Source organism: Misgurnus anguillicaudatus, chromosome 13 (assembly GCF_027580225.2).
Source record: "Misgurnus anguillicaudatus chromosome 13, ASM2758022v2, whole genome shotgun sequence".
NCBI classification, from domain to species: domain Eukaryota; kingdom Metazoa; phylum Chordata; class Actinopteri; order Cypriniformes; family Cobitidae; genus Misgurnus; species Misgurnus anguillicaudatus.
Genome location: NC_073349.2, coordinates 27,737,822 through 27,809,910, shown reverse-complemented (window position 1 = coordinate 27,809,910; position 72,089 = coordinate 27,737,822). Strand labels below are relative to the sequence as shown.

Sequence of the window (72,089 nt, the reverse complement as noted above, 5' to 3'; positions counted from 1 at the left end):
CAATGCATTACAAGTAACGTGCATTACATAATAATATTACTTTTCTGAAGTAACGAGTAAAGTAATGCATTACTTTAAAAATGTACACATTAATATTTGAGTTACTTTTTTGAAAAAGTAATGCCAGTTACTGTTTAGTTTAATTAATTCGATTTAAAAAAAATAATCAGTCAACTTCTCAGTCATAAAAAACACTTGCAAGGCCTTAAAGAGATCAAACCTCAGCCAAGTAAGAAAGAGTAACTTAAAAGTAACTTAGTTACATTTCATGGAAAGTACTACTTAAGTAACGCAATTCGTTACTTTTTGGGGAGGTAACTAAATATTGTAATGCATTACTTTTAATAGTAACTTTCCTCAACACTGGCGACAGGAAGTGGGCGTGTCCAGCTACGCAACAAAGTTGAAAACGGTTCAACTCGATATGCAAAAGTCGAGCAACTTTCAGGAGCGACAATCAGTGAGAGTGAATCAGTGGAATTTACGCTATCCATCTTTCGTAATTTATTGACAAAGCCAGAATTAGGAACGCCTCTTAACAACCCATTGAAAGAGACTAGCGACACAAAGCGACTGTGCACACACGGTCACCCCAAATCGTACAAATCGAACAAAACGTTCGAAGATGGTGGTATGAGTTACCACCTCATAAAATACGTCTGGATTGCATTGAGATTCTGGACTGACTGATTGACTGACTTTGATGTAATCCTTGTACCCAGCGTAATTAGTAATAATGTTTCTAAAAGAAGTAAAGATTTCTATCTATTATCTCTAAATAAAATTAAATGAAGAAGAAAATAGGGCTGCAACGCTTAATCGTGCAAATGTGCGTTTTCTCAATGAATGAATTTCAATGAATTACAGTGAAATCCCTGTACATCCCAAAGGCAGGGGGCGCTCTCGTGCAGAAACTCCCTTTGTGCCACAGAAGTAGTAGCATTACAAACGCTATTCCAGGAAATGTCTATAGGAATATTTTTTTCACTGTTCTTCAAATTGTTTCAGGTATTTTCATGATAATAAAGAATATTTTGAATTATTTTGTTTAGCGAGTGTTGCTTTTTTAAATGCACATTATAAACGACTCCGACTCATAATGAATTTAGATTGATAAAGACTTGTGCATGAAACACAGAATCGATTCAAAAACGATTCTGAATCGATTTCAGAGGCATTTTTAATGAGACACGCGATTAATCGTTGCAGCCCTAGAAGAAAATAATTTTGTTTGTTTTGACTGATCAGTACAGTTAAGCAGTTATATTTTAACGAATACAGAAGGGTCCGCAAAGTACTTTGCACGCGTAGGACGCACATGCGCGTAGAGTACAATGTAGTATGTAGCCCAGGACACGCATTGCGACAAAATGTCGAACGTCAGTGTACACGTACGAGTCAAATAAACTTTGCAAGGTTGTGTGCTCGACTGTGCTCGTGCGTTCGTGTACACGTAAAAAAAAACGTACTCCAGGCTTTACACAACGTTCTGATATTAAGTTGGGATGTAATTATCTTGTCTTTGAAAAATATTACATACTTATCTTTTACGAATATCTAAAAATTTATATTTAATAACTCTTGAGTAGGTCTCGATAAGAACAAAAGGAAAACAATCAAGTATGTTTTAATAGTGTGTCTGTTTTTAATACTCAAGTTAAATTTAAGTCAAGGTTTTGTATTTAAAGGGATAGTTCACCCAAAAATAAAAATGATATCATCATTTTCTCATCCTCATATTGACCTAAACCTGTATGAATTTCTTTTTCTGATGAACACAAAAGAAGATATTTTGATTAATGATGGTAAGCACACAGCTTCCATAGTAGGAAAAACAAATATTATGGAAGTATTTTGCTAAATGAAGAATAAGATATTTTGATAAATGATGGTAAGCACACAGTTGACGGAACCTATTGAATTCAATCGTATTTGTTTTTCTACTATGGAAGTCAATGGTTACAATCAGCTGTGTGCTCATCATCTTTTATTAAAATATCTTCTTTTGTGTTCAACAGAAAAAGAAATTCATACAGGTTTAGAACAACATGAGGATGAGAAAATTATTACAGAATTTTCATTTTTGAGTGAACTGTACCTTTAAGGCTCACAGGGAATTACTGGGGAACGGGTTAACATATTTTATGGTGTCTGTGTTTAGCAAAGTTGGTTTCCTTTCTTACACTCTTGATTTTATCAATCTCTGACTGCAGATGGTGCTCAGGTTTAAACAGCATCAGTCCAGCTCATAGATCAAGGTCACGTGATCCTCTTTAACAGCATTAGTGTCATTGATCTATTAAGACGAGACAATCTGATTGGCCATAAGAAGCTGACAGCGGTACATTGACCCAACCGCACATTAAAGACATGCTCGCTTTCACACATGCACACAAAGGGTGATAAACCGCAGCCGCTGACCGCCACCGTGCACAAAAAAGTCAAATTATGAGAAATAATGAAAAGGCGTCAATATGAATTCAGCCGAGACTCGTTTCATTTTGTTTTCGACAGCGCTTTTCAGCCTGTAATTTTCTGTAAATGTTAACATGGTCAGACCTACCTATTGATTCTATTATTTTTGACCTTGCATTAGTCGGCTAATCTCGCATGCCATAAAATTTCATTTTGTTGTGAAAAATACTCGCAGGCCCTGAGGGTGAGTTAGACACAGGCTGCTGAACCCTTGGGATTCATAAATGCACACACGGGTAAACAAACCATACAGCTAATGCTTCTTAGAGGACTGCGCAGTGCTGCAGGTTACATTTCTTCCTAAAGCTTTTATTTTCCTTTGTAGAGCGACTTGATGTGTGTGGGTGCGTTCGGAGATAAATGCAAGCGTACGCTGAACAGATATTGTTTTCTCTTCATGTGCAGAAGGTGACGAGAACGGTTATTAAAGAACGTCCGATGCATTGTGCATCTGCGGCGTCTGGTTAAGCGTGCCCTCTCTCCCTTTAAGGTCGAGGGAGATCCAAATGTTTTGCCTATTGCTTTAAAAGGGTAAATAAAGGCCTTTTTTGTTGATAAAAGCTAACATTGCAATATTTATTTGTGGAAATGCATTTAGACTGGGACCTTGTGTGTTGGTAAAATACAATAAAAGCAGCGTGTGATTTATCTTTAGTAGATATTTTGGCAAATACAGTATTGTAATGTTTACAGTACACAAAACAAATAATAAGCCAGCGAGTTTCGGATTTAAATGACAACTTGTAATGAAAGTTGTTTGAGGTTCAGGTTTATTATGGATTTTATCTTAATTGTAATAATACCAGCATTGCACCTGCATGTCTCTGTAAAGCTCCTTTATGGATTCATGTAAAATGTTTCTCAGCTGGGTCACTTTAAGTCAAGTCACATTATTTGTACAATGTTTCATTGCTTCAAAGCTTTACAAGATAGACAATAAAGCAAACAACAACAGAAAAATTGGAAAATTATTTAATATAAACAATATAGTATGCAAGGTTTATGGTCCTTAGAAATAGATTATAATCTAAAAAAGGGTATATGTTACCCTGGACCACAAACCAGTTGCATGGGTATATTTGCAACAATAATCAACAATACATTCATTGTATGGGTCAAATATATATATTTTTTAAATGCCAAAAATCATTAGGATATTAAGTAAGATCATGCTCCATGTCGATATTTTGTAAACTTCTTACTGTAAATATATATATTTATTACTTATATTACTTTAAAGGCACTTTTCTCAATATTTTTATTTTCTTGCATATTCCAGATTTTCAAATTTCAATGGAAAGTTTATTTATTCAGCTTTCAAATGATGTATAAATATCAATTTCAAAACATTGACTCTTGCTTGAGACCATACTTTTTTCCAGTAATTAAACATATAGGGGCGGTTCCCCGGACAGGGATTAGACTAGTCCTAGACTAAAATAAATGTATGAGCTGTCCAAACTGAAAACAACTTGCACTGACATATCTTAAAATACATCAGTGACCTTTGTTTTGCCTCAAAATGCACACCAGTAATGTTTTTTAGTTAGACATGCTTTAATATAGTTATATTTCCTAATTAAACTAAGGTCTAGTCCGGGCTTAAGCTAATCCCACGTAGTCAATTAATATGCGAAATAACAAGCATTATATTAAACTAGACATGCCTTTCCATCTTACATTCAAATAAGAACTGGCGTATATATATATATATATATATATATATATATATATATATATATATATATATATATATATATATATATATATATATATATATATGAAGAGTTTCGTTGCAAAACGAGATAAATCCATTTTTTTACATTTTTGTCAAAACATGTTTATTATTATGTTATCATGTTATTATTTTCTTTTATGGTGCTACTTAGCTGTATTTTTTAAGTTATAAAGGTTTAAATCAAAACTGCAGTTGCATTGAAATTAATTGGAATGCACAACCAAAATACGAGATTTCTGTACAATTAAAAAAACGGTGGTTATCTCGTTTTGCAACGAAACTCTTCATATATATATATATATATATATATATATATATATATATATATATATATATATATATATATATATATATATATATATATATATATATATATATATATATATATATATATATATATATATATATATATATTGTAATAAATCCACAAACAGCAGTGTAAAAACACTGAGAAACTATAGCAACATTAAGTGCACCTCAGCACCATACACCTACAAAATTGAACTTGTGATGTCTGTAATATCAACATTAACTTTACAGTATATTAACTTGTTCCCTTAACGTATATGCTTTCATTTGTTCAGTAAAATATTACACTAGCTATACACATTATATTTTCAAAGATTTTATTATCTACTACTGTAGGAAATTAAATACTGTGCAAAAGTATTAGACCACCAATAGTTAAATTATTAGAATCAGAAAATCCAGGAAATTTGTATGCAGTATTAAAAACAGTATACAAGTATAAACAACAACAAATCACCATGTTGGCCTAATAATTTTGCACAGTACTGTATGTCAGGACCCAGTCAAGTATTTATGACTTGTGCTTTGTAGTATTAGATGGGATTGATCAAAATCTGATTCATCCTATCTGATATAACCAGTGTTGGGAGTATCGCATTACAAGTAACGTGCATTACGTAATAATATTACTTTTCTGAAGTAACAAGTAAAGTAACACATTAATTTTTAAATTTACACATTAATATTTGAGTTACTTTTTAGAAAAAGTAATGCAAGTTACTTTTTTTAGTTTAATTATAATTTGATTAAAAAAAAGTACTGAATTAAACTAAACGTATAGTCACATTACGCACTTTATGCGTACACGCCTGTGTGGGAACAGTTTTAGTCAGAAACTAAGATGGCAGGCCAGAGGTCGACATTTTTGTGATAAAATACGCAATTTCTGAATGCAGAACTTTTTAGTCATTAAAAAAATACATGCAAGGCCTGAAAGAGATCAAGCCTCAGCCAAGAAAAAGTAACGCAAAAGTAACTAAAAAGTATTGTAAACATTACTTTTCATGAAAAGTAACTAAGTAACGCAATTAGTTACTTTTTTTGGGAGTAACTTAATATTGTAATGCAATACTTTTAAAAGTAACTTTCCCCAACACTGGATGTAACTACACAAATTGATATTTTAAGATTAACATTTCAACCAAAAACACTTAGCCCTCGTTGAGCAATGTCTGTTTGTTTTTAGGTTCATGTTTGTTTTAGATCTTCATGTTTTTGAGTGTAATAGTTACTGTAGGTTCTCAATTGATGAATGTATATTTTTGGGCATTGGAGGCCAGCGAGAAAATCATGGCTTTATATTCATGACTTTACAGAACAGATTTGAAGCTCTGCAGAAGCAGCTGTCAGTCTCAGTGCAATGACTTGTAAATATCAAAGAGCAAGCATGCAATGCCCACTGCACACATGATTCTTACATGAGCACTAGAAAATCATTTATTTAAATTATGTGCTGATCACAGAAAATGACTGACGTGTTTCATAAATGTCTAAAACTGTTTCGAAATGCTGAAAAGATTTAAAAAAAAAACATTTGATTTTCATGTTGATCTGCAAATAATGAAGACTTGTATACATATTTGTTTTATTTGATCCTTCAGGTTGACCAGTTGAACCATTAGTGTTGTAAAGCTGTCAGTTCTGCAAGATTATGCAGAAAGTGCAGTAAGTAAATTCCATCATAATTCTCAAATCTGATTTGCATCTCAGAATACTAAATACAAACAGCCAGTAGCTTTTAGCTTATGTCACAGCCTTGCAAAATTATGATTCATTGCTTATTATTTGATCGGAGAAATCGTTGCTCCTGCGGTAAGAAATGTTGTTGATTCATTTCCTGGAAGAGACATTCTGTACTTGTAATTGTGTGCTGTAAGTTTTACTGGATCTTATGTGCAGTACTAAAGCATTATATAGCATTTGAATGACCTTTAGACATTAACATTGCATTTACATACTGTATGTGACCCTGGACCACAAAACCATAAAGGTAATATTTTGAAATTGAGATTTAGAGATTATCTGAAAACTGAATACATAATATGTTGATGTATGGTGTGTTAGGATACACTGTGAAAAATTAGCTGTAATTATACAGCTGGTTGCCAGTAACTTACTGTAAAAGATAAATACTGAAAATGTTTCGTGTTCATTTAACTTTGAACAGTAAATAACATAAATGAAACATCTACAGTAGGTTACTGGCAGATAGTTGCCAGTAATACCCAGTAATACTGTAATTTCTAAAGACATTTTTTACAGTGTAGGACAGTATTTGGGCGCGATACAAAATTTTTTCACCTTCATATTTTAGATTTTCAAAATCAAAATATTGAGAAAGTCGCCAAATGAAGTCCTTAGCACTGCATCCACTCGCAAAAATAAAAGTTCTGATAAATTCACGGTAGGACATTTAAAAAATATCATTACATGATCTTTACCATCATAATGAATTTTGGCATTAAAGAAAAATCTATAATTTTGACCTCACCCAATGTATTTTTGGCTATTTCTACAAATTAAGAGTTTGGTTCCAAAACGCAATAAATCCATTTTGAATAATTTGGGTAAAAATGTTTTTCTATACCAACAAAGTGACAAGATGAAAACCACTATTTTCTGTTATAAACTTTCACATAGCATATTTATGTTATAATAACATTAAAAATTCTAATCCATAATTTGACTTTCAAAGATTTATTATAAAATTATGATTATTTTTTCAGTAAAATGCAATAAATCCTTTAAAAAAAATTCAAAATGCTATACATCTATTGAATCAATATATAAATGTGCATTCATCTTTGGCATGTTATATTAATTTAGTTGACTAGTGGTATACGCTGATTAAATAAATAAAAAGAAACTTTAATGGCATTAATCAAAACACTTACTTTGTCATATTAAGAACACTGTCATTGCTGTTGTCATCAATGGGAGGTCACGTGGTCACTGAACTTTTTTGACAGCGATCAGCTTTAAAATGTTTTGGTCCTGCTCGATTTACATTGGCTTCGAGTTAAATAATGGAAAGTTTTTCAGATCCTCTGGGATCAATGTGTTAGCATGACAGAAGCTTGTTGCTGTCATGTGAGAACAAGCAACAGCCGGCATTTTTTCTTCGCCCGAGTGCCTTCGCCTTGTACATTATTCGATTTTGAAGGCTAACGCTTCTTCTCCGCCACAGAAAACCACAATAGGTTTATCAATGCCATCAAAAGTATTATTTTGTTTTTGTTTGTTTGTTGATCACAAACAAAAAGTAGATGAGGAAAACTAGGATTTTGTGTGTATTCAAAGCGCCATCATTAATGTTTACAATGGTGCGCTGTGATTGGTTGAGCGGATTTATTGCATTCTGCAGAAAATAAAGACTGGAGTTGTCGCTGTTTGGAAAAAAAGGGAGAAGAGATAATAAGACAGAATAAGACGGCGGATATTGGATTTTGCGTAAAATGAAGAATTTACTTTTTAATACTGACCTGATACAATACTGATTTTGGCGGTAATTTTTTTTTAAAATGGCGTTTATCGCGTTTTGGAACCAAACTCTTTAAATAAACCTGTGCTTGACAACTTTTGTAGTCCAGGGTCACATATTCATTTAGGGCTTGTTACCTTGAGTCGAACCCATGATGTTGGCATTGCTAGCGTAATGCTCTATCAATTGTAGTTAAGAATATACTTCAAGTCAAGAAAATAAAGGGTCAAAAAATCTCAGTCATGCAAGATTGGGAAAGAGCTGGTTGTTTAACCAATAGCAACTTTCATATTCTGTTAGATTTTAGTTAACGGCGCTTGATTCATTTGTTAAAGCAGCATTGTTGCTGAAACTCTCATCATGGCTGACTGATCGCCGAAAATCTACTGCAGAGAAAACACCGAGACTCTTCCATCACCGGACTCAGTGTTTCTGCATGTCACTTTGCTTAATAATCTCCTACCAATCCTTCAACTCGGCTGCACATTCCCGAATTCTCAAAGCATGAAAACAGCTGGCTTCCAACAGCCCAACTGTCAGGGTCTCCTTTGCTGTCTGTGATGGAAATATCAAACCAGTGAGCTGGAAGTGGACATCTCAATCTAAGTCTTTCTCCTCACCATTCAGCACCACGCACATCTTTCACATAATTCATGCGTTCCAGGCATTCGCCGCATGTTTTTCAGCCTATAACGCTTTTCTTTTTCTCTCAAAACTGTGTTTGTGCAACCCTTCCGTCTTGTTTTAGAAACATTATTTTGCACATCATCAGCACGTCGTTTCTTCGCAGGTGGCTGAACAAGCGCGCGGGAGCGTCTTTCGGCGTTCTCGGCTTGAACAACATTAAAGTACGCGGGCGAAATATTTCAGCTTTGTAATGGACGCATTAAAAATTTGACATTTAATTCTCAAAGTGGTCTATTGGAGCATGCGACACGCAGGATAGATCTGCCCCATTGCTTCTAAAATGAACCGTTCCTATTCCCAGAACAGACCAATCAGTTAATATAAAAAACAGTACGCTTACATAAATTGTGTACATCCAAGGGTTGTGCGTCATTGTATTTTCTCATAATGCCGACTGCGGATAAATGAATGAAACACAGAAACACAATCGCAGGGTTTGGTGAAAAGCGCCCCGTGCGCAGCGCCGAATGAAATGACTGACATCCATTTAGCTGATTTGCCGTCGGCAATGAAAAAACACTTTTGAAATGAATAGCATCTTTCCAATCCCTTTCAAAATGTCCATATCTCTCGGCGTGCAAGATTTCATCTTCACAAGGTCCCGCTCGCATTCAGCCCGGATGCAATGTGTTTGAATCGGTCGAGGCCTTATTGTCGCATCTGCATTCACGAGGGCATACGAGGTTTGGTGAGCAGAATATTGTGTCAGAAATGCACTAAATGTAGGTTTCATTCGACTGAATATCCAATCTTTATTTATTAAACACTGTAGCAGTTTCTTGCATTATGCTTTATACTTTTATTTTGTAATTTCATCATCTGAAGATGATTCTTGTGTTTCTGTAAGGGGCAACAAGTCGTCTCCTTGGGATTCTGGGTGTGATAAATAAATGAGCAGATGAGTTGGTCTTTGACAAGCGAGGGACACCACATATCCGACACATTTTTTGATAGTGATCTAATTCGTCTGGCAGCGACGGTTGTTGATTACATCAGATTGTCAGACACTTTGAAAAGCCTGTCGAAACAACACCAATGTGCCATGAGGTGGCCTGAGAGATGTGCTGCACGCCGTCAGGCCTTTTCCTCACACCACCCTTGCTCGAATCATAGCCGTCGTGTTTCCAAAACGTGTCTGGAAAGGAAAAGCACACCGGGAATTGTTCGCTGTCCTACCTGATGATGTCACCAACCCTAGGACCACATCGGAGACCCACCGACCGCCAACTGACAACGACAGGCTCGGTTCCCTCATGAAGCGGAGGGGTGGGTGGTGTCTGCTTTTTCAGCAAAAAGGCAGAAGTACAGTTGAGGAGAACCCCTGTAATTACAGAGCGAACAAAAGCTTTCTTTGGAGAAGCAGCACAAAGGAGTATCAGTGACACTTCAGTCGGAGGGCTGGGCGGGAACGCCGCAGACGGAAGCCTGGCTGAATAGCTCTTTGAAAAGGGGTGGATGTCGGAGCAGAATAGCTATCACGCTCCAGTAAGGATGTTTTCCGATGACTCTGTCAGTGTCGTTTACACACGAAACTCACATTGTGTTCTTGTATCTAGTGTTTTTGTGCGAAAAGCTTCGGAGTCGTAATTCGATGGCCTCCGAAATAATTCAATGCGTGCGCTCTTTCAATTTATAAAGAGTCTCTGAATATTTATAAAAGAAGGCCTTGGCGTTTTGACATGTCGATCGGATTAAAATTTCAAAACCAGAAGTAAATACAAGACGCAAATACGTACAGATGAAGCGGCTAATGAGCAAGACAGTCGATCAAGTCGTCCGTTCCGCGTTTACCTTCTCCGCACGCCCACATGGAGGTCAGGGTAACATGTAGCCAGACGTTGCGCTAATCTTCTTTGTCACTCATAAAATTTACACTACATCTCCCCATTGGAGGCCTGTCATTTTCCTACCGACTTCAGCTGTCACCACACTCGAGTAATTACTCTGAGGGTTTGAATGGGCCTTAGATTATTTATAGGGTCGGATGTCTGAAAAACCCTATACGCTGCTTTGAATTATTTCACATTAGTGATAATGCACGAAAACGAGGAGACTTTCTCTTTCCACGGCTCAGGATAATCACGAGCACATAGGAAGTGTCTTTCTCCGGCAGGACTAATGATCATAAAAGGTCTTCTTCAGATGCTCGGAAGGAGTGAGACAAAACATAATTTTTTATAGCTGACTGAATGTCAGATGAGAGTACTGTGATCTTTTCAATGTTGTGTTGAACCTGCCGACGGATGTCAGTGAGCTACGCCTGTGATCCGATGTGCTTTATAAAAGTTTGTTTGCAATGTTATGTCTTTTATGAGACATGTTAAACATATGAAGTGCGTATGATTTGTTTTCTTGCATATGAGCATTTTATCAGACTTTAATTCTGCCAATAAAGCGGTGTTCCTGAATGGCCTGAGGCTGGGATTAAGCGGATTTGAAGCGAAAGTATTTGATGAATGTATAATACTTATTATTTAATTTTTGATGGAGGTGACGAGGTGACGTTTAGCTGCTTTTGTATCTGAGCTCCTCATATTTAATATTTGAAGAGTTTCGTTGCAAAACGAGATAAATCCATTTTTTAACATTTTTGTCAAAACATGTTTATTATTATGTTATCATGTTATTATTTTGTTATGTGTTGCTACTTAGCTGTATTTTTTAAGTTATGAAGGTTTAAATCAAAACAAACCAACTACAGTTGCATTGATATTAATTGGAATGCACAACCAAAAAACTAGATTTCTGAACAATTAAAAAAACGGTGGTTATCTCGTTTTGCAACGAAACTCTTCATTTATTCTTTAACTATTTCCCCGCCGGCATTTAAAAAAAAAAGTTGCCAGCCAGCGTCAGCATTTTTCATGCTTTTCACAAAAGTTGAATGCCTTTCAGAAAATGTTCTTCTTTAAATATATAAACATACAATATATATCAAATAAAAGAACGGACCCTTTGCTTTAAAAAAAAAAGTTTCATCCTACCGTGATTAGTTTTCTTCTCATCACCTCTTAAATATGGGTAGGTTTCTTCAAATTCTGAGCAAAAAGCTGAGATAATTAAATTTTCAGATTCAGAGCGATCCTCATAACATACACGGAGTTCATATGGTGCATTCACACCAGAAGCGGAAGAGGCGGCAAGCGAAAGTTAAGTCTACATGTTAAGTCAATGCCACAAAGACACAAATAGGCATCATGCAGTGCGTTTCGCGTAAATTGAGTGTTGCCGCGGGAAACACGCAAGTTAAGAAATCTGAACTTTGGCGGGTATTCGCGGCGCGTTAACTAATCAAGAGCTTGCCTCTAGTAGTGACGATGTCTCGAATGACTAGAATTTCACGCGCGAATGAAGCGTGTAAACTCGAACTGTTCAAGCGTCCAACTACGCGCGAATAACGCGTTTTTGCTGCCTCTACTGCGTCAGATGTCAACGCACAGTTAATCTTTCATGTGAAGCGTTGCTTCTGGGTTGTATACGTTGCGGATAATAGCGGTATATAATAGCGGTATTGCGGATTGCCAGAAATACTCGCCATTGGCAGGGAAGCGTCAATTAAGAGCATTTTCTCTTAATTGACCAGTTAACTGACGAGTTAATTGACGAGCGTCAATTAAGAGCGTTTTCTCTTAATTGACGAGTTAACTCATCACTTTGGGTAACTTGCGGTGACCATATTTGGGTCATCTTATGTTGAGAACTTTGGCCTCTAAATATTAAAATGTGATCTCATTTCTTGTCAGCGGCCCTGGCTTCTATTATGTTTCGTCCGTCTTTTTAATGATTTCTTGTGCTGTCGTTACCACTCAGGTAATTATCAGCCATCATCAACATTTTAAACCCCCCCCCCACCCCGCTTTCCATTCACGGTGAAGGTCAGAGATGAAACCTCTGCGGCTCTCCGTTCACCGTCACATCATGCTGACTATAGTCACAACCAAATCAATATACAGAAGAAATGTGTGGCATTGTACACTTCTGAAAGACAGATTTAAAAAATGTTATGTGATTTCATGTATGAGGTGGACTTTAAGGATTTTTTAATATTTATGGGATCAAAAGATGTTATCAAGGGTTTGCAGTTACTGTAGGTCACGGTGGTCCAGGCATGTCACTTAATAGATCTAGCTATCACATACATTTAAGTGAGCTTTATTGTCATTCAAAAACAATACAAAAAGAATAAAATATTTTGTCTCGTACCATGGTGCTACATATTTAACATATAAATGTTCACAAAGCTAATCTTCCTATTTCATTGCTAAAACAACATTATTTTGCGAATTGGGTATCATACAATGGTTCATGTCATTTATGGTAAAACAACATTTTTTTTCCACATACTGTACATTTTTGTAGATCCAAATTTCCTTGTGTGCTGTGTCCCTGATTGGCCAGCTAAACTTTACGTTGTGATTGGCTTGAATACCCCTGTTGTCAGCAGGAAATGTGACGCTCCTTACCATGTTTAAAAGGTTCGGTCACAATGCAATGCTAACAGAAGTTAACTTATGGCGCTTTTCCATTGCATAGTACCCCACGATTTGGTTTAGTTTAGGTCGGGTCAGCTTACTTTTGGGAGCTTTTCCATTAGGTGCAGTACGTGGTACCCGATACTTTTTTTCGTACCACCTCGGCTGGGGTTCCAAGCGACCCGAGCTGATACCAAAAGTGACTCGAAAACACTGTAGATCACTGATTGGTCTGAAAGAAACGTCACTACCAGCGTCATCGCTATAATGTTAGCTTTACCTTTAGTGCTAGCTTGCGCCGTCTCGAGCAAACATGTTGTCATCTGTGCTCTGCTTTAAGTTCCCAAACTCCATTTTAGCGAAGAAAAACATCCACAGGTTGAGACTCAGGAACACCATAACAGTTTTTTCCAGACTTGCAGTTTGTGGCGGCACATTTGAGACGAGCACGTCAGCATTATATATGCTTAAATGCAACTTAAATGAGGCTCAGCGGAGCGCCGTCGGCTGACGCCACGGGTGTTTGAACAGAAACTGTCATGTGATACAGAGGTAGTGATAAACGCGATGTGCAAATATCTATTTGTTGTGGCCAATTTTAATTTTGTGGCGGACTGAGAAATAAATAAATGTATGGGAATGTACAACGACGCTCTCCTCTTGTATGATGTCACAGCAGTAGGCAGCGCAAATATAACGACACGCCTATTATCCCTCCCACTGCGAAGTGATACTAAACTTGATGGAAAAGCTAATCACGCCAAAGTGAGGTGAGCTGACCCGACCCAAACTAAACTAAACCGTGGGGTACTATGCAATGGAAAAGCGCCATTACAGGCTGTGAGTCCGAAGCGGGACAAATTATGATAATGTCGTCATCATAATTGTCTACATCACCAATTTCAGGAAGTAAACTGTTGTCTACTATCCTTGTGTTTGTTGTTGTCCAAGAAAAGAGATTTACATTGGAGACGATAACTCGCGTCATCGTTTACTCTGAGGTTTGAACCTTTCGCATATCGTTAACATGAACTAATACACACTTACAGACCAAAGGAAATGTAAAATCGTGAATCGGACAATTGGTGCTCTTTAAAAGTTTATAAATATGGTTTGAGTTTAACTAAAAGCTAAACTTGAAATTAATATGCAACTTAAACATATAGTAACATACATACATATAGTTTGAACAGAAGCATTGGGTTTACACGGTTTGCAGTCTAGACGTGTTACCGCATTAAAATCTGATTCACATTGTTAGAGATTGTCTTGTAGTAAATTTTTTCTGTACGTACTGGATTTTTGCTTTCATTACGTCATTGAATTCTTTTCTGATTAGTTTATTACATTTTATTGACACTTTGGCCTATAAAGGAGATGACATGAATGTAATCCAGCAACTTCGACTGCAGTGCTTCAGTAAACAAACCCTCTGACATGAGGACAGATCGTCTTTCAGTGATGGACAATGCAACCTTCACCATTATCAGAATGACCACGGCCTACCTGCACAACACTTATCTTTATCTGGAGCAGCAGATGGCTTTTCACACATGTCATTGTTGTGACTGAAGCCACTTCTCCTTCTGATGTGACCCAAAACAAATGAGCCATGAGAAAAGATATACCATCACTAATACACACTGGAGCCATTTGAGCCATTCTCTCTCTCTCTCTCTCTCTCTCTCTCTCTCTCTCTCATGAAATAACCAAAAAGTAACAGCTGGCAACTGGCATGATTTGATTTTTTTAATTGTACATGTAATGTTAGAAGTTACAATTGAAATTGAAATGCAAAATAACAATTTTGTACTTTCTTTTCTGACAGTATATACTGTGCAGTATTTAGTAAGCTATTCTACTGTAAACAGCATTTGTAATGCATTTAATTTGTTGAAATGATATACTGTAGAAAGGAACTGGATTTTACTCATTAAAAGTAGACTATGATATTATTGATTAATATGCATGTTCTCTTTGGCCTTGGTTTCTTCATAATTCAAGTTTTTCCAAAGGTGGACAAAATTTTTATGAATGCTTAAAAACATTTTTGTGCACTGACGAATCATGCGAAACAAGACAGAGACATTAAGAATTAGGTGCGGTCAGTTTCGATTTGATATTTTCAGCCGTTTAAACAAAAGCGGTCAGGTGAGGCCTTGAGGATTTTACCCGAATCGAACAGTCGGTTTATAAATGTACAATTAGTCTCATCTTTGCAACTTAAGGTTTGTGACGGTGTGACAGGCTCCACAAAAGGCCATGTGCGTGAAACCGTGAATTTCCTACGACAGCCCCTGATACCCGTAGAGCTATATTTAGGGTGGATAACTAGTACTGCACAGTATAATCTGACATTTGGACCACGAGGGAGTCTTACTGCATCGCTCGCAAATGACAGTGTCACTGTTGGTTTGCGTCCCCGGTGGAATAGGTTAAAGAGAACAAAACATGTTTTTGCAGTGAAGCACTGGCCTGGCAAGACAGATCTAATAAAACTGAATTTGATTGCAGGATATGATCTGACTGCGCCTGTCATTGGTGAGTGAACCCCTTGAGTCCCAGCAAGCATGGAGGAAAAACAGAGGAAGGACGGAGAGAGAACGACGCTGCGGGCAAGAAAATATGACCAGCAAAAGGCCTTTGCTCTGAGTGCTTGACAGAGGTTATGCCAACCGTTCTGCATTGATACCAATCTTGCACAAATTAATGCTATACTGTGTTGTGTAGCGTCAGACTGACATATTCATGTCTGTCCAACAGATTTTTCAAGTGCTGTGATATTTTACAGAGCAATATTGCATCTAAAGAGGTGCTACACAATGCCATAGAATAACTATTTTTGCCTGTATGGTCCCATAAAAACATTTAAGGTCCGAAGAACCTTTCTGTTTCACTGGAAACATGTTTTTTAGACTATTAGGGCGGATCCATGGACTGTAAAAAAAGATGGACGACGCACGTTCGCTCTCTTCCATTGGTGAAAAGTGAAGGCGCCAGTGTCCCAATATGGCGCTGACATCTTGGGTCTTGAGTCTGCGCAGTAGCGATTTTGGGACCTGATGGCTGTCTAATTAGCTTATAAATTTAATTTACTGAAAAAAACTCAGAACATGCCAGATTGGATAGCACATTATGCCGGTGTGAAATTATATTAATTATAGACATTTAGATATTAAATTTAAAGCTCCAGTCCTCCGAAGATTCCAAGTGACTACTTCGCTCAGCTCAGATAGCTGTCAATCACAGCTGTCAATCATGATTCACATCACTGTTTTTATAGCATTAAATAACTAACTAAAACAAAACTATTTTTAAAACAAACACTTGAATTACATCAGCGTGATAAAACTACAGTAAATGACAGAGACCAGCTTCGGAAAAAAGATAATTGAAGTGTAATTAAATCGGTCTCAATTCCCAATAAATTACATGTGGGAGGCGATACCAATACGAGGACCAGTCACTGGGTGGCGATCCAGACATTTTGGCTTCACTTTACGCGCTGACTGCCGCGCCATGCATTTTTGCAGGAGCACTCTGAGCACCTGAAGTTGAAAAAGTCAACTCGGCGGCCCGTATGTTTTCATTTGTTTCCAATAAAAGCACTGCGCTTTTTAGAAATGCCAGGGTATTCACCACACTGAGTTGTTCTGTGCTCAGCGCTGAGCGCCAAGAGTTAAAAAACGTTCAACTTTGGGTGAAATGCTCAGTTCGTCAATGTCACTTCTCACTCGGATATCCAATCACAGTGATGGAGGGGAGGGACAAATATCACAACAACCAACGGCACATCGTTTAATGAGTAATAAACAAAGCAGAAGCATCATAGCAACCAAAGCGATCAGCTGAAAAAAGCTTGCAAGCACCTACAGTCGTCATCCACCTGGCATTTACACCCGTGTTTAAATGCTTTGGTGTACACGCGCCTCAAGTGAAAAAGTGCCTGATGCCATTTGCATTTTCCATTGTCCAATTGAATGCGGGTAGAGGCGGGACTTTCTTGTGGTGGCAGAAGTTTACAGTTGCTGTGAACAACCGGAGACTGCACTTACTCCCTGTCCTCTGCGTGTTTGTGCACATCTTCCCTTGATCAAGGTCAGAGCAAGCGTCCTCTTTTAAAGTTTCGGCTAATACATCAGCCAGAAACGTGACGCTCCTTACCATGTTTGAAAGATTCGCTCGCAATGCTAACAGGAGTTAACTTACAGGCAATTAAGCGGGAGGAATTACAAAAATGTCTTGTCTACATCACCAATCCCAGGAAGTAAACTGTTGCCTACAATCCTTGTGTTTGTTGTAGTCCAATAAAAGAGATTTACGTTAGAGACGATAACTTGAATCAGATAATTGGTGCTCTTTAAGTGTGTCCAGTCTTAGGCCATATTCACACGAAGCCAGAGCTTTCCCTATCCAATCTTTTTCCTTGTTCTAAAAAAGTATTTTGAAATATTTTAAAAATATTTTATATAAATAAAAATACATATTTTTATTTATACATATATGTTTGTATTTATATATACATAATAATTACACACAATATACAAAAATATATTATGCAAACACAAACTTTTATTTTGTTTGCGATTAATCTTTTGACAGCCCTAATATTTATTTATTTATGTTAATAATGATGTTGACATGCCAATATTGTGATAAATGCCAAAAATCGACATATCCTGCTTCATTGTAATCGATCAATGCAACTAATACTACCTGTGCAATAAAGCACATTTGTCTTTCTTTGCTCCGGCTTATACTGTACAACCTTGTTTTTGTCTTTTAAACCTGTATTATCAGCTTGGATGGACTGTCAGGTCCTCTCTTAAGACTAAACTCATCGAACGCGTAACCCTTGGAGAGTTTATTAGCTTGTCAAACACTGATCTCTCGGTTGCAGTGGTCTCCTCGTGGTCTCCGGAGCACGGCTGGTCTCGCGTGCATCCAAGGTGATCAAACCTGCGTCAGTCTGTGCCTGCACCTGCCGGGTCTTTGGGGAGAACACGAAGAGCATGAACAACAAAATCTAGACAGCACACACACTGACAGATCCAGCGTAGAGGACTTTCAATCGTGTTATCTGTTTGCCTGAGGTAAGTATTAAAAACCAGGTGAGTCTAGTGTGTGCTGAACAGTTTGACTCTAACACACGTACTGATCAAAAAAACGACAAATGTTACCCAGTATCACTTCTGTCTGCGAGGATGGAGTTTTTCTAATACGTGGGGTTGACGGTAAATCACCTTCAACAAACAACTGTACAATTTTATCCCAATCTAGTTTTGCATCAGTCTTACAAGAACATTGTTGTTTTGAAACCTTGCATGATGATGACGACATTATTGACATCAAAGGTACCGATTTCTTTACCGCCGGTGGGTGTTCGCCACAACATCAGGCAACGCTTAAGTTGCTTAGCATTGGCACATGCTACAGGAGCGCCCAAGCACTTTGGAAAGAAGGAGGAAAGCAGCACAGTCACGGTTTTAGATGCAAAATGTGAAGCTTATTTTTCAAGACATTGTAGATATTACAACTTGGAAGATCCACCAATCAAAGAGGCTCATGAATTTCAAGATCAAAATTAATTCACAAGATGCTTAAGATAATTCGGAGGATATAGCTTCATATACCTTAGAAATAAATGCTCTCACACCATTCGTTTAGCTCTTAATGGGAGTAATCTGGTTTTGCATCACTCTTACTAGAACGCTTTTGTTTTGAAACCTTGCATGATGATGACATCATTATTGAAATCATAGGCACCGATTTCTTTACCATCGTTGGGTCCTCGGCATAACGTCAGGCAGCGCTTAAGTTGCTTATCATTGGGACATGCTACCGGAGTGGAGTGCCCAATCGCTTTGAAAAAAGGAGGAAAGCGGCATGATCGCATGGTTTTAGATGCGAAATGTGAAGCTTATTCATCAAGAAATTGTAGATATTACAACTCGTGATACCACCAATCAGAAAGGCTCCCGAATTTCAAGATCAAAATTAATTCACAATATGTTTTAGATCATTCGGAGGATATAGCTTTATATACCGTTGAAATAAATGCTCTCACACAATTAGTTTAGCTCATAATGGGAGCAATCTGGTTTTGCATCAGTTTTACAAGACCACTGTTGTTTTGAAACCTTGCATGATGATGACATCATTATTGACATCATAGGCAACGATTTCTTTACTGCCGCTGGGTGCTCGCCACAACGCCAGGCAACGCTTAAGTTGCTTAGCATTGGGATATGCTACAGGAGCGCCCAAGCACTTTGGAAAAAAAAAGGAAAGCGACATGGTCGCATGGTCCCATTTAGATGCAAAATGTGAAGCTTATTCATCAAGAAATTGTAGATATTACAAATTGCGAGATCCACCAATCAGAAAGGCTTCCGAATTTCAAGATCAAAATTAATTCACAAGATGCTTCAGATAATTCGGAGGATATAGCTTTATATACCGTAGAAATAAATGCGCTCACACCATTTGTTTAGCTCATAATGGGAGCAATCTGGTTTTGCATCAGTCTTACAAGACCATTGTTGTTTTAAACCTTGCATGATGATGACATCATTATTGACATCATAGGCAACAATTTCTTTACCGCCGCTGGGTGCTCGCCACAACGCCAGCCAACGTTTAAGTTGCTTAGCATTGGCATATGCTACAGGAGTGCCCAAGCACTTTGGAAAGAAGAAGGAAAGCAGCATGATTGTAGTTTTAGACGAAAAATGGGAAGCTTATTTATCAAGACATTGTAGATATTACAACTAGCGAGATCCACCAATCAGAAACGCTCCCGAATTTCAAGATCAAAATGAATTCACAACATGCTTCAGATCATTCGGAGGATATAGCTTTATATACCGTAGAAATAAATGCTCTCAAACCATTTGTTTAGCTCATAATGCGAGCAATCTGGCTTTGCATCAGTCTTACAAGACCATTGTTGTTTTAAACCTTGCATGATGATGACATCATTATTGACACCAAAGGCACTGATTTCTTTACCATCGTTGGGTGCTCGGCACAACGTCAGGCAACGCTTAAGTTGCTTGGCATTGGCACATGCCACAGGAGCGCCCAAGCACTTTGGAAAGGAGGAAATGACAGATGTGAAATGTGAAGCTTATTCATCAAGACATTGTAGATATTACAACTCGTGAGATCCACCAATCAGAAAGGCTTTCAAGATTAAAATTAATTAAGCATATCTTGCGTTTTTTTGTGGATGCTTGAGCCGGGATCGGCACCTATGATTGACATCAGCGGTCCCACGTTTTACACCGTCAGGTTTGGGGGACCGTTCTATTCAAATCTCTGGTTCGAACCACTCCTCCACCTGCAAATAGAGAGAACAAGAATTCTCCATTAGGTAGGGCCTGGTAAAAGTTTGGGGATGTGTAACTGGCAGATTTCGCACTTTATTCAGCGTTTGAATTATTTCTCAAGGGAGAACATAATGGTCATATAAATCTCTCTGTGTGTGCAATTACTAAGACTGGCAAGGTCTATTCTCCACCGAGTGATCTTCTGCGAACAATGACATATTACCGGCCGGCCGGCTACGGTCATTAAGATCTGATATGGGATTTATGGCCAGTCTTTAAACATGAGATGATATAAAAGAGATTTGAATACAGGCAAAATAGCGCAGAGGAATCTTTCCCCCGTGTGGCGTAATGAAGTGTGATGGAAAGGATAGGGGATGAAGGGTTATTTTTGGGCCAGATCAATTTAACAATGAGCGGAACGAGTCAATTGCTCTCCGAACTGTCACTCCGCTGTCCGGATGTCATCACGGGCTGCTCATAATGGTGCAAGGCAACTGTAAGCAGCCCGGGACAAGATGGCGGCCTCGTCACATTGTTTTGACACATGAGACGTCCAATGCTGCACTGTAATTGACGTACCTTTCAAATGGCCTCACGGTTTGACATATTTAAAATAATGTAACAATGAAATAGCCTATTATACGAGAGCTCTGCCTTAACTACCTCTTCTCTAAATAGATGTTGTTAGGGAAGGAATCATTTCAGCCGGTCTTAGGAAATATGAATTTCACTCACTGCTACAGCCGATGTCAATCTTCATATTGTACACAGGGCCTCATTAGCGACTGCAGTAATCATGATGGAATCGTTGCATAAGAGACGAACACATTGTGACACACATCGCTGGTATTTAATGACCACAGTTTAGGTGTGATTTATCGGTGACGGGGATACACATGCACTAGGATTTGGAATTTGAAAATTGACCTAAAGCAAACATTTATTTATTGTAATGCAAAAAAAATTCTATGTTTGCATATTGCAATTTGGCCTGCATTGAGTAATGTGACTTTGTCTGATGAATTCACGTCTCATGATGAGATTTGAAGCATTAAAGTTTAATTTCACATTAATTTCAGTCTTTGACACGATCTTACTCAGTTAATATCAAAGATATCAAGGTTATGTTTTCACAGAATTTTATTTACATTATGTAGAATGATTCTATATTTTCCAGATTGGGTCACATACTTTATGAGCATTTTTTTTGGTTTAATTGGTTTGGTTGAAAATTACCCAGCATTTTTCAGATTGTTTAATGGTGAATTTTGGCACTTCTTCACAAGTTTTACTGTTAACATTACTGTAGAAATTACAGTAAAACGGGCAGCTGTTTGCCAGTAACTTACTGTAGATTTAAATGTAGGTTATTTACAGGCACCACTAAATAAACATTAACAAGTCTTTATCTTTACTGAATTAAACTAAAATAACAGCATCATGCAAAGCATTCTGGGAAGCAAAATCTGAAGAAAAAAAACAAAAAAGGTTAATGAGGATTTCTGGTTCCCAGAATGCTTTGCATGAGACTGTTATTTTATAGTTTTATTCTGTAAAGATAAAGACTTAATGTTTAATGTTCATTTAACTCTGCACAAACTTTTGCCATTTAATAAAATCAATTTAAATTTACAGCAAGTTACTGGCAAACAGCTGCATAACTACAGCTGAACTTTTAAAGTGTACACGTTTATTGTACCCATTGTTGGGTAAGTTATTCAAAAAAAGTAATTCATTACTCGTTACTAATTACATCTTTAATCATGTATTTATATTACTGTATTACCAAAAAGTATTTAATTACTTATTACTATTTACTTTCTAAATCATATTTAATAAATGATACAAAGATAGGCTGGAAACAGCTTGAATAAATCATATAAAAGTACATCAATAATTCTGGTCACACTTTTTAAAGTCCAATTCTTACAATTGACAATTTTTGAATTACTTTTGCCTCAATATACTCCTAATTTCTGTTTATTAATACTTAGTAAAGTAGTTGTTAAGTTTAATTATTGATAGGATTTAGGATGTACAATACGGTTTTGCAGAATCAGTATTAATTAATATATCTTTAAGTATTAATACATCGCTAATATGTTATATTATGATAATATTTATGATAAAAACCAACCAGTTAAGATTGAGAATTGTAAACTACACTAGTGTGTTACCATTATTTTTATTAACTCACCAACGTATTTAATGTGAGGAGGATACATAAAAAACATGCATTTTAACCTCAGACTTCACATTTTTATGTTAAATCCACAATTGTATTACATATAATTGATCTGCAGTCCATACACCGTATTTAGTTCAATTACATCAGAAATATCTCAAAATTAATTTACTTGGAAAATAAGTGTAATTAAATTACAATAACTACACTGAAAAAAAATATTCATTCAATTTACAAACATTTTTTTTAAGGTGGTCGCAATCAATTTATTTAAGCTACAAATAAACAAAAGTTTTTTGTTTTGTTTTGTTTTTGTTTTATTTATTTATTTATTTATTTATTTTTGTTTAAATGTAGCTTAAAAAATTGATTGCAAACACTTACCTTAAAAATTGAGTAAATGAATGAATCTTTTTTTTTCAGTGTAACTACTTAGTAACTAGTTACACCCAACACTGATTGTACCTTTATATTTTCATTGTCTAGAGGTGGGTGTCACTCTCAAATGTGTTGTTTTGACACGCTTCTATCATAAAACGCCAGTGGCCAAGAGATGGTCGATTTAGATTAAATACTTACACAAATATTAAATGGGCCAGACAGAAATCTTAATAGCTTAATAGTAGAGCAACACAAAGGTCAGAGGTTTGATTCCTAAGGAACATGAAAACCGATAAAAAATGTATAGATTGAATGCAGCGTACGTCACTTTGTCTGCCAGGATGCATAACTGTTTTATCAAAAAGTAAAATGGGGTCAAGTTAAATCTAATTTCTGCTGAAAAAAAACTTGAGTATATAAGTGAATTTAAGGGGAAAGAAGAAATGCTATAAAACTGCAGAATATGGCTGATGTAAATGCATAGATCATCCAAAAATAATGAAAATGTCATCAGCTCTCATTTAGCATCATTTAAAGGGATAGTTCACACAAAAATGAAAATTCTGTCATCATTTACTAATTTTCAAGTTGTTCAATCAAAACCTGCATATATTTCCTTTGTAATTTGATATTTTAAGCAATGCTTGTAACATTTTTGGAGCACCACTGAAATCCATATATTTGTTCCTACTATGGAAGTCAATGGTGCTCCTGACTCCAGCTTGGATAAAATGTGACCCTGGACCACAAAACCAGCCATGGTTTGTAAGGATAGGACAATATTTGAGTACAATACTATACTGAGTGAGTTACAACTATTTGAGAATCTGAGGGTGCAAAAAATAGAAATATTGAGAAAACTGCTTTTACATTTGTTCAAATGAAGTCCAAGCAACAAATATTACTAATGATAAATACACTTTTCATATATATTTACGGTAGGAAATGTACAAAATATCTTCATGGAACATGATCTTAACTTAACTCTTTTCACGCCATTGACGAGTTATCTCGTCAATTAAGAGAAAACATTTGCATAAAAAACATGTTCCTGATGAGGTTTAATGTTAATCTGTAATACCGCACTTACCCAATTTATAAAAAAGCTGAAGCAAAAAATTATTTACTTATTTTAAACTCTGCATGTTTTGATAATCATTCTGAATCTGATCTCTAACAAAATTCCTTCACAAAAATGCAATTATTTCAGCTTAAATATATATAAAAATATAGATAAGATTTAACTTTTTTTCCCCATTTTGTTTGTTTGTCAATTGTTTGTTTGAAAGCAGAGGGTTTGTTTTAAATTTGATATATTTCTATGTTTAATATATTTTTAGAAGAAAATTTTCTTGGAAGGCATTTTGTGAAACTTTTGTGAAATATAAAAAAAATGATTTTCAGCATAAAAAATATATAATTTTGACCCATACAATGTATTGTTGGTTGGTTATTGCTACAAATATACTGTACCTGAATTATGATTGGTTTTGTGGTTCACGGTCACGTATCTTCATTTGTGTTCAGCAGAACAAATAAATGTATACAGGTTTGCAACAACTTGGGTAAACGAAGACTGAATTTTTATTTTTGGGTAAACTATCCCTTTAAGCAATCCCCTGCATTCCTTTGTTATACAGGTCTGAAACGTCCGGATAAGTAAATGACAATGAATTTTTATTTGGAGGTAAACTGTCCCTTTAAAGAAACCTTCGTAATTCTTTCTGATGCCCTGTGCATTGTGAGCTCCGTTCTAATTTCCGAGGCAATTAAGAGGCCCGCGTTCCCGAACGCTCCGATGAGAGAAGTTAGGCAGAAGATGTGTTCATTGAAAAGTGAGAAATAGATTCTTTACCTCATCACATTAGTGCCGGCCCTTTAAAGTGACTGTTTATCATGAGGTGGTGCTCCAGGTTTTAATGAGCTCAGTTTCTGTACTAGTATAATTCCAATTAGTCGCCTCTTTTCAAAGGGGGACGTGATTACTGTGCGAGTCCTCTATTGTTTTGTATTCAGCGGCGAGAGCGACGCTTTGGTTGTTTCAATCTTGTTTCTCTATGCCGGCCGGCTGACAGGAACATTACACCTTGTTCTGCGTACCGGTGGATACTAGCTCATTAATACACAGAGGATGGTTTAATTCACTGACTTCACACATAATATGATAGATGTGACAGAGTGCTCAAATTCAATCCAAAGCGCTGCCGATTCACAGCAGAAACACTTTGAAATGCTTTTAATTTTAGAGTTAATATCAGCTGATGTTTTATTCGCCTTAAATGACACAGAAGTAGATGTCAAGTCATCAAATATGTCGAGAACATTTCATATTTCCCACAAAATCTGATGAAACAAGTACGAAGAAGGTAGAAAATATGTTTCGTAAAAGTAAATGATTATTAAACATTCAGGTTTTTGTGCACTGTGATACATTTGGTTTTATGAGGATTAAGCGCCCCCCATATATTATAATATATAAAAAAGTTATATGGTATTTCATATACAGATGCAAAAAAATCTAAGAGAGCACTTTAAGTTTGATCTCCACACTGTTTTCGGTGCATATTTGCATACAGTATGATCCACTCTGTGCTATCGCTTGTACTGAAGCACCCTGTATGTTGATTTAAGAATTTTTTGATATTTGTATGACTTCTTATACACATAGGTTGCAGACGCTGCATTAAAGGATTAGTCCATTTTCTTTTTAAAAAATCCAGATAATTTACTCACCACCATGTTATCCAAAATGTTGATGTCTTTCTTTGTTTAGTCGAGAAGAAATTGTGTTTTTTGAGTAAAACATTCCAGAATTTTTCTCATTTTAATGGACTTTAATGGACCCCAACACGTAACAGTTTTAATGCAGTATAAAATTGCAGTTTCAACAGAGTTTCAAAGGACTCTAAACAATCCCAAACGAGGCATACGGGTCGTATCTAGCGAAACGATTGTCATTTTTGACAAGAAAAATAAAAAATATGCACTTTTAAACCACAACTTCTCATCTATCTCCGGTCCTGTGACATGCCAGCGCAACCTCACGTAATATGTAATCACGTCAAGAGGTCACAGATGACGTATGCGAAACTACGCCCCAGTGTTTACAAGTGTGAAGAAAGAGGACCGTTCCGAAGTTGTTGTATGTGGAATGATACTAATTAATGTCTTTGTGTCAGTTTATTGCTTAAAATGGTCCGCAAATGTGCGTTTCATATATGTAACATGTGACCTTTCCACGGAATTACGCAATTACGTCACAGGACTGGAGATAGATGAGAAGTTGTGGTTTAAAAGTGCATTTTTTTTTTGTCAAAAATGACAATCGTTTCCCTAAATAAGACCCTCATGCCTCGTTTGGGATCGTTTAGAGTCCTTTGAAACTGCAATTTTAAACTGCATTAAAACTGTTACGTGTTGGGGTCCATTAAAGTCCATTAAAAAGAGAAAAATCCTGGAATATTTTCCTCAAAAATCTAATTTCTTCTCGACTGAACGAAAGAAAGACATCAACAATTTGGATGACATGTTGGTGAGAAAATTATCTGGATTTTTTTAAAGAAAATTGACTAATCATTTAACACCTTCTGAGTGAAGCAGTAAAGCACAAACAGCAGTGTTTCCCTACACGCAAAGTTACCAAAAAAATGCACATCCCCGCCACACGCATCCGCCCACACATTCAAATGTGTTAGTTTGTGTACGCTGGCGGGCGGACGTGTGCGCTAATGCGCGTGGCGATTGTAGCTTTGCGCGCCGCTCATCATCCTCCACCCATCATCGGGAAGCTTTTCTTCGTCTTGTTCATTGGCGGGTGTCGTTTGAGTGATATTTTACAGATATACTGCCGCCTGCTTTACCGGAGGTGAATGTAGCAAACATCAAATACGAACAGTGGGATTTTTTATAGAAATACAAAAAATACGGGAGAAATATGGGAAATTGTTTAAATGGGATGATGACGCGAAAGAATGTTAAAATACAGAAGAATCCCAGGAAAACGGAAGGGATGATGGGTATGATTATCAAATGTCTCATTTCAGGCACAATAGAGGGGGCGGGACACTTCAAGGTCTAGATAGCATTTGATTGGACAGGAAATTTGATGAGAAGCTGAAGTGTAGGATGAGATCACAAAATTCTTTTTTTTAGCGCATGTGCCAAAAGTTTTGAATGCTTACACTGCAAAAAATTATTCTTAAGAAAAAAACAATTCTTAGTATTTTTGTCTTGTTTTCAGTAAAAATATCTAAAAATTCCTAAATTAAGATGTTTTTTCTTGATGAGCAAAACGACCCAAGAAAATAATTGTAGTTTTTAGACCAAAAATATCAAATTTAAGTGATTTTGTGCATAAAACAAGCAAAAAAAAAATCTGTCAATGGGGTAAGCAAATAAATCTTGAACATTTTTCTTAAACACTAAATTCAAGAAAAATTCAAGAAAAATTTGCTTACCCCATTGGCAGATTTTTTTTGCTTGTTTTTTTCTATATATCTTCTGTATGCAAATTTTATATAGAAATCCTTTCATAGTTTAAATTTTGATTTCATGGGGACTTTAAACAGAAAAAAATCTATTTAAAAGTATACAATCTTTTTGCATTACTATCCGCCAGACAAAAAGCATCCTATCATCTACAACAAAATGTCTGATCGCCTAGAAAAGGTATATCGCACTTCCCTGAACCTCACTTGAAGCACCATTAACTAGAATCACTTATTGTCTCGTAAAAATCGACCATGTCTCTCAAGTACTGTCTGAAAATCATCAAAAGTTTGGTGCCGCACTGCCACAATATCTTTGAGCTTTTCTTCTGGAGGAGCTCTTCACGTCTAGGCACCCATTACAACAATTCTGACCGATGCCACTTGACGAGTCCGAGTTATTTTTGATCAAAACGCATGCGAGAGAAAAATCTGTCATTAGCAGAAGCCATTTCAGCTGTCATCTTGTTTAGACAGCTTGCTCCCACGTCACGACAGGCCAAATCTGAGAGAAATGGGTGTGTGAATCTGTGATGAGACTTTCAGAAGCTCTGCTGTCATTTAAATGCATGAACTTTATTTTAAACATGCGCGCTCTTGTTCAAAGAGTAATGATTTAGGTGTATGGAGTGAGTATACAGTTGCACATGAGATAAAATGAGCATCTTGCAGTGATGCTTTACTGTACTTCTAAAACTATTTTCATCTGCATTTTTCTAATTATTTTATCATTAGTATGCATGCATTTTTAATGAGCTCATTTCAGCTCTACATGAATATTTGTCCTGATGGTGAATTTGTCACACCACAGGACTATTTAAGTGAACCGAAAGGTGATTAGAAAGCTAAAGAGAGATGGTGACCAGTTACAGCACCTAAAACAAATTCATTTCAACATAAGTTTTTGTTTTACTTTAACTTTAATAATTTCAATATATTATATAACAAATTTTAAATGGCATGACAATTGGCGCCCATGTGCAAAATATAGGGCTTAAACATTGCATGAAAAAATCATGATGTTGGAAAAGAATCCATAATAAGAATAGATTATATTATTTTAGATATTCTTTTTTTGGACAGATCAAAATAAGATGTAGGAGATGTGCCAAAATAACACTTTGGCAGCTGAGTGTTTTGAAAGATGACCCTTGGCCCAGATTCCAAGGAAAACAAAAGAACCGAGAAACAGCCCGAGACAGACATTTATATAGGCGAAAAGGAAAACATCTGAAAATCTACACAGGGTTTAGATTCGTCCTACAAATCGCTGACAGACGAGAAGGAGGGGATAAAAAGGATAATCTGTGAGAAAACCCTTAAAAGAATCAATTTGGCAAGGTGTCTGGGAATTTGACTTTCTCCAGCTCTGTGATTCCGGCTGTCTCGCTGTAGAGTCGGATGACTGTCTTTCTTTCTCCGTGACAGGCGGACCAGGGCCAAATTGACAGTTCTTTAAAACGCCTGACAGAAAGCGGCATTAATTAAGTCATTGCCGGACTTTAATTGTGTTAAGGAATAGGAAGAAAAAAATCTAATATAAGAAAAGGTTACCAAGTCCTCTCTGGTGTCAGATTTTCTACTTTCCATGAATATTAATGCGTCTAATGAAGACAATCTCATCCTCATCTCCCCATTGTTCCATATTCAGGTGCCAGGCTTCAAGAGCCCGTGATTTGTTGTTAAAGAACAAATATGTCAGAAAGAGACGACTGCCACGCTTTTATCAGCAATTTATAAAAACGCCTCCTCCCCGCGACGGAAAATCAGAGCATTTGGAGTGCATTTCCCTTTCTAAACGAGATGGAAGAGAAAGTTGGATGGCATATGTGATGTACGGGTTTGCCACGCGAGATGATCTTCCTATTCATTCGAAAATGGCATGCAGGCAATCAGTGCGGCCTTCTAATTTTATCATATCCATTGGAGAACAATTAGACAGGAGGCCACGCAAATGGCATCTATTATGGGTCATTGAATTCTCCTGTTGCGGTCTCACGGGCAGCCCTGGAAAAAAATCTTTGAAATGAAACAAAACAGGTCTATTAGAATTCTGCCGGAGAGCTGATCTCCGTCACGTGTCAGAATTGTAGTCGAAATTGAACACAGATAGGCATCAGGCGACGTGTCGGTTGTTTTCAGGTGAAAAAAATTAATTACGCCTAACAAATACCTCTTAGCCTGGCAAAGAGTAACATGTAGTGATGGAGAGGTTAATGTTGAACTGGAGCCAGTCGAGCTGCAACAACTCACGATTTGCCGAAATAAACTGTATAGTTAACATAAAAGTATAGAAATTGAAACTAAGCCCATCAGTATATTTCTAAATAGCCAATGTGATCTCATGGGAATACGTGTGAATATTTTTATGTAAAGTGTGGTTGTGCCACATGTACATTTACTTAAATTAAATTTTAAAGGGACACTCCACTTTTTTTGAAAATATCCAGCTCCCCTAGAGTTGAACATTTTATTTTTACCTTTTTGGAATCTATTCAGCTGATCTCCGGGTCTGGTGCTACCACTTTTAGCATAGCTTAGCATAATCCATTGAATCTGATTAGACCATTAGCATCGCGCTAAAAAAAATCCAAAGAGTTTGGATATTTTTCCTATTTAAAACTTGACTCTTCTGTAGTTACATCGTGTACTAAGACAGACAGAGAATTAAAAGTTGGGATTTTTTAGGCAGATATGGTTAGGACTATACTCTCATTCTGGCGTAATAATCAAGGACTTCTTTGCTGCTGTAACATGGCTTCAGGAAGAACAATGATATTACGCAGCAGCCCAAAATAGTCCCCATAGTAAATTCAATGGCAGGGGACTATTTTCAGGCAGTGCGTAATATCACTACGTTATGTTTTTAGCGCGATGCTAATGGTCTAATCAGATGCAATGGATAGTGCTAAGCTATGCTAAAAGTGGTAGCGCCAGACCCGGAGATCAGCTGAATGGATTCCAAAATGGTAAAAATAAAATGTTTAACTCTAGGGGAGCTGGCAAATGCAGCCCAGTCTCACAAAATCTCGTTATATAGTCACGTATTTTTTTGATTATTTTTTTGTGCTATTATCACAAAATTTCGTGTTTTTTTGTGATCGTATAACGAATTCCTGTTTTCGTGTGATTATCACGTATTGGTTACTCGACTGTTTTGTCCTATTTTCTTACCATTGTCGCTTCGGTTTAGGGTTAGATTTACATAAAATGACATCCCTAACCAAACCCAACTCTAACCCTAACGCCAGGCGACATATAAAAAAATAAATCAGAAAAAATAGTATAGATCAATATATAAAGTGACATTCTAATGCAAGCACCAAATCTAACCCTTAACCGAAGCGACAATGGTTTAAAAATAGGAAAAAACAGTCGAGTAACCAATACGTGATAATCACACGAAAACAGGAATTCGTTATATGATCACGAAAAAACACGAAATTTCGTGATAATAGCACGAAAAAAGAATAAAAAAAATACGTGACTATATCACGAAACTTGGTGAGACTGGGTAGGGCAAATGAGTATATTTTTAAAAAAGTGGAGTATCGACCTGTTGACAGGACTAATACATTAATTATTTATGGATTAACAGCTTTACAGACTTAAAAATGTATACATATTCCTATTCATAAATATTAAAATTGCAGACATTGGCGTTTCTTACACATAAATGACATGTTTTCAGTTTTCTCACTTATTTATTTAAAACTAAATTTACTCAGTTACCTAATAAAATGTTCATGGCTCAGTTTTACACAATATTAAACACGAATACACTTTAAAACCTTAAAATGAATAACATTTTTGTCATTTAACCATTTTGTCAGATTTAGTTTGTTTCCCATGACACTCAAATGGCTTTCCCTTTCCAATCTCAATGCTGTCATGCTAACGATTTAGCGTCTCATTCCCTATCTCAGGGAACCGAGTTTATAGTCGTAACCAAGACTTTTTCTCCAATTCAGTCTTTACCTAATCAATAATAATGCAAACATTAAATCACCAAAGATCATTCGCTGTAATCCACATTTACAATTTATACGACTGCGAAGACCAAATCCAAATTCAGCCCTTTATCCAGCAATCTTGATCCCAGTTCTCATTAACACTTGTACAATTCAAATCTTGCTTTCAAGATGAATTTGAATTTAAATATTGCGCTTAAAGAAGCTTTACGACACATTGCTTTACGGCAGATATCAAACGCTCATTGGCTCTCACGTGGTACATCACGGATTTGCGACTTTGCCGTCTTTCAGTCGATATGCCCTACAATGTAAAAAAAATATGCAGCATTTTTGTCAAATCAACGTATATTTTTATGTTACTAAAAAATTTAGTTAAACAATTAATAGTTGGTTGAATTGACAGTGTAGAAATTTGAAATATGCGCCTTAACAGAGAGAAGCCGGATTAACGTTTTCGTGGATTAATAACTTTATCACTTCTCTTTACTTCAAATACTGCAGCAAATCATCTTTTGAAATTTCGCAATAAATAAGTTATTGTGATTACACTTGTCTGTCTGTTATACTTTTTATTTCTAACATGATTTTAATAAATTGTTTTAGGTAGGACTGTATTAGCGGCTTAAATTATCTCTTAAATGCTATATTGTTCTAAATTTGTCCTACATATTTCTGTCCATTACGTTGCATAATATAAAAAGAATTACGGATTTTAAATTTTTTTTTTATTTAAAGTGTTTGGGTTTAGGGTAAGGTTTGGGGTAGGGTTAGGGTGGTAACACAACCTGATCTCACAAAATTCTGTGAAATAGTCACGCATTATTTTGCTCAGTTTTGCGTGGCATTGTCACTCATTTCCACCATTTTACGTGCCCGTTCCATGACTTTCTTTTCAATTGTCGCTTACGTTTGGGGTTAGATTTGCTGTATGCGTTAGGATGTCACTTAAAGTATTGTTTTATACTATTTTTCATATGGTTTTTAAACCATTGTCGCCTGACATTAGGTTTAGAGTTGGGTTTGGGTAAGGATTTCATTTTATGTAACAGAAAGTTGTTCTAACCCCAAACCTAAGCGACAATTGTAAGAAAATAGGAAAAACAGTTGAGTAACCAATACGTGAAACTGACACGGAAAAGATAGTCGTGGCACAGCACGTAAAATGGTGGAAATGCATGACAATGCCACGCAAAACTATTTCACATATTTCGTGAGATCAGGCTGGGTAACATTATCAATAAAATGGTTAAAGGAAAATTATACAGCAATCTTTATGGTATGAAAGATTTGTAAATGTTTTACATTTTGTAGCTGTAAAAATGTAATAATACTACAATTAAATGCTGCAAATACGTCTACATTGTACGCTTTAACATCTATTTAAACGTTTAAAAATATGTTTTGTGTTTTTGAAAGTTACATATTAATACTACGTATTACAGTAAGACCAGGCTGAAGTAGCAAATGGTATAAGGGGAGAAATTGTTCTCAAAACAAAGCATGCAATGTAAAAAACAAACACAACTGATCGGTTACTGAAAAGTTTCTAAAATGCACTGAAACAGGTCTGAAACTGAGATTTCATTATGCAGGATTTGAGGTCATGGTTAATTTGCTCAGATTTATGGTCCCCAGGTTGTCCGGCACAAGCACGCACAAGAAGCCGCAGTGATTTGTGGGCAACATTAAGGGAAGGATGCTGCCAAGAGCTCTCAGACCCTCTCGAAATCCCCTCTGCAATCTGTTAAGGTGCTCAATGACGGCAACTGCTAAATCAGAGCGGTGTGTTTTTAACAGAAGACGGGACGGCCATTACCACTGTTGTTTGTTTATTAACAACATCCGTGCGATGCGTTTCGACTCATTAGCATCTTGCACACAGATCAAAACATGCGTTTTTTAAGTGGGGTTTAGCAAAACCCAGAGGTAAATGCTATTGCTCAGAGGTTTCTGGAGGTTTTGTATCAGTTTTTCCTTTTTTGTTTCCCTAAATTGGAGACATTTATGCATTCGACAGACATTTGTGACCCTGCCATTGAAACATTGAATTCTTATTGAAATCTGGAAAAAAATTAAGCACATTTGTTCTCCATTTAATGTCATTGCTCTCTAGGAGAAATAATAGAGATGATATGGAGATCTCGCTTATAATATTTCTCTCCTGTGTGAAGTTACGCCGAAGTTCATAATCTCTTTTCGTCTGAGATGGCGGAAAATGCTAAAGTGCAAATGTCGGCCGTTCCTGACAGCCCGACTCGCATGATAAGATGTCGGGTGACACGTTTCGTGTTCCCAGCGCATGCCAGGAGCCCCGCAGGGGTACAACACTCGGCATTCTCAAAACTTCAATATTAACTCCACGTCATAATCGCTCAGCTCATCAGAGGGACAGAAATTCAAATGAGCAACCCCCCCTTCGCGATAAGACAACCTGAGTCCTTGTGAAAGATGAGCTATGGCTATTTCTGGAGACTGAAGTGCTCTCTGTTGCCACAGGGCGAACCCTGAATAGCCATGGCTGGAATTACTTGAAAAGAAGGGACTGGCTTATGCACTTGGGGCTTGTCATTGTACAGCCGCTTTTGTTCCTGGGCCTCATAGATCACTCTTTGAAAGCATTTCTCATGGTTTAGATGGATATGAAACTGTAGCGCGGAGCATATGTTAAGAAAATCCTGGGAGAGATGGTATGACCCATTTTAGCGAGTGTGGTCCATGCATGCATTGATTGATCATAAGGGCTTGCTGATGTTTGATGGACTCTTATGCTCAGCGTAATAAAGATTTTGAATTTGGCAGCTACTGTAGGCTATTGGTCTTAAATGTGTTATCAAATATGATTTGGGATTAATCTGATAATTGAGATGATAAATTATGATTTCATGGATGAGATTTCTCAAATGCCATATAGTTGAATATATAAACAGTCCTTCTGGTGGATTATTTATGAAAATAAGCTAAATAAATAACAAGTTAATGACCTTATTTTAAATCATAGCTAAAGCTTATCAACTTATACACTTACTGTGTAAATTAATTTATACATTGTTAGCTACAGATCCTTGCCTGTTTGCCAAACCTCTCTTCACACAGTGGTGATCCATGTTCGCCATCTCCCCTGGTCTTTAGGAAACCGATTTTTATTTTCGACAAGGTATCATTACCACTAACTAGAACGATAAACAAACACAGTCCGAAAGTTAAAGGGTTAGTTCACCCCAAAATAATTTTTTTCATAAATTACTTACCCCCGTGTTGTTCTAAACCACCAAGTCCTTTGATTGTCTTCAAAACACATTTTTAAGGGCATATATATGGGCTGTTTAATTATTGTTTACGATGTTTGCATAATTGTGTAAACAAAAACGTTGGCAACTACGTCACGGCGCATGCGTCATAGTTTGCTCGTGAACGCGCACTAAACGACCAAGGTAGAGAACAAATTGTTGAATACAATCGTTAGTTTTGTTTTCTTGCATTTTTTCTAGGCTTGATTGTGAAAATTAAACTGCAATATGGGACAGTCCTCACAGTTTTCATCAAAAATATCTAAAAATGTGTTCTGAAGACTTACCCGACACAGGGGTAAGTGATTTATGATCAAATTGAAATTTTGGGGTGAACTGACCCTTTAACTTCGGCCAGGTGCTTAACCATGGCAACGCTTGTGCGTCCAATGAAACAATCTGTCCGTTTTTTCCAAAATTCCAAAAATGTGTAGAACTTTGTGCCGTTTGTTACCTGTCCTTTTCAGCATATTTTAACTAAATTCAACTTTGCAACATTTATAACATGATAAACATACTTTTATTTATATTATTTATCAACATTGTTTTATTTTATGTTGCTGCATTTTGTAATTTTTTAAACGCATAAATGAAAATAAAAATATGTAGGCATAATGTTGCTAATGCTAATGTATAATATTGCCATTATGGTTCTGCAATGTCTTATGGGACTTCAAGTGGGTTAGTAATCCGCAAGGTTGCATTCATTGCATCCTCGATATCAAGAACACATCCGGGTACTTCCATGCGTTCTCTGTACTTGTGTTCTCGAGTATTGGAACCAGACTTTGATGTAAAGCGAGGACACGAGAACGCAAAATCACATAAGAATGCATATTGAGAAATGGCCTCTTTACATTAATGTGTTATGTTGCTTGGCAACCATAAACAACTAAGGGGGTGTGCACACCAAAGCTTTTGCACCTGCAGCTGAAAACGCCCGGCGGACGCCAACTGGCAGCTTTATTTCAGCTGAGCGCTTCGGTTGCTTTGATACTTCTGCTTTGTTAATCAGTCATTGTACGATGCACCAGTTGTTGTCCTATTTGTCCCGCCCCTCCACCATTGTGATTGGATGGCTGACATTGAAGAGCTGAGCTTTTCACCCAAAGTTGAATATTTTTCAACTCTCGGCGCTCAGCACTGAACGCTGTAAAAACCACCGAGCGTCGCCTTTTAGCGCGGAAAAAAAAATTGCTAGCTGATGGGTTTAAAAAAAAAGTAAAAGCTTTGGTGTGCACGCCCCCTTACAGTTCTGCAATTGAACTCTAATACACTTTTAAAAAAAGGTACAATAGCTTTTACCGGGGGCGGTACCCTTTCAAAAAGTACAGATATGTACATAAAGAGTGCATATTAGTACCTCAAATGTACATATTGGTGCAACAATTTGGACTTTTTAAAAGGATATCATCCCAGTGACACCCTTATTTCTGAGAGTGTGTTGTGGATATAGTGAATATATACTTTTGGATGTTTTACGGATATAGTCATTCACACTATATAAGTAATTTAGGTAGCAATAAATAGCAATAAAAATCCAGTTTACTTGTTTGTTTATTTATTTATTGCAGATTAAAGATCTCAGTCTTCAGAGAAATGTTGGCTTATTTTGAAGTTTTAAAGGTCCCCTGAACATGCCCCGCGAAGACTTTACAGTGATAAAATCAAGGTTTTTAGCTGCTCAGTGTTCTGCTCAGATGTTATCTGTGGGAGGGCAGAGCTCATCCAGTCAAACCATTACGATGGACTGCTGTTTATCACGTCAAACTCAGATGTTTGTGTCGCTATGTAAACTCTGGGCTAGATGTCTTACAGCACATGTTATTCAGTCATTTGTTGAGCTTTACCTTGAGTGTTGAATCATAGGAACTGAGATCAAATATAAGACATTCAACATAAAATATTATTTAAAAGTAGTGACTTTTAATAGCAATTGAAAAAGTAACAGGAAATCCAGATTAAGCTTTTAAGAGTTTTACAGTTACTCGACAAATTCCAGGTGTTACACAAGAGCACAGCTTAAGGTAAATCATCTTAAATAAACACTCTTAGACATTGTAAATAATTGTCACATGAGATTATTTTTAGTATTACTCGAGCTTGCCATGATTGTAGAGTGTTCTGGCTGGTTGCTAAGGCATTGTTAAGGTGTTGCTAGGAATTTCTGGATGGTTTCTAAGGCATTGCTAAGGTATTTTAGATGGTTGCCAAGACATTTTTAAGGTGTTGCTAGGGTGTTCTGGATGGTTGCTAAAGCATTGTTAAGTTGTTGCTAGGGTGTTCTGTCTGGTTGCTATGGCATTGTTAAAGCATTGCTGCAGAGATCTGGATGGTTGCCAAGTTGTTGCTATACAGTAGTGTTCTGTCTGGTTGTTATGGCATTGTTAAATAGTTTTTGGGGAGTTCTATATTAGAGGTCTTCTCGGGTCCAAAGAAATGTACCCGACCCGAAATGTACCCGAATCACTTCATACCCGAACCCGATGTGCATAAATAAAAAAAAAATTAAAGAAAGACCCGACCCGAGACAAACCCGAGAAAATTAGACCCGAGTCCGACCCGAACTAGTGAAACATTGTTTTTAACCCGACTGGAACCGAATGTAAACGGCACTGACGTGTGTGCATTCTGCATTCCACGCGCAGACAGAAAGAAACTCCGGTGGCCTTGCAACCAATTTGGCGAGCTGCTCCATTCGTTTTACTTTGTTATCTGACGACGACACCAACGTAACCGCTAAAACGTACATTTATAATTGACTGACATGTTTGTCTCAACGAAAATTAACCTTCCGACAACCACACAATGTCGCAAGCACTCTTGGCAAACAGATGAGAGGTTTGAAAAGGACATTGACGCACACAGGCGAGAGAGTTCGGGTCTTCTCGGGTCCGTTCAGAAAAAACACATTCATTTTTAAATTACCCGAGACCCGATGCCGCTATTATTGTACCCGACCCGTGTCCGAGGCACATGTGAAACTTTTAGACCGGACCAGATCGGGTCTCGGGTCGGACCTCGGGTTTTCGGATCTAAGTGGACCCGTGAAGACCTCTATTCTGTATGGTTGCCAAGGCATTGTTAAGGTGTTGCTATGGTGTTCTGAATGGTTGCTAAAGCATTTTTAGAGTATTCCAAATTGTTTGCTAAGGCATTGTTAAGGTGTTGCTAGGGTATTATGACTGGTTGCTAAGGCATTTATAAGGTGTTGCTAGGGTGTTCTGTCTGGTTGCTATGGCATTGTTAAAGCTGCTGAGTTCTGGATGGTTGCCAAGGCATTGTTAAGGTGTTGCTATGATGTTCTGTCTGGTTGTTATTGCATTGTTAAAGCATTTCTGGAGAGTTTTAGATGCGTGCCAAGGCATTATTAAAGTGTTAGGGTGTACTGAATTGTCACGGACATCACCGAAAAATTCACTTAAATATTTCTTACGTAGATCTATGTACAAAGGACAATCAAACAAAAAGTGCTTCTCATCTTCTATCACAGAAATATTTGTTAGATTACAATAATGACACTCTTTCTGCAACTGGTGTATTACTCCATCTACCCATTTCTATAGCTAACTGATGCTAGTATTCTGGCTGGTTGCTAAGGTGAGTGTTCTGAATTGTTGTTAATCATTGTGAATGCATTGTTAGTGTATTCTGGATGGTTGCTAAGGCATTGTTAAGGTGTTGCTAGGATGTTCTGAATCGTCAATGCCGTAATAATGGCGTTGATGGTGTGTTCTGGTTGGTTGCTAATTGATTATGGCTTAGGTCCCTCCTTTGATGTACAGTCTATATTTTTTTTCACATGCAGTTGTCCATCACCTAAAAACTTCAATGCTGATTGGTTTGTCGCAGTAATAGCTTTTATTTATTTTCTCCTTAGAAAGCCAGAATTAGGTATCATGCAGAAATCTAATACTTTAGCATATTTTCCGCTACGTAAACATCTTACAAAGTTGTTTTTCTGTAACAGTCACCTTTGGCCATGGCTTTAAACATAAAAGCATGGTTTTCTGTAAAACTGCTTTGAGACTTTAGGTATTTTTGAACAACACAAAAAATAATGAAAATGAAAAACAATTGTGGTTAGGATTCAAATGAACCCCTAACAATAGGTATGAGCAGTAGTAATAAACACGTTTGACCTCACTTTTACAATCAGCAGTGCTTGCCAAGTTATTTTGAAATGCATCTTAACAAAAACATGATGAGCATGGCCCACACAGCGTATCATAACTAACCCGTGTCTTCCTGTTTAAAGCCTACGCAGGTTCTTACTTGCCAGCTTTCTTACCTTCAGTCTGGATTTACGACTTCCTGGTTGGCAGTTTGTTAGTTTCCTGGTTTCGGCAGCAACACGGGAGGCCCAGGAGACAGAGCGAGGAGACGCAGATCATAGTGGAGGTAATGATGGCTCTCTTCTGCAGTCTTTGTCTTGCTTCCTGCAGTTTTGTGGATCTGGGATAGCTATTAACCATCTCCTTGAATAATTCACACTGATGGATAAAACACCTCTACAATTAACGACATGCCACGGTGAACCACCCACTCCAAAGAGGACCGCTGGAATGACGTCTCAATGTAAAATATTCACACATCTCTCACTCATTTAACTACATGAAGATCAGGGTTTTTACATCTATATCAAATACATTCATTCAGGGGTGCGCTTTTTAACACAGTTGGCTTTTTACATTTTGTATGAGTGGGCAATGCAATATAGTAGTTCCTAGGGTGTTTGCTTATCTGACATCACACGCCACAACTTCCAAGTACAAATCAGATGCATTAAGCAAACAACAAACTATACTATTATAAACTCACAATATATATTAGTGCAGTAAAACTACTGAAAAATTGCGATCGTAACCTTTATCAGCATATGGGGGGCTCGATGCAGTGTTGCATAGGTTATTCATGAGTTTCCGAGGATACAGGCTTACAGTATCATGCAGTTTGTAAAATTATTTAATATATTTTTATGTATAACACTTACTGTGAAGCATTCTTAAAAATAAAAGTGCTACATGATGCCTTAGAAGAATCACTTTTGGTTGTATGGTTCTATACAGAACCTTTAACATCCCAAGACTCTTTCTGTTTCACAAAAGGTTCTTTAAAGACGCCATAGAATGCAAAACTGTATTTACCAAGGCATAGATGAATAATACAATATGGTAATGACATATCATAAACAAAAGACATTCAATTTAACACCGACTATCGAAATTACAGATTAAATTAAGTGCAATGTTGTTACAATGCTAAAAACAAAGTTGTGACTGCTGAGATGTGCTAGATGCTAGTTAATGCTATATGCTAGCATTTAGGCTGAAGTACTACTATTGACGATACAGTTACATTTTGCAGGTCAATTCTGAAAGAAAACACAAACTTACCACTCAGAAACGTCCATTGAAGGGGGGGGGGTTCAATGGTATTTCATGCATTCTGACTTATTAACACAGTTATAGAGTTGTTTCCTCTTGCTAAACGTAGGCAAAGTGTCAAAAAAGCAGTTGGGCGTGTTACAGAGTATTTCTGTGCCGATTCGCCAGGGTTCGTACAAGTTTCGGAAAGTTTTTTCCGATTACGGGTCCAGCTGATGTTTCAGGGGTTTCTATACATATCACTTCTTTTTATAACCCCGCCCACCCATCAATCAGCAGGAGACACTAGAACGTACAAATATCACATCACGCAACAGCCTTGTTTAATTTCAAAACTCAACAATGGCATGAAAGAAAAAGTGTGGTTTTGGATGTAAGGAGAAGAAAGTCAGCCTTATGGAAACAATGGATATAGTTTATTATCCGGGGTAGGAGCGGAGTTTTGTGTGTGTGTTTGATGCGCTGGATTTCATTGAAAAGTCCCAACCGGGTCATAAGTTGCATGCGGTAAGTAAGACTTCTGTCTTATGTTGGAAATAGGTGCGTTCATATTATATAAATACCACGAACGTGTAAAGAATCATAAGTTAAACAGTGTTGTATAAAGTGTTGCATGACTTGTACTCGCTCCTCCTGCAGCTCGTAACTCCTCCTTCTTAATTTTTTTGTACGTTATCGGAAAGAATTGGTAAAGCTAATCTTTTTTTTATAAATCTGATTAAACTAAAGACTCTTCAGAGATATAAATGATGTAATAGTACTCTATAGGTACTCAAAATTAACATTAGAAATGCAGAAACAGCGTGTTACGTGAGCTTTAACAATCTCCGAACAATTGATTTTTCCTCAAATTCTGTATATTCGTCTGATACAGCCTCAAACATATGATCTGTTTACACACACACACAGCTACTAAAGGAGCTGCTCTGTGAAACAGCCAATCAGAGCAGAGCTCAACATTATTATTTATGACCCTTCCAAATAAGGCAAAAATAGACCATTTCATTCTAAAAGGTTGTAAATAGACATGCAAAACCGTCTTTGGATCATTTTTGCACTTAGCCACATACTCTCTATCTACAATAACATACCATTTCAATGCATTCTTTGGTACCTTTAAGGTGAAAAAAGGTTATAAACATGTATAAAAAAGTTGGTTGTTTAATAAAAAAGCTTCACTAAATGGTTCTTCTATGGCATCGCTGTGAAGAACCTTTTAAGCACCTTTATTTTAAAAAGTGTAATGTATTTAAAAAATATAAAGGTTTTTGTATTTTTTGAACAACAGTGCCTTTGTCCATGAAAGAAATATAAGACAAAGTAAATCAAAAGTTTGCGATTTCTTGAGGCATCTCCCCTCAGCATTGTCCTGTCGTAGCAGTAAGTATTAAGGAGTTAAGAGCCCCAAAAGACATTCAGTACAACTTTTTCCAGCTTGTGTATTCTGTTTCAAGAGCAGTACTTCAGAGAGCAAATGAGCTACACATACCCGACACTCTCATGTAAATTAAATAAGAACTTCAACCTTGCCCCAGCGCAGTGCAAACTTCATTTGCTTTTATATTTTAATCATAAACATTCAATATATGCAGTATTAATTGGCCTACATATTATCGGGCTGTCATTTAAGACGGCCTTAACTAGATAAGAGCACAAACCAGGAATCAGGAGGATTATTGTGGTTTTTATATGTGACCCAGTCTAAAGTCTTAAATCATGAAATAAAAAGTTTGATTTCACATTGATTTCTATCTTTGACATGATCCATAATATATTTTCACAATGTTCTCCACATTATGTATGATGAATTAATGTTGAGCTTTTCACAGACTGAGTAACAATTTATGATAATGTGTGTTTCCCAGGATCTGAACCCATGACCTTAAACACGTTGCCTGTTGTAATGCGGTCTCTGAATGTGTTGCTGTGCAGTTGCTAGGGTGTTCTGGGTGGTTGCTAGGTGTCCCACGATCACACTCCCAAGACTGATTTGTTTAGTCCTTAGATATAGCTTTCCCCCCTTTAATATGGATTTTTCCAAACGAAAGCTATTTTATTAAGACAGATTCAGTGCTAAATCTAAACTTGACCTTTATGTGCGCTCAATTCAGTAGACTTTAGACCTCCGTTTTTCATATTCAAATGATGAAATTACAAGCACAGTACACGGTGTAATTGTATTTTGTATCCGTTGACAAAATTCTGGTTGCACTCAAAGAGAAAAAAGCCGGCCCAAATATTTATTGCCGCACTGTTTTGTTCCACTTCAGCCCGAAAGGCTTCAAATCATCGGGGAGATAGTTAAGCTTCTGTGGAAATTACGGAAATGCGGGGGAAATGGACGAGCTACACTTCATAACAATTAATCAGAGGCTGCTGATTAATAAAGTTCATTTTTTATTCTCGATGATTCAGGGTATTATCAAAAGGACGCTGTCCTTGTCATTTTGATTAACACACCCATCCTCCTCCTGCGGTGGGACGCGGCAGAGGGAAACGCTCTCTTGTGCCCATAAAATAAATATTGAATGAGAATATTAACTCGTTAACCTTGACAACTATTTGTAATTTTCATAAGGGCTAAACTCGCAAATTCAGCAGAAAAAAATAAATAAAAAATAATGCCGGCTGTGGGGGTTGAAGGAAGGCATTGGCCAGGGAGGGGTGGGCAATAACGACGCACAACAAATTAGAGCGAATGAAGAATGCTACTGCATGAATCCTGTCATTTTTATGGGCTGCAATGATTAATTTGTTTGTTCAAATTCTCAATTAAGCAGAGAGGAGGAGAGTTACAAAGCCGGAGAGATGCATTGCGCCGTCGTCTCGCGTTTACCCGCAGCATCAGGGGAGGACCGTCGCTCGTACCTGCGGCGTCGGACGAGATCCGGCGCGACTGCCCCCAGCGAGATTTTATTTGGAACGCTAAGCAAATCGATTTCAAGTCCCAGATTGTTTTAGTAATGTTCACCCACAGAGTTTCTTTTGTTCTTTGTCACGTTATTATGTAGACACCAGTGCGACGTTTCGAAACATCGACTGATTGACTGTCGCACGTCATGTGTGTCCTCCTAGTTTAGCAGTCACACAGAAGATGATGTATGGGGCCCCGTTTTTGTCCTCTCAGGGGCCCCCGTGCTTTTATTGTGTGCCGGAGTGACAGATGTTTCTCAGATGACCGTGTCCCTCATGCGCTTTGCACCTTACAAAACCCTGTCTTATGTGACATGAATGGAAATGCTCCTTTACTGCACACCACTATTATGGATTTCTGAAATTCTGAAAGGCGTTTGTCAACGACTCAAAGATGCATGCCTGTGGATGACCGATAGTGCCAGTTCAGGACAAAAAATGTTTTTTAGAAACATCCAGACAGCTTGTTTTGCCATTTGTGAATGCCATTTACCTTTCGATTGCTGTGCATTTTTCCATATAGAATTAGAAATAGATAAACCAAGTAAAAGGGAGATTGTAGAATCTAGTGTATTTTACATAGTAATAGATCATAAACTATTTTTATCTTTGCTAAAGCTTGCAAAACTGTGGTTGCTAGGGTGTTGCTAAGTGGTTGCTATGGCTTTTGGGTTGTTGCTTATTTTACCATGGTACTGTTAATCCCATGTTCCTATTAGGTCTGTGCACAAACATCATATATAATGTCAAAGGTAACAAATTAATCTCAAAGATGCATCAGGGTGCATATTTTTACCCTTTTAAGAACCGAAAGATTTTGCCTGTTAAACTCCAGTGCATTTCACAGATGAGTCGGTTTATTTATTGCCCTCAGCCGGCTTCTCGCGAAGAAGGTGTCCTTTACAAGCACAGGACAACATTGACTGGGGTCTGTGCTTGTGCAGTGAAAATGCTTATTAGTCAAACAATCCCCATTGGAATAATGCCACTGTCAGCCGGTGCTGAAGGATAACCACACTGTTGACAGTCCGGCGCCCGGGTCCTGCAGGAGATCAGGTACGAGGAAGAAATCACTCGAGTCAGTCGAGCTTTATGTTGACATTCAAGTGGATGAAGAACAAAGAACGTACTGCAAAGGGGAGCATCACTACTACTGTTTAACTTGTCTTCCATTATGGACATGAATGTCATGTAATGTCTTACACTATGGATATGAATGATACAAGAGAGATTGATAGTTACATTGTGTACTAAGACCGACAGAAAATTTAAAGTTGTGATTTTCTATGCAGATATGGTTGGGACTTTACTCTCATTCTGGCGTAATAATCAAGGACTTTGCTGATGTAACATGGCTGCAGCAGGAGTAGTGATATTACGCACTGCCTGAAAATAGTCCCCTGCCTTTGAAAGTAACCAAGGGGACTATTTTCGGGCAGTGCGTAACATCACTACGCCTGCTGCAGCAATGTTACAGCAGCAAAGTCCTTGATTATTATGCCAGTTTGAGACTATAGTTCCTAGCCATATCTGCCTAGAAAATCACAACTTTTAATTTTCTGTCGGTCTTAGTACACAATGTTACTACAGAAGAGTCAAGTTTTAAATAAGAAAATTATCGAAACTCTTTGGTTATTTTTTAGCTCGATGCCAATGGTCCAATCAGATTCAACAGATTGTGCCAAGCCATGCCAAAAGTGCTAGCGCCAGACCCGGAGACCAGCCGAATGGACCCCAAAACGGCAAGAATCAAACGTTTAACTCCAGGGGAGCTGGAAAATGAACATATTTTCAAAAAAAGAGGAATGTCCCTTTAAAAAAATTATTATTTTAAAAAATCCCCAAAATTTACTCAGCCCCATGTCATCCAAGATGTTGATGTCTTTCTTTGTTCTGTTGAGAAGAAATTAAGTTTTTTGAGGAAAACATCTCAGGATTTTTCTCATATTTTATTGGACCTAAACTGTTTTAATGCAGTTTAAAATTGCTGTTTCAATGCAGCTTCAAAGGACTCTAAACGATTGCAACAGAGGCATAAGTCTCTTATCTAGCGAAACAATCGTCATTTTGGTCAAGAAAAATAAAAAATATGTACTTTTAAATCACAACTTTTCGTCTTGCACTAGCCCTGTGATGCGCCAGCGTGACCTTGCGTATTACGTAGTCACGTCGTCGTAACGCATGACGTACGTTTCACATAACGCATGACCTTTCGACGTGATTGGGTAGTATGTGGGGTCGCGCTGCCGCATCACGTGGCTAGTGCAAGACGAGAACTTGTGGTTTAAAACAACATATTTTTTATTTGTTTTGGCGAAAATTACTATAGTTTCGTAAGATATGACCCTTATGCCTCGGTTGGGATCATTTAGAGATCTTTGAAGCTGCGTTGAAACTGCGAACTGTTGAGGTCCAATAAAGTCAAATTTGGCCACTGTTAATTGCTGCTATCCAAAATGAACAAACAAAAAATTGCCAAATTTAACTTCAAAAGACCAAAGTGCCACTACTGATTTGTTATTGTGATTCTTTGAAATGATACAGCTAAAGCCCAATGGATCAAATTTGGCCTAATCCTAAATTAGGGAATAAAGGGTTAAATTTAAAAATTGGATATTTTGGTGTTCAGTGAACTTATAGCAGTAATTTAATGCATGGTTCATAATTTTCCAATGTAGAAAAGGGTTCTCCAGGGTTAAATTGAGAAAAACTTAATTTCTTCTCTACTGAGCAAAGAAAGACATAAACATCTTTGATGACATGAGGGTGAGTAAATTATCTATATTAATGAAAGTGGAATATTTCTTTAAGATCTAGATGTTAGTTGTGACTTGGGCCAAGAATACCCTATAGCAACACCCCAGCAGCCCGATAGAACATCTTGCATATTTGCATTTCCACAAGCAAACACCAATCTTAGATTAGAAACATGAATTCTAGATGGCTGTTTTTGATGCTCCCATGTCCAATCTCGGCATGTCCGTATTGTAGAATAACAGGCAGCAGGCATGTCCTGATATTACAGGCTGATTTAAAAGGAGGAAGTGGCCCTCTTGTACCAGTTGGCTTGAGCAGAATGTTCCAAAGCCCATTCTGTTGTCTTGTGATTGATGGATGGTTAATGATAAAAACATTTCCATACCTGGCCCTTATGGCCTCATTGTTCAATGCAACTGTAACATCCTGCCCTATCTCGTACAATCAAGCGGTCCGCAGCTGAGCAGCTTACAGAATCTGGCAGCTGTGCGCTGTGACGTGTGGAAATGTGGGCCACAAACTGTCAATGATCCTTGCGGTAACCGTGTGGTTAATAATGCCATATGCCCCACTGTGCATCCCTGAATAATGCTTTTGTTAGGCATATATATTTTAAAACGCTGCAAAATGTAACATATTTTTAAAAATCAGTTTGTAAGCGCTGTCAGGTATGGTTTTGTGGGAAATGTCAGTTTGATGTCACAACGCGAGTAAAGCCCAGGATATACAGTAGTTAGTTTTTTACGTGTATGCAAACGTATGCACACGGTTGAACGCACAGACTTGCAAAGTATAGTTTATTTGACTCCTACCTGTACATAGATGTTCGACTCATGCACATTGCGACAAAATGCAATCTCCTGGGCTACATACTACATTCTCTTGTAGGCGCATGCGCAACCAATGCGTTCAATGTATGCAGGGTTTCAAAAATCTGGTGGTGTACGTACAGTACGCGCGCACTCTTCTGATTTTGTCATGCGCATTGAACGCAGACCCCTGTGTACATGTAACAAATTGACTATATTTTAGGCCTTTAGGATGAGTACCTAAAATAACCTGCAATTAAAGTTTCAAACAGAGATGGTGATAGAGAGGCAAACGTTACAGATTAAGGATTTAAATATGCTCATTTTTCAGCTCCCCTATTGTTAAACAATTGAGTTTTACAGTTTGGAATCCATTGAGCCAATATCCGTGTCTGGCAGTACCACTTTTAGCATATCTTAGCATAATCCACTAAATCTGATTAGACCATTAGCATGTGCTCAAAAATGACTAAAGAGTTTTGATATTGTTCCCATTTACAACTTGACTCTTCTGTAGTTACATCGTGTACTAAGAACAACGGAAACATTTAATTTGCAAATTTTTTAGGCCGATATGGCTAGGAACTAAACTTTCATTCTGGCGTAATAATCAAGGACTTTGCTGCTGTACCATGGGTGCAGCAGGCGCAAGATATTACGCAGTGCCCGAAAATAGTCCTCAGCTATGGAAAGTTACCAAGGGGACTATTTTCGGGTGTCACGTAATATCATTGCGCCTGCTGCACCCTTGATTATTACGCCGGATATAAAATATAAACATTTACTGGTTTAATTTAACCCAACGTTTTGGGTTCGTCCCTTTTTGACCCAATGGTATTATGCTAATATGCAGTCTGGGTCAAAAATGGGCAAATCCAACTCGTAAGGTTGTAGTTTAACCTCTGCTGGGTTGTTTTACCCAAAATGCCCCATAATCCCATTTTTGGGTAAAATATAAACACTAGAATCTGGATTTATTTAATCCAACAAGTTGGGTTTAACTTTTTTGACCCAACACTGGGTTAAAATATCCTAGCACTGGGTCAAAAAGGCATGAGCCCTCCCCATGGGGTCGTAATTTAGCCAATGCTGGGTTGTTTTCACTCAAAATGCTGGGTTGTTTTAATTCATTGTTGGGTCAAATATAAAAATGTTCTGGGTAAATTTAACCCAACGAGTTGAGTTCATTCCTTTTTTGACCCAACGGTTGAAATATCCCAGCAATGGGTCAAAAAGGCATGAGCCCTCCCCATGGGGTCGTAATTTAACCAATGCTGGGTTGTTTTCACCTAAAAATGCTGGGTTGTTTTAACTCATTTTTGGGTCAAATATAAAAATGTTCTGGGTTAATTTAACTCAACGAGTTGGGTTCATTCCTTTTTGACCCAACACTGGGTTGAAATATCCCAGCAATGGATCAAAAAGGCATGAGCCCTCCTCATGGGGTTGTAATTTAACCAATGCTGGGTTGTTTTAACTCATTGTTGGGTCAAATATAAAAAATGTTCTTAGTTAATTTAACCCAACGAGTTGGGTTCATTCCTTTTTTGACCCAACACTAGGTTGAAATATCCCAGCAATGGGTCAAAAAGGCATGAGCCTTAGCCCAATTGGTGGTAATTTAACCGATGCTGGGTTGTATTAACTCAAAATGCTGGGTTGTTTTAACTCATTGTTGGGTTAAATATAAAAAAGAGTTGGGTTCATCCCTTTTTGACCCAACACTGGGTTGAAATATCCGAGCAATGGGTCAAAAAGGCATGAGCTCCACCCCATTGGGTGGTAATTTAACTGATGCTGGGTTGTTTTAACCCAAAATGATGGGTTGTTTTAACTCATTATTGGGTCAAATATAAAAAAAAGAGTTTGGTTCATCCCTTTTTGAACCAACACTGGGTTGAAATATCCCAGCAATGGGTCAAAAAGGCATAAGCCCCACCCCATTGAGTGGTAATTTATCCAATGCTGGGTTGTTTTAGCCCAAAATGCTGGGTTGCTTTAACTCATTGTTGGGTCAAATATAAAAAAGAGTTGAGTTCATCTCTTTTTGACCCAACACTGGGTTTAAATATTCCAGCAATAGGTCAAAAAGGCATGAGCCCTACCCCATTGGGTGGTAATTTAACCAATTCTGGGTTGTTTTAACTCATTGTTGGGTCAAATATAAAAAATGTTCTTAGTTAATTTAACCCAACGAGTTGTGTTCATTCCTTTTTTGACCCAACACTAGGTTGAAATATCCCAGCAATGGGTCAAAAAGGCATGAGCCTTAGCCCAATTGGTGGTAATTTAACCGATGCTGGGTTGTATTAACTCAAATGCTGGGTTGTTTTAACTCATTGTTGGGTTAAATATAAAAAAGAGTTGGGTTCATCCCTTTTTGACCCAACACTGGGTTGAAATATCCGAGCAATGGGTCAAAAAGGCATGAGCCCGACCCCATTGGGTGGTAATTTAACTGATGCTGGGTTGTTTTAACCCAAAATGCTGGGTTGTTTTAACTCATTATTGGGTCAAATATTAAAAAAAAGAGTTTGGTTCATCCCTTTTTGAACCAACACTGGGTTGAAATATCCCAGCAATAGGTCAAAAAGGCATGAGCCCCACCCCATTGAGTGGTAATTTATCCAATGCTGGGTTGTTTTAACCCAAAATGCTGGGTTGTTTTAACTCATTGTTGGGTCAAATATAAAAAAGAGTTGGGTTCATCTCTTTTTGACCCAAGACTGGGTTGAAATATTCCAGCAATAGGTCAAAAAGGCATGAGCCCCACCCCATTGGGTGGTAATTTAACCAATGCTTGGTTGTTTTATCCCAAAATGCTGGGTTGTTTTAACTCATTTTTGGGTCAAATATAAAAACGAGTTGGGTTCATCCCTTTTTGACCCAACACTGGGTTGAAATATCCCAGCACTGGGTCAAAAAGGCATGAGCCCTCCCCATGGGGTCGTAATTTAACAAATGCTGGGTTGTTTTAACTCAAAATGCTGGGTTGTTTTAACTCATTATTGGGTCAAATATTAAAAAAAAGAGTTTGGTTCATCCCTTTTTGAACCAACACTGGGTTGAAATATCCGAGCAATGGGTCAAAAAGGCATGAGCTCCACCCCATTGGGTGGTAATTTAACTGATGCTGGGTTGTTTTAACCCAAAATGCTGGGTTGTTTTAACTCATTATTGGGTCAAATATTAAAAAAAAGAGTTTGGTTCATCCCTTTTTGAACCAACACTGGGTTGAAATATCCCAGCAATAGGTCAAAAAGGCATGAGCCCCACCCCATTGAGTGGTAATTTATCCAATGCTGGGTTGTTTTAACCCAAAATGCTGGGTTGTTTTAACTCATTGTTGGGTCAAATATAAAAAAGAGTTGGGTTCATCTCTTTTTGACCCAAGACTGGGTTGAAATATTCCAGCAATAGGTCAAAAAGGCATGAGCCCCACCCCATTGGGTGGTAATTTAACCAATGCTTGGTTGTTTTATCCCAAAATGCTGGGTTGTTTTAACTCATTTTTGGGTCAAATATAAAAACGAGTTGGGTTCATCCCTTTTTGACCCAACACTGGGTTGAAATATCCCAGCACTGGGTCAAAAAGGCATGAGCCCTCCCCATGGGGTCGTAATTTAACAAATGCTGGGTTGTTTTAACTCAAAATGCTGGGTTGTTTTAACTCAAAATGCTGGGTTGTTTTAACTCATTGTTGGGTCAAATATAAAAATGTTCTGGGTTAATATAACCCAACGAGTTGGGTTCATCCTTTTTGACCCAACATTGGATTGAAATATCCCAGCAATGGGCCAAAAAGGCATGAGCCCCACCCCATTGGGTGGTAATTTAACCGATGCTGGGTTGTTTAAACCCAAAATGCTGGGTTGTTTTAACTCATTGTTGGGACAAATATAAAAAACGAGTTGGGTTCATTAAAAATAACCCAGCATATTTTTGATGTATATCTTAGTTACATGTGTCTGGTTGCCATAAAATGCAAGTAGCGATGTTTTCAATCAGTCAGGCTATTCAGAAACCATTTGAAAGCTAAATTTAACAGAGTCAGGCTGTGAAAAGACAAAGATAATTTTATCACAGCTCTTGTAGCCATCGCCTGAAGCCATGTGTTTCCTGTTTATAGACAACACAGAGCAGGGAAAGAGTTAACTGCCCCGCGTTTAATTGCACATGACATGTGTCGCAATATGACAGATGTGACAGATGATGGAGACGGGGAGGATGAGGCCGTAATCTGGCCCTCTGAGCCTCATCTTCTCCTTCTGTTAAACCTCCACAAGCGCCTCCTTCACGAGGACCTGGAGGTAGTAAATAACAGCTCGCCTCTCAAGCCATTATTTAAGCATCTGGTGATGGAAGGAGAGACTCGTGCCTCACAGAGATCCTGTCAGAATCAGCCAGCCTCAAAACTCTTCAGCAGGCCCCAAACGCATTTCCTCACAGAGTACAGACCGCAAACAGGCTTTCATTAGTTTAGATTGGACTGACAGATTCGACATGACAGCGAACAACTTTGAATTTAAACAATCAGAGGAAAAACAAACCCAGTGGTTCTCTAGTAAAACTAGTTTTATCCAGATTGTACACCGGATGCATTGCACTTGAAGTGGCAACCTGACGCGGTTCCAAAATTGTATATCGCACAAAATTGAATTTCGCTGGTTTGGTGTTCTCTGTAGCCGATAATAATTCACTGCACAAAACACACTGCGGTCAGCACGACGCAAGTTTATTCTCATTATAAGTGTATTTGAAGGTCTTGTAAGAGATCTTTTTATGACATGACATCCTCATTAACGCACAGATATTACTGAAATAGTTCCTCATTACTGAAAGATTATTTTAGACTCTGTGACAGCAGACTCTGTGAAACAATTTTACAAAATGCAATGGATTTTTTCTTTACACAGTAATAAACATTTGAGACACTCTGCCTGCCAATCATTTTGTATATTTGTCAAAAAATTGTCCCATGCTGTCACTGGGGAGTACCCTTTAAAAGTGTCCTATTATGTAGGCTACCATTTACAGGGTAGGTATATGTTTGTTATCAGTACCTTTGAGGTACTAATATGCACTCTTTGGTACCTTCAGACAGTATATGTACAGCACCTCTTTGGTACTAATATGACTTATTTTATAAAGGGTACCGGTGGTCATTATTATAATTCTGCCCGATTCTCACTAACAGCCTGTAAGTAGTCTATGTTTTCATATTTAAATTTCAAATATGGTAAGAAGCATCAAATTTCCGGTTGACATCAGAGGTATTCAGGCCAATCCCAATGTACTGGTTAGCTGGCCAATCGGAGGATACTGTGCTTTTCAGAATGATGAGCTTTGTACAAAATTAGTGCATTTCAGAGACTCAGAGTATAGAGGAGGAACAATAATGTATGGTATGTGGAAAATAATGTGTTTTTTTGTACCACAAACCATGCGAACGCATTGTATTGCACCAAATACACACAATAGCGTTGTTTTTAGAAAAGAAAAGAGAGGATAATGTTATGGATCAACAAGTGCTATAGTTTATTATTATGCCAGCCTCATTCTACCGGATTATACGGTTAATTTACCTTTACTGGTATGATTGCATTTAGTATTGTGTTATAAGGGTCAATAACGTGATGTTAATTATTTTGTGTCTGTATGGATAAATAAGATGTAAAAGAGTTAAAGGTGCAGTGTGTAAATTTTAGCAGCATCTAGTGGTGAGGTTGCGAATTGCAACCCACGGCTTAGTCCACTGCTCACCCCTCGCTTTTGAAACGCATGTACACTGTAAAAGCAAATAGTAATCCTTACTATAAAAATGCTAGTATGTTTACTTGTTTTTAACCAAACTGTTGAGTTTACTTAAAACGGTTAATTGTTCTTTAAATGTTACACTACAAAGTTCACATAACTAATGCAATTTAAGTAAACTTACTCAAAATATCCAAGACGTTCTATTGAGCATGCGCATTTGAGCACATTTCCCCTCCCCCACACCTGGACGAAGCACATGGAGTGACTCGTGAGGAAGATTCTCAAAGGAAGTTTTAACGTTACCCTCTGCAACTTTAAGGTAATTAACACAACATTTTCTATTTTTCTTGTTTGCTTGTCCTTATTGTCGACACATTTTCCACAATTATATGCATGCATGCTGTTTTGACGAGTTTATTACGATGTTAGGCCTAAGTTACATTTAACATTACCGGGTCAATTGGTGCAAAAATACAACCAATTTGAACAAATCTTTACTTAAATTAAATATAAAGGGGCAAAAAACCAAATGTATAATTAAACTAAGTATATATTACAAGATAGTCTGCTCATGTTTGCAATAAAGATTGTTTTTGCAACGTTATACATTAAACCAATCACACGTGCGATGTCCAAACAGATGCGTTTTGAATGCTTCATCAGTGTTGTAGAGAAACGCGAGGTTTTCATGAAACAAACGTGCATATTTGATATAATAAAGCAATGAGCCAAAATAAGCAGTCTTTTACAGTAATTTAAGAACTGCCATGCAAGACTAAGTCCTATTGAATGGGGAAAACCGATATCTCTAAAATCGCGTGCTGATATCACAATTAACGTAACACAACACATTTCAGACCAACAATTAAAGCCTGACATTAACTGTACCATAATATTTGTATAAACGGCTTTTTTCTAGTTTGTTATACTGAGCATGCGCAAAGATTGGCAATCGCCTCGCTACTCTCTATATAAAGCCCCTTCCCAGAGAAGCGTCAGCATTTATAGATTAGCCTTATTGTGCTTTATTATTTCTTTTCTGAAACTTTGATTTCGTTTACTTGGAAAGGATTGATCAAATAAACGGAGCAATGGTGCGTAGTTCTTCATTAACAGTTGTGTGTGTGTGCGCGCGCAACATTACGGCTGCCAAGCAACAACACAGACGCAGTAAAAGGCATGCCAAATCGACGTCACCCTAAATGCGCCGGTTTGACGCGTTCATGCAATGTTTTGAGGGAGACGCTAATTTTACTCGTTTATCCTCGGTCGAGGACAACGCGGAAAAAAAGAAGATAATAGATGCAAACAGGTAAACCCATTGTAAAATAAAACCATATGTAACTAGTTGTCTTAAAGGTTTAAAGGTATACTGCTTTATTTCTTCATGCATTGTTTACCATGCATTTCTCCTCCACACACACACACACAGAGAGAGAGAGAGAGAGAGAGGGAGAGAGGGGGCTTTATTTATTAATATAAGTAAAATTGTGTATTGCTTGTTATTTTACGTTTATTGTATATAAACTAATCTTGACAGATTTGCATTTATTTATCTTTAAATAAGGTAGTTAGTTAATGATAATGTAAAATGTTTTTGTTAGGCCATAGCATGAACACAAAGTTATTATGCCAACTTATGACTAAGGTTTTAAAGTAATACTTAATTTTATTTTTACCCTATTGGCCATATGCATATCCGAAGTGGCCAACACTGTTTTAAAAAAGTAGTATACTTCTTCTAATTTTGACTAATGGAATAATGAATCTTCATTTGTCTTTCTTTAGATAACCTGCTGGTTTCCTTCTGCCATGCAGTGGAAATGTAAGTTTTGCACTTTTACATCTGAAAAGAGAGCACAACTTCTTAAGCACTATCGCATAAATCATGGAACATATTCCCGCATTGCTCCGATACCATGTCTCCATTCAGACTGTCCATGTACCTTTAAGTCATTTAATGCATTGAAAGTACATTTATCAAAAATCCATTCTCAACAAAGTATTGTGAAATCTAGTACTGTTCCAGTATGTTACAAGTGTCATGTTTGTGACTTTACTGAGCCATGCAATGAGTCAGATTATTTTAGCCATTTGCGTTCTCATTTGAGGAACAATGAAAAAGTTCAGTGTCCTTTCAAAGACTGTGTTTTTGAAACAAATGTGTACTCCACATTTAACGCCCATAAAAGTAAGGCACATCACCACAACCGCCCCGGCCCTGAGCATTTTAAATTGGGAATTATATCAAGTACTCAGGATAGTCACACAGAGGAAAATCCAGCTCAACCTCCAATTGACAGCATAGACAGTGAAGATGAGTGTAATTTGCCAGAGGAACAAGACAATTTGGATGATACAAGGCAAAAGCTTGAACACAATTTGGCTTCACTGTTTCTCAAAATGCAGACAATCTTGCATATTTCAGATAGCGCAACACAAGAAATTATCCAACAGCTTAATCAAATTTATTTGCTGTCTGAATCGCTGTTAAGTAGCACAATACAGCAGATTATTGTTAAGCACTGTGGTGAGGCAAACAGCTCAGTTGTAAAAGAGCTTGTCAGGGCAGTCACAGACAGCAATGTGATGTTACAGTGTACAAAAGAAGGAGGTCCTCTTTCCACAACCAACAGGAGAACATCATATTTCTTGAGAGAATTTCCAGTTGTCATGCCTGTTGAGTACAAAATTGATGGAGATGATCAGTGTTATGTCTATATCCCAGTTATTGAAATGTTGCAGAAGTTGCTGAAAAAAACAGATGTTCTTGACAAGGTGCTAGGTTCAGGTGAGACCTCAGGGAGATACAGCAGTTACAGGGATGGCACACATTATAGGAATAATTCATTTTTTGCAGAAAAAGATTACAAAATATGTCTTAACCTATACATAGATGATTTCGAAGTGGCCAATCCACTCGGAACATCACGAAAAAAGCACAAATTGTGTGCTGTCTACTGGGTTCTTGCAAACCTGCCTGCAAAAAATGTGTCATCTTTGCATACCATTCAGCTAGCTCTTCTTTGTAAAACAAATGTAGTTAGGCAGCATGGCTACTCGAAAATACTTCATCCACTAATTGAAGACCTGAAATGTCTTGAACAGCAAGGAGTATTTGTTGAGCAGTTGGGATCATGTGTAAGGGGATCTGTTCTTCATGTCCTGGCAGATAATCTGGGTGCCCATTCACTAGCAGGTTTTCAGGAGAGCTTTAGAGTGAATCATCCATGTAGATTTTGCCTTGCCACAAGGGAGGACATTAATATGAAGGAAGTTAGGTCAGGCTTGTTTGAAATGAGAACAAAAGAAAAACACCAACAACATGTCCAAGATGTTCTGCAGGACAGTACTTTGGTGGTACAGTATGGTGTAAAGAGAAGCTGTCCCTTGAGTGACAATTTGAAACACTTTCATGCCATTGGGGGTTTCCCCCCAGATCTGTTGCATGATCTTTTGGAGGGTGTCGTTCCTGTAGAGATGGCATTGTGTTTACGGAAATTAATTGGCAAACGTTACTTTACCCTTGAGTCCTTAAACAGTGCCATTAAACAATTTCCATACAAGTTTTCAGACAGGACTGATCAGCCACAGCCTATTCCACAATCATACACAAAAAAAACAACAATCGGGGGAAATGGCCATGAGAATTTGACCCTATTGAGACTCCTTCCACTTTTGATAGGCCATACCATAGCAGAGAATGACCATACCTGGGAGATTTTGATGTTGTTGAAAGATATTGTGGAGTTGAGTTTGTCTATCAAATTTGCTGATGACACTGTGGAGTTTTTGAATTGCAAGATCTCAGAACACAGAGCTTTGCTTCAAGAAGTTTTCCCAGACTTTGTTCTGCGTCCGAAGCATCACTACATAGAGCATTATCCTCAGTTAATCAGAATGTATGGACCACTGAGAAATCTTTGGACAATGAGATTCGAGGGCAAACATAAGTTCTTTAAGAAAGTGATCCGTGATGCACAAAACTTCAAAAATGTCCCCCTAATGCTGGCTAAGAAGCATCAAATGACAATGGCCTATCACATGGATGCAGGGGTTTTTTTCAAGCCAGGAATACAAATGGATAGGGTCTGTAGTTCACTTGTAACAGGCTTTCCTGACAATGTGCAGGAATATCTGCATCTAAGGAGCCCTAATTGCAGTACAGTGCTAGTTTCATCCAGTGTTACCATTGATGGTATTAAGTATTGCCCAGACATGGTGGTTTCAGTTGGATCTTGTTCAGGTTTGCCAGAATTCATGCAGATTAAACAAATCTTGGCAATCAACACTGACATAATGTTCCTCTGTAAACCCCAGACTGCGTGGTACATTGAGCATTTGCGCTCTTATGAATTGTGTAGTTTGCATTCACTGCAAGTAATTCTGCCTTCTGAACTAAATGACCCTTTCCCTTTGGCAGCCTATAATATCCGAGGCCAGTTCTGTGTCACATTGAAGCATCACATCTGCTGCTAAGTGACCTTATTGTATTTTATTTTATTATCGTTTGTGTTGTTGACTTATTTTTCTTTTTATTTTAGAATTTCAGCCAGCCATGTCAATGATGTTTCGCGTTATTGTGCACGACAGTGACATCCGAAAGGTTGTGATTTCAGAAAAACCAGCTGACGTTGAAGCCTTGAAACGTGTGCTTCAAGAGAAGTTGCAAGTCACATATTCTTTCAATGTCCAATTTGAAGACCCTGACTTTAATCATGCATTATGCAACCTAAGTGATATTAATGATTTGCCAGATAAGGCCACATTGAAAATAATTCCTCTATCAACTTCTCCCTCCTCAAGTCAGGCCGACACTGTACTTCTCTCAGGTTCGGATACATCAGAGCAGTTGTCTGCTGAACGCCAGAGTGAGTGGCCAGAGGATTTTGAAATCCCTAAATTTTCTGTTAATGTTGAGTATCGTCTCCGTCAGGGAAACCTTGCTTTTATGAAAGATGGTACAAGTCTTGATGTTGGAAGAGACATTAAACATGACATATTGGAATCACTTGCGGGTGCCATGTACACTTTTAAGGCATATCCATCAGATGAAAACTTTGCTCAAGTTGCTACCGCTCTTATCAGAGCACACCCCTGCTTGACTGAACCGGGTTCTTCAACAGGATCAGCTGGATGGAAAAATAGCCTGAAATTTAAAATGGCCAACTACAGAACAAAACTGCGTAAATGTGGCTGTAGTGATGTTGCTGTTGAGGGAAAGAGAGGTGCAGAAGCAGGCAGTGCTTTTAGGAGAAGCATTAAAAAACCTAGACGATTTGAAGTAAATTTTTTGCCAAATTTTCCTAACGGGGAGAATGAAGACAGTCAAGAATGCCTGAGAAAAGAACTTGTAGAAGAAATGAAAAAGAAGAGTCGAGACATGAGCCTCATTGGCCAAAAGATGGACAGTACATTTGCCCTGAGACGGAAGGAAATCATTCACTCTGAACCTCCTGTTTCTGAGATCTTGGAAAAATGGCCAGCACTTTTCACAGAAAGCCAGGTTTGTTTTCTTTTCCTCTTCACAACCTAAAGTGCTTTTTATTAATTTTATTCTTTTTAAGTAATTAACCATTCTGTGCTTGTGCTTAGATCTTTGCAGAATTCAATCGTATATCTGGCAAGAATCTGCGATCTGAATTCTATGCAGCACTGGACAAACACACTGCACGTTTCCTTGAAATTTTCCGGAAGAAAGGGGGAACTCAAGGACGAACACTTGATGAAATTTTACGTCAGGTTGATTTAAAGGTACTCCTTTATTTTGTTAAATGTTGTTATTGTTAAACCATGAAATGAGTTTTACCCTCTTACCCTATTTTCTGTTTGTTTTTTTTAGTCATCTGATGTATCTTGTGTGCGTACAGCTGTACTTTATGGACTTCCAGTTCTCCTGGGGGATGACTCGGATGAGTTTTTCAAGACGTGCTTTGTAAGTAATGTTGGTGTTTCTGCTTTAAGTTTTGTTTCATGATTGTATGGATCAGGTTATGAGAAGGAGTATACAGTAGACAGACTAAAGCCCGGTATACACTGCACGATTATTGGCTGTCCCAGACGAAAGATTGCCATCGTGAAACAATCGTCGCGATTTCTGTGATCGTGGCTCTCCATCGGTGGTCCTATGTTGTACAATGAGAGAGGTTCAAAGACGGCCATTTTCCCAGTCTTGCGTCCAAAGATAGCCTACAATAGTTTTCTGACAGTGTCAGAAATTCGGCATGATCACCGCACAGTACGACCTGCGCGCCGGTATTTGTTTACCATGACCGCATGCTGGTGACGTTGCGCCACGTATGGCGCTGCCACCGAAGCTTCCGTGTCATCATCGTATAGTCTACGTGCCTCTCGTAGCCGAGTTTAAACGATACATGTCACACAGTGTGATAAGGTAATGATCTTATAAGAGGACAAAAATCGTGCAGTGTATTCCGGGCTTAAGGGGCCAATCACACCAAACGCGTTTATGGCAGTTGCAGGCACCTTTTTTAAATGATATTCTATGGGCAGGGAGCATGTGCGCGCTGTTTATGCGTTTATATGGATGTAATATGGCAATTCATAAAAGAAGAGCTAACGCTCCTAAAATCTATATGTGAACATTAGTTCAAATACAGTAAAGTAGCATTACTAACTCTTGGGTTGTTCAAACCTCTACATTTTCTTTGTTTATTGGAAACAAAACAAAATTAATTTTTTGGCAGTGTATGGTACCTATATCTTTAGCTTCCAAAAACACGAGTTATTTAATAATTCTTTGTAAACAAAGAAAGTCATAGGGGTTCTAAGTAGAGCTGCACAATAAATCCTATGCGATATTACTATCCTCAGTAAAGCCGGTTCTTGATTAGTAAATTGCTATCACCTGCTTTTAGATGGAGCTGCATGTACCACACAAAGCTGTAGTTCACTGACAAGCTGGGCCATATCGCATACATATTGCAGGCATAATATAGGCATAATAATTAATGCGAAATTGCCCCGATTGTCAGTGATCTACGGCTTTGTGTAGTAAATGCCGCTCCATCTGAAAGCAGGTGTTGCCAATTTACTACTAATCAAGGAACCAGCTTTAGGCTATGTTTACATGTGGGCGGCTATTTTCATAAACGGACATTTCAGCCTCTCCAGTTTCAAAAATAATATCAGTCATGTCAGTTTTCAGAAAAGTGTTTATTTACACGTACCCGTGCATATATGCTGTCAAGAGAAGCTCAAGCCCACGTAAGCCAATCACCGGAAGTGCTGGTGGTGACGCGAACTGGTTCTTCATGTTGGAGGGAGGAGTTGTTGCAGTAGGTGATCGATGACGTCAAAGTACAGCGAGAGCGAGTTGAGGAATCACACGTAGAGGTCTAATTTCGAATCGCTCTTGCTGTACTTTGACATCATCCGTCTGTCGGTTCTTGCAGCGCCACATGAAGTCAAACACGCGTAAAATTGCTGACCTCCGAGCACTCGTCTCTGCTCCTCGGCATAATGGAGCAGCTGTATTTACGAATACAAACACACGAAACGAGTTTGCACGAACATAAATGTGATCTTGGAAGCGTCTAGAGTAGCAGTCACATGTAAACATAGGTCGCACTTTTGACGTAGGTGTGACCTCTGGCGCATACTCCGTGACGTTGCTTGCCTAAACATCCGTTTGTCTCAGTTTATATGCAACCTTGCAACCGAAGATTTTCAAGATCTCCACTCTGGCCAGAGTTTTTAGAAACAATCGGTTTCAGAGGCGAGTTCTCGGTTTGCGTGTAAACGAGGGGCACAAATGAAGGTTAATCTCTCAGTTTTTAAAAATAGCCATGTACGTGTAAACAGGGCCTCACTGAGGAGATGGGCATGACAATCACATGCGATTTTCCGTGCAGCACTAGTTCTAAGTGATAGAGAATTAGTAAACGATGAATATATTTTAATAATTATATCAGAACTATTAATTCTCTTTAGTTCTGTGAGATTAATAATTAGGAAGAATGCAAAAGAAGTCCTTCTGAAAGATATTTTGTAACTTGCACGATTTATTTTATTGATGTCTTTGGCAATCATGTTTGCCATGAAGCTTGATTACACTTTCTTGTGCATCTTACCAACACAGTGCACTGTGGTGAACAAAATACTTCAAGCTGAAGGAAGAGATTTGCATTTTTTAAACAGCTTTTGGCCACTCTTTATAGACTGTTTCATCGGACGCAAGTGTGGTGACGTGATACGTGTCTGGTCTGAACTTTACTTCCAGTTTCAGTTTTTTTTAATGGTCTGACTAGTTGCTAAACTGAACTCTTGAACAAATACCTTGTCGAAAATAACAAATGTTTTGGTTTCCTATGTAATCTACGTGTTGTTTATTTTGCTTATTATATAAATAAACTACATTTAAAGGACTTTGTTGTTATTTATTCTTACCGAAGTTTATCAGAAGTTACGCGTTGACCACGAAAGCCGCTAGTTTATGTTGTCACCTCTGAAACGTCTATATTTTGCTGAATATGAATTCTATACAATCAATGTTTTAGGTTAGAAAGACATTCATTCTTATTATTTTCTCTCTTTAGGATTCTGATGTAGATGCAGACTTCAGCCAAATTGATGTTGGCCTGCTTACAGTTCTACCTGAAGACATGCCTGCCAGAACTCCACATGCACTCAACGTTAACGCAATGAGGGAAATCATTCTGGAGGGAAAATTTGTCATGGACGATGTCCGAAGCTTGCCACATGCTGTATGTCTCCTTTTTGCTTTAATCTATGCTCTAAATTTAGACTACCCAAAGACAATGAGGAATACATTTGAATTTATTCAGAGGGTATTTCTGTCTTTAGGAGGTAAGAACCTGAAACCCAAACTCCAAACTCTAAAAAATCAGCTTTTAACCTAATGTCTTTTCTTTTGGCCTTGGGTGCCTATGCTAACCGTTAAAGGTATAATTCACCAAAAAATTCTATCATCATTTACTCACTTTCATGTTACAAACCTGCCTAAATTGAAGATATTTTGAGAAATGTTTGCAACCAAACTGTTCATGGACCTTATTGACTTCCATAGTAGGATAAAAGAATACTATGGAAGTAAACAGGGTCCATGAATGGTTTAGTTACAATCACTTCTCAAAATATCTTCATTTGTGTTCATCAAAAAGAAATGTAGGCGGTTTGTAACGACATGAAAGTAAGTAAATGATGACAGAATTTTCAATTTTTTGGGTGACTATTACTTTAACTGGTTGATGCAAAAATTAAGAAAATGTTAACCCTTTAAATGTGTTTAGGCATGTTTAGTAATGGCACTTTTTTCACATGTGCCTTGACTTCACTTGTTAAAAAGGGATCAGTTATGTGTTTTTTAAGTAACTTTCCCTTTCCTTTCATGTTTTGTACTTGGACTAAGTGTGCCTTGGTTTTACCTCTTGTAACAAGGGGAAGAGTTTTTTCTTTAAGTAACACCCTTTCCTAAGTCAGTTGTCTGTATTTCAGGCATGTTTTGTAATTGCACTAAGTGTACATTGGTTTCGCCCTCTTGTAACAAGGGGATCAGTTATGGTTTTTGTTGTTGTTTATAAGTAGCAGACCCTTTCCAAAGTTAGCTCTCATGTATTTTAGACATGTTTTGTATTGCACTTAGTGTGCCTTGGTTTTACTTTTGCTTTTGAAAGGGTCTGTTACTCAAAAAACATTAGACATGTTTTGTATTGCATTAAGGTGCCTCGGTTTTACCATTTGTAACAATCAAGTATTTTAAGTAACAGACCCTTTCCAAAGCCAGTCTGTATTTAAGGAATATTTGTAATTACACAAAATTCCAAATTGTTGTTTACAAAGCCAAATTTCTGCAGATACAGGCCTATTTTGTTCTCTAAAGTGCCTTTTCTTACAGAAAAGCTTTTTAGGATTTTGTTGTGAATGACAGAAAAAGGCAAGTTAGTCAGAAAGACTGATACTGTTTGAACAGAAGTGTCCATGTGTTCACTGCATTATGTTTTAAAAAGCTTTCTAGCTGTTTATTACAAAAATAAACAGTTCAGAATTCCATATGTGTGTTGAGTGTTTTCTCTATCAGTTGTACTTAAAAAAATATGTTCATTTTACTTAAAAAAACTTTGGAAACCGATTGCACATAGTTTTTTAAGTTGACATAGCTTAAAATTGTTAATTAAATCCATGTCCAGAGCACTAGTATTTAGAATGTTAGCAGTACTAAATAAAACCTTGTTAGTTTAATTGAATTAATACGGTAATCTTAATAGAAATTCTTAAGTATCATTAGTAACCATTGATAAGTATATTAACTTAAAATTACATATTAAACTAAATTGATATGTATTAGTAAATTTACTCAGAAAATGTTTGTTATACTTACTAATAGCTAATTACTAAGTTAACCTTAAGTTTGCTTTTAAGTTTGCTTTGGAAAAATGAGGCAATCGGTTTCCTTAGTTTTTTTAAGTAAACTGAACTTGTTAGAATTTACAGTGTAGAAGCCATGGTAGCCGCCACCGGAAAAACATTTCATCGTCGGAGACAACTTAGTAAACAAAATTTGTCTGTTAAGGGCTTCTGTAGAAACATGGAGCACAAAATGGCGACATCCACGTACGGGGACCCTCTGTGCATGTAAAAACGTCTCATTCTAAGGTAATAAAAACGTAATGGTTCATTATAAAAAGGTCTTTATACACCCCTAAAAATATAGTTTTGTATATTATTTTGCATTTCTGTCAAGAGATCCTTCTAAAAATTACACACTGCACCTTTAAAATTTCAAACTAAATTTGCAGATTACTTGCATGCCGTCTCTTTTTCAAGGACTAAGTCTAAAATTTCTGGTTTTATTTCATTTTGAACGAATATTATGGGGATAACTGAAAAAATGTCAATGTGGTGTAATTGGTCTTTGTCAATTGGTGTAACTAGTATTTTTTTAAATGAAAATATAAATATATTCATAAAAATGTGGAATTAAATATAATCATTTAGTTTAGTGTAATATATATATTTTTTACATACATTTTTACATAATTTATCAAAAATTATTTAGAAAACAGAGCTGTTTTCAGCATATGTCAGGACAAATATTACAAAAACGCATAAAAATTTACATTTACAAATAATATATAAAAAATATACATTTTTATTCGTTTTTGTATATTTTTGTAATACATATATTACAAAAATATACAAAAACGCATAAAAATTTACATTTACAAATAATATATAAAAAAATATAAATTTTTATGCGTTTTTGTATATTTTTGTAATACATATATTACAAAAATATTACAAAAACGCATAAAAATTAACATTTACAAATAATATATAAAAAAACATAAATGTTTATGCGTTTTTGTATATTTTTGTAATACATATATTACAAAAATATACAAAAACGCATAAAAATTTACATTTACAAATAATAATTATATATATATATATATATATATATATATATATATATATATATATATATATATATATATAATATATATTATATTTTATTATATATATATTTATTATATTATATATATATAGTGATGGTTACGCTTACATGCCATCAGGGTGGATAAAATATTTAATTTTTCTTATTCTTTGGTGCATTGGTGGTTACACCATTTGAAATTTTTTGTATAAAATCAACATAAATACACTATGTTCATTAAAATTAACCCGAGGCATGCTTTAAAAACAAGTTTTTTTTTAAAGAGTTTTGAATTTCTCATCTTGCTCATTTTTGTCACTGACCCATAAACAGACCTTTGATCTAATTTTAGGATGTGACCCACTTGTAACCACAGATCAAGCGTGATATCGTAATTTTGATAACTGAATAGATATCAGTTGTTCCCATGAAATCAGCACCCTTTATTTTGAAGTGAGATCAAATAAATAAAAAAAAGATTAGCATTAGATAAATATTTACTTTATTATTCTTGATTGGTAAATAATTTAATGCATGTGTGAAATCATTTAAAAACAATAGGAACATTCTTACTGAGGTTTCGGGATTTTTGACAAAGCTCACACGTCCTGGAATGTTGTGTGGATATTTTCAGGATCTTATTATGAGACAGCTGTCAAACAGATTTAAAAATGTCTGATTTAGCGCTTCAGTCACCAAACAAAGTCTGAGACAATGTTAATCTGGAAATAGCACAGTGTGTGTCTTTGAACACAGCTCTGTATTGTCATAAAGATGAGTTATGAAACTCAGCTGCTTACGACAACAGCCAGGTGGAAAAACAAAACGGTGATAGAAATCCCTTTTTCCTATAGCGTTCCTTTTGTTCACACCAAAGTTCAGATTCGGTGACCTGTTACATCAGTTCCAGTCAATGACTCCTTACACTTCCGGTTTCTTATATCCATGCAATAAAAACATCTGTTCACATATCACAGTAAATATGACTAACACATTCCAGATTTCAGACGGCGGGTTTTTCCGTTCTGAAGTGATTAAGTGGAAGCAAATCCAAAATCCTGTTTGTCTTCGGACCACAGCATTGTGAATTGTTTGTCGTGTCAGGTTATGATTTGTAGGTGGAATTAGATTTTAATAGTTATTTATGAAATATAAATAGATCAATCAACAACATTGTTATCTCAGTATTTGACAGATATTCTCAAAACAAGTTTTAATAGCTGTTAATTGTTTTGACAGTTTTGAACGTGGTTGACAGAAAATTGAGAAAAAGTGTTCATGTCAGGGAATAAATAATAATGATGTGAGAGTTATTTTTTCTGCAAAACTTTTGTTGTGCGACGAATTTCTTTGAATCGAAAAAGCGAGCCAATTGGTAAATTTAGCCCAACCCTATTAAAAAGACTTGACTGTAAAGTATGAGCCAGGTATATTTGTGTGATCCTGGATCAGTTATTGGTTTGCGGATACAGCATCACAGATCAACATCAAGACGGATCAACAGAAAACCGAACTGCTGGATTTACCAAATATTATTTTATGTAAAACTGCGTGTGCTACTCAGAATGACCCTGTTTTTGCTTAAACACCTTACGTTTTTTTTCCGCCAAGTTAATAAAAGGAGCTATGTCCTATCACTGCATATTTATGGGGAACATTTGCAGGGTACAGAGAGAGCGAATCAATTTCCCGCTTTCCCATGATAATTTATGGCTTTTCTGAGGGCGCTCTAGCAGGAAAATGACACGTCAGGTCTATCATATTTGGAGCAGCAGTAAACCTGCCAAAGTGTAATCTCTTCAAGACTTCTGACCCCACCGCTACCCCCCAACCAACCACCATTTATAAATGAGCCCTGGAATCTCTCCAAAATGTCAATATTATTATGACAGATCTTAGTATTATTATGTCTGTCTTTAATATCGCTTCATCTTCTGTATTGAGCCATTTTGGCTGTACGGTTCTAACAGGCTTTGGGACAACAGAGTTGCCAAAAATGGCTTTATACTGTACAAGGTCACGGTTTTGAAAAAGTATGAAGAGCCTAAAGATTTTTTTTTGGGGGGGGGGGGTTACATGGTAATGTGTTAAACAGAGCTGAGAGTGCTACACTGAAAGCTTTAAATAAATTAACAATGTATTCAATAAATTAGCACAGAGGTCGATTGTGAGAAACTTTGTGAATGACAGGCGTTTTATTTCTGCTAAGATCTCTGTTCAGGCACATGTTAGTACTTTCATACTGTACAATATACCAGTAAATTCAATTATTTGTGTATTCAATATTTGAACAAATCTCTTTTGACTAATTTCGGTAAAAAAAAAACTGTTTTCTATACCAAGAAAGTGACCAGATGAAAACCACTATTTTCTGTTACAAACTTTCACATAGCATATAGTTTATAATAACATAAAAAAATTCAAATCCACACTGCAAAAAAAATAATTTTGTCTTGTTTTCTTTAAAAAAAAAATCTAAAAATTCTTAAATTACGATGCCTTTTCTAAGAAAATAAGTCTAGCTTTTAGACCAAATATATAAAATTTAAGTGATTTTGTGCATAAGATAAGCAAAAAAAAAAAACGCAAATTTTTCTTGAATTTAGTGTTCAAGATTTTTTTGCTTATCCCACTGGCAGATTTTTTTTACTGAAAACAAGATAAAAATACTAAGAAATGTTTTTCTTGAATTATTTTTTGCAGTGCATAATTAGATTTTCAAAGATTTATTATAATAACTTTATTTTTTCCGCAAAATGCAATAAATCCATTTCAAATTTTTTTTTCTCAAAATGCTATAAATCTATTAAATCAATATATAAATGTGCATTCATCTTTATCATGTTATATTCATTTAGTTGACTAGTGGTATACACTGATTCAAAAATAAACATTAATCTAAACACTTACTTTGTCATATTAAAGGATTAGTCCATTTTCTTAAAAAAAAAATCCAGATAATTCACTCACCACCATGTCATCCAAAATGTTGATGTCTTTCTTTGTTTAGTCCAGAAGAAATTATGTTTTTTGAAGAAAACATTGCAGAATTTTTCTAATTTTAATGGACTTTAATAGAACCCAACATTTAATACTTAACTCAAGACGTAACAGTTTTTTTCAACGGAGTTTCAAAGGACTATAAACAATCCCAAATGAGGCATAAGGGTCTTATCTAGCGAAACGATTGTCATTTTTGACAAGAAAAATAAAAAATATATACTTTTAAACCACAACTTTTCGTCAAGGTCCGGTCCAGCGCGACCTAACGTAAATGCGTAGTGACGTAGGGAGGTCACGTGTTACATATATAAAGCGCACATTTGCGGACCATTTTAAACAATAAACTGCCATAAAGACATTAATTAGTATCAGTTGACATACAACAACGTAGGAACGGTCCTCTTTCTCAACACATGTAAACACTGGGGCGGAGTTTCGCGTTCGTCCTCTGTGACCTCTTGACGTGATGACGTATTGCGGTGACGTAGTGGGGTCAGCTGGCGCATCACGACCGGATCTACACGACGAGAAGTTGTGCTTTGAAGGTGTATGTTTGTTGTTTTTGTTGTCAAAAATGACAAGCGTTTCGCTAGATAAGACCCTTATGCCTCGTTTGGGATTGTTTATAGTCCTTTGAAACTCCGTTGAAAAAAACTGTTAAGTGTTGAATTAAGTATTAAATGTTGGGTTCTATTAAAGTCCATTAAAATTAGAAAAATGTTGCTATGTTTTCTTCAAAAAACATAATTTCTTGTCGACTAAACAAAGAAAGACATCAACGTTTTGGATGACATGGTGGTGAGTGGATTGTCTGGATTTTTCTTTTAAGAAAATGGACTAATCCTTTAAGAACACTGTCATTGCTGCTGTCATTCTTGAGATGTCTTCGCTGAACTTGACAGCGTTGACTGCGATAAGCTGTAAAATGTTTTGGTCCTGCTCGGTTTTCGTTGACTTTGCGCAAAATAATGGAAAGTTTTTCATAAGATCCCCTGAGGTTAAAGTGTTAGCATGACAGAAGCTTGATGCTGTCTTGTGAGAACAAGCAACAGCAGTTTTTTTTTACTTCGGTCGAGTGCCTCTTGCATAAATTATTCAATTTTGATGGCTTACGTTTATTCCCCGCCACAAAAAACCACCACAGGTTTATCAATGCCATCAAAATTACTATTTTGTTTTTGTTTGTTTGTTGATCACGAAGTACAAAGTAGATGAGGAAAACTAGAATCCGTGTGTATTCAAAGCGGCGCCATTAATGTTTACAATGCGTGAAATGGTGCGCTGTGATTTGCGAGGACCGGCATTTGTCGTGATTGGAAAAAAAGTGAGAAAAGATGACAGAATAACATGGCGAATATCGGATTTTGTGTAAAATAAAGAATTAGCTTTTTAATACTGACCAGATACAATACCGATTTTGATAGTAACTAATTTTTTTTAATGGCGTTTATCACGTTTTGGAACCAAACTCTTAATTTGCTGATAAAAATACCAAATTAAGATAATGCAATGAAGTAAGAAGTTACATCTACACTACCGGTCAAAAGTTTTGACACGCTTGACTGAAATGTTAAAAATCTTTTAATCTGAAGGTGTATAGTTAAATGCTTAAAGGGAACCTAATATGGCATTTTTACACGATGTGTCTGTGAATCAGACACATTTATTAAACAGTAGCATGTCCAAAATGTCCCTATTTGGGTAGGAGCAAAAACACGCTGTTTTAATGTCTGTACCTTTAAATGCAAATGAGCTACAGCTCCTCACTCCCTTACAAACATACAGTGAGCGCTTTTTGTTAAAATAGATCTGATTAATACAGTCTGAGACGCTAGTATCTAGTTGACAGAGTACAACTCACTGAGAGTGGAAACTAGTAATGCAGGACTGTAAGTGGGCGGGGCTTTATCAGTGTGACCTCACATTGATAAGAGAATCGAAATTGCATGTCTAATGAGACTGCTTTGGTTTAGTAGAAATTAAAAAACAAGCAGCAGGTGAATTTTTTTCAGCAGGGTGATTGTGTTCAAACACTGCCAACAAATAGTATGTCCAAACAAAATGGATTTTGCATAATAGGTGCCCTATAAAATTACTTTTGTAGACAAAAATATACCTGTGCCAAACAGATTCATTTCTGTTATTAGAAAACAAAATTTTTATTAAAAAAATATTTTTGAAATGAATGACTTAAGCCCTATTCGCACGGGATTAGAATTACCTGGAGACCTCTAATAATTTTGTAATAACTACAGAGGTAGTCTGTGGTCTTTATCCCGTGCGACCTACCATAATTCGCCGAACATTGAAGTCCTGTCTCGTGCGAATCAGCATCTCATTAATTTGGCGGGATTGTATATCATTTTTTACATTTTTTATTTAGTTTTTCTCTGTTTCTCCACCTCCCGCACTGCAGCTGTACAGAGACGCATCCCTCCGCTTCTTATGGCTTTCCATGTGAAACCCGAGAGTTTTGTTATATATTTATGATTTTAAACATCTAATCTCCCTGTCCATGTTTGATTATTAATATTCAGAATGTGCAGAACTTTCATTAAATCAGATCTCTGTACAGGTGGAGTTGTCATTTGTGACAAACTGATGCAACGCGACTGATCAGGACAAAATTTACACTGATTTACATGGAAAAGGTAGCATTTACCACGTCTCGCCATGTGGCATGTATAGGACACAGGGTTATGCAAAGCCTCAACATCATTTCCAGGAGATAAGACTTTTCTTGTTGCAACACATTCTCACCCCATGGCGTCAATATTTGACGCACTTGACCATGCGTCAATATGTGACGTGGAGGGTTACCTTTCGCGTCATTTTTTGACGAACTGGGGACTTCAATACTATTACGTCCGTTGCATTCTCTTTCCTATTTTCTTACCATTTTCGCGTCGGTTTAGGGTTAGATTACGCGAAAATAAACAGTTGTCACCTGGCGTTGGGGTTAGAGTTAGGTACGACAGTTGTCACCTGGCGTTGGGGTTAGAGTTAGGTTTGGGTAGGGATGTCATTATGCAAATCTAACCCTAAACCGACGCGAAAATGGTAAGAAAATAGAAAAGAGAATGCAACGGACGTAATAGTATTGAAGTCCCCAGTTCGTCAAAAAATGACGCGAAAGGTAACCCTCCGCGTCACATATTGACGCATGGTCAAGTGCGTCAAATATTGACGCCATGGGGTGAGAATGGGTTGCTTATTCTGTGCGAATGGTACACACGAATCTCGGATGTAAGGAGGTCATTTCCAAATCACACTAGGTCCCAAGATAATACTAATCCCATGCGAATAGTACTTTAGACTGAATTTTGAAGGAAAAGCAGCCAATAACAGCACATTCACACGGGGCGTAAGCGTTAACGCTTAACGGAAGGCTTGTCTGAAGCGTGGCCAACAGCCAATCAAAGTGGCCGCTACACATGCTCCGTTCTTCCATAAACATAATTGGCTGGCTCTGTCTAGGTAATTTGCATAAGGCGATCTGATTGGCTGACGCATGCGTTGTCGCTTGAAAAGTTGAGAAATGTTCAACTTCTGCCGCGAGCAAACAGCACTGACGCGGCGCCGACGGATCCACAATTCAGTTCGGCAACGCATGACGTCACCCATTTAAAGTGAATAGGAAGCGTTAACGCTGACGCCCCGTGTGAATGCGCCGTAAGAGCGCACATATATGTGAACTCCTTCGATATTCTTTAAAAAGATGAAACCTCAAGAAGCTTCTTGATAAAATGACACGAGTACGGTTTTGCAATTGCTAGGCAAAGGGTGAATACATTTCAGATTATAAAATATAATAGTTTTCATTTATCTTGGATGCTTTTGATCACCAACATAATTACATTTGTGTTGCCATAGTTTGGACGAGTTTATTATTATTATTTATACCACAGGCCTGTTGAATGTTTCATTCTGATTGGTTGAGAAATGTACGGTGTTGATTATTTTTTTGTAAACCGCATATGCACCTAACCTGACAAATTTCTTAAAAATAGGCACCAGAGCCATTTTTTGGTAACCGTGGTTACCACACGGCTTCGCGTCGTGCCGCATTACTAACTTGGGTGTGCATAATTTTCGAATAATTCAACGGCCCGTCGTCAATTATTTTTTACGTAATGTGGAAAATATATATATATAAATAAAGAACGAAAACTTTTGACCGGTAGTATATACCCCTGTATTCTGTCCAGCTGTTTTGAAACAGTGAGCAGGTCTCTGGACTGTCTGATGTCTGTGTGGTTTGGCGAGGATCATTGCTTGTGGTCTGGACTGACTGTGGACTCTCAGTTTCAGACTTCACTTTTAAATTATGACTAGTGTGTATGATTTATGGTGTCCAACAAAACTGGGAAGTCTCTTCAAGTAATGCTACTAGACCCAGGGTTAGAAAAACCTAGTTATTTTTAGTAATTCATTATATTAGTTACTGAAAAAAGTACAGTGCAATAAATATGAATTGAATTCTCAGACATATATCCAACCCACTGGAGACTTTTTGATGGATGTACTGTATGTGCTTTTTGGAGTTTTGCCATTTTGACCTCATATGAAACAAAAACACGACACCATTTTAATATTGAATGATTCATTTGTGTTGAACTGAAGATCTTGTAAATTCACACGTACACTGAAAAGTAATGAGAAGATGGCATAAAGCTGAATTGAGCGGAGATAGACAGATAGTCTCAACACTTAAAATCTGACCTTGGAATGTGTTTTTATCATGCTGGTTTCTCCTGCAGAACCCTGAAATGTGTCCATCCAGATGGTTTTGTACAGCGTCATCTTGCTAATTGCCTGTGATGCCATCCAAAAAATGCAGGCGACCTGACAGGCCAGCAGAATTAAGAGAGATGAGGACATGATGGTCCAACAGAGTCAAGTGTACAGTAAGAGCAATAACAGCAGTCTTTTATCATCTTAATCATTTCAGACTGCATTGTATTCAAGTTACTGTCACACAGACTTGAGTTTTTGTGACGTTTCCAGACCAACTTCTTACAGTTTTTGGAAATCATGCATTAATATTGAGCCACAAAGTAACATTTGTTTAGGTCTGTGAGGTAACATTAAAGTGTTTTCAATTGTATTACTCCGTTATTAAATAAAATAATGTTCAATTTTATTTATACAGTGCTTTTCATAATTGTTTAATTGTTTCTTTACATTAATAGATGCAGGAGAAACCACAGAAAAATCACTGGACAACATAAGCAGCA

The 72,089-nt window shown here is 37.1% G+C and overlaps 1 protein-coding gene and 1 long non-coding RNA gene across 2 annotated transcripts; both read left to right on the top strand.

Moving 5' to 3' along the window:
• The first annotated feature begins 38,554 nt into the window (after positions 1–38,554).
• Positions 38,555–71,759, top strand: LOC129430418 (uncharacterized). Its single transcript, XR_012373074.1, has 2 exons — positions 38,555–39,211; positions 71,613–71,759. It is a non-coding gene; the product is annotated as an uncharacterized lncRNA (long non-coding RNA).
• LOC129431387 (sterile alpha motif domain-containing protein 3-like) lies at positions 52,466–62,723 on the top strand. Its single transcript, XM_055189253.2, has 6 exons — positions 52,466–52,752; positions 54,222–54,258; positions 56,978–57,939; positions 58,029–58,187; positions 58,276–58,368; positions 60,992–62,723. Exons 3-6 carry the CDS (start codon positions 56,992–56,994, stop codon positions 61,313–61,315), a joined length of 1,524 nt encoding a protein of 507 aa, XP_055045228.2. The 5' UTR covers positions 52,466–52,752; positions 54,222–54,258; positions 56,978–56,991; the 3' UTR covers positions 61,316–62,723.
• Positions 71,760–72,089: the final 330 nt, after the last annotated feature.

Excerpts from the sequence above, each read along its gene's own strand:
- LOC129431387 (XM_055189253.2), top strand. The coding sequence starts at position 56,992 with ATGTCAATGATGTTTCGCGTTATTGTGCACGACAGTGACATCCGAAAG. Across the intron at positions 57,940-58,028 it reads CACTTTTCACAGAAAGCCAG|ATCTTTGCAGAATTCAATCG; the intron begins GTTTGTTTTCTT and ends GCTTGTGCTTAG. Across the intron at positions 58,188-58,275 it reads TACGTCAGGTTGATTTAAAG|TCATCTGATGTATCTTGTGT; the intron begins GTACTCCTTTAT and ends TGTTTTTTTTAG.